The sequence below is a fragment of the Sus scrofa genome, chromosome 4, assembly GCF_000003025.6.
Source record: "Sus scrofa isolate TJ Tabasco breed Duroc chromosome 4, Sscrofa11.1, whole genome shotgun sequence".
Lineage (NCBI taxonomy): Eukaryota > Metazoa > Chordata > Mammalia > Artiodactyla > Suidae > Sus > Sus scrofa.
Genome location: NC_010446.5, coordinates 89853374 through 89914321, shown reverse-complemented (window position 1 = coordinate 89914321; position 60948 = coordinate 89853374). Strand labels below are relative to the sequence as shown.

Below are 60948 nucleotides of genomic sequence, written 5' to 3'. Positions count from 1 at the left end.
TTTTGCAGAATAATTGAATACATCTAGAGAGTTGAGTATTTGCATAATTTATTACCCAGGAATTCTACCCCAGGTACTGCCCAGAGAATTACTTACATGGGTGGCAAAAGAGATATAAAATGACAAATATAAGGTTGTTCATCATAGTATTGTTTGGAAAAACTTCAATGCTTATCAATAAGGAAATCGGTAGATGAAATGTAGCATGTCTGTAGGATATAATAGTATACAATATTCAAAAAAACTAAGCTAAAGCTACATGTTTCAACTTGGAAATGTCCAAAAATCACAATATTGAGCAACAAAACCAAAATGAAACTGAAAACAGAATGAAATGTCTACATGTGTAACTTCAAAACAGTTCTAGAGTTCCATATAATACTATACAATATTCAAAAAAACTAAGCTAAAGCTACATGTTTCAACTTGGAAATGTCCAAGAATCACAATATTGAGCAACAAAACCAAAATGAAACTGAAAATAGAATGAAATGTCTACATATGTAACTTCAAAACAGTTCTAGAGATCCATATATACTTGTAAACATGCACTTAATGAACACATTTGACAGATTCTATCCAGGGACAGGGAGGTGGGAAGCAGAAAGAGAACAGGGATGGGGTATGAAGGGGAAAATACAATATTAAAATGAGATGAAAGAGGCCTAGTACATGGACCAGTGATGATTATATACAATGAAATGAGGAATATGCAAATTGTATTCATCCATTTCTGTGGACCTGAGTCCAATTAAAAACCAAAATAGCTGCAGAAGATACTGGAAGATAACAGTTTCACTCTTGTCTGCATTGGTATACTTTACATCTAAAGCAGAGTTCAGTCTTGAGCAGTACATTTTAAGAAGCATGGACAAACCCAACTATGTCTAGAGGAGAGCAGTCAGGACAGTGGGAGGGGCATGTAAGGGGCAGGTGTCATGCAATAGATAATTGAAAAAAGGAGACTTAGACACCATGGACTATTAGGAGAAGGAGATTTTAATTTCCATTGTTACTTAAAACTTTTTAACTAATTATTTAAACAAACTTAATCCCCTCTCTCCTGAAGTCTGAGTTTTGTGCACCTCTGTGTGCTTGCTGAACACGCCTCACCCTCTCTGTCGTTCTGGTTTCCCAGCCACTGCCCCAGTGTAATTGTTAACAGCATCGCCTTTTACTTTCAGGTTGTCCCAGAAGATCATGTGGTTTTCTACCTATCATAGTATTTTAATTGCCTTGTTCTTTGTATCTCCTCCTGGGTGACAACCTCTAACACTTAGTAGGAACTTAATAACAATTTGTCGAATGAGTGAAGCATTGAGTAAAATTAAGAGTCTTCTGTGAAATCAATGTATGGCAGTTAACTTTGATTAGAGTCTGTTATCAACCCACATTGGCCCTCCTTATCTCTAAGGGGAAGGGTCAGTTTTCCCTCCAGCCTGTAAGTGCTGTGAACTGATGAGAATCCAGCCACAGTTTCAGCAAGTCTGGGACAGAGTCCACATCCTTTCAGTGCAAGCGAAGTTGTTGGGGATGCTGGGGTGCAGGTAGGGGAAATATATTGCTACACCTCCCTCTAGTGGCTGTTGTGGGGAACACTTCACAAAATCCTTTCAGATTATAATTATTAGCCTCTAAGTTGGTGGTTCTAGAGATCTTCACCCAGAGTTCATTTGTGTTTGAGGTAGGTTTTGGGCATCAGTATTTCTTTAAAAGGTACCCAGGGAGCTCTAATAGATAACCTTGGCAAAATTGGCAGATGTGGGCCATGCTTAAGTAACTAGGTGGCCACTTCCCAAATACGTTTTTTTTCCTCATTAAACTTTTTTAAATGGGTCTCAAAATTCTGTGACAGACTCTTTTTTTGGGAGGGGGCCCACATCTGTGTCATATGGAGGTTCCTAGGCTAGTGGTTGAATCAGAGCTACAGCTGCTGGCCTACGCCACAGCCACAGCAACGCCAGATCTGAGCTGTGTCTGTGACCTACACCACAGCTCAGGGCAACCCCGGATCCTTAACCCACTGAAAGAGGCCAGGGATCGAATCCAAAACATCATGGTTCCTGGTTGGATTCATTTCCCCTGCGCTATGACGGAAACTCCTCTGTGACAGATTTTTGGTTAAGTTGTTTCCATTAAAAAGTACTGATTTTAAAAACTAAAAACTGCCACACACAAAACAAATGGTCCACAAAATCTTCTGAAGTTTTTACAATGCATTGTTATCATTAACCAGTCTTTTACTATTAAACTTAAATGGCCAATTGAGACAAATATTTCTGAGACATTTCTTCTACCACTAATTAAGCCTGGGGTGGCAGATATTGGCGATAACATTCATTTAGCCTTCTGAGCTTTCTGAGCAGACTTGTTGTCCTTGCCAGCTCCAGCTGCCTTCTTGTCCACTGCTTTGATGACACCTACAGCAACTGTCTGTCTCATGTCACAAACAGCAAAACCGCCCAGCGGAGGATAGTCAGAGAAGCTCTCAACATACATGGGCTTGTCAAGAACCATGTCAATGATGGCAGCATCACCAGATTTCAAAACTCAGGGGCATCTCCTGGCTTTTTCCCAGAATGACGATTGATCTCCTTCAGTTCAGCAAACTTGCAGGCAATGTGAGCTGTGTGGCAATCTAGCACAGGTGCATATCCAGCACTGATTTGGTCAGGATGGTTCAAGATAATCACTTATAAAGCCAGCTGTTTCCATTAGGTCATTTTTGCTGTCACCAGCCACATTGCCACAAGGAACATCTTTGACAGACAAGCTCTTGCCATCGAAGCCCATGTTGTCCCCAGGAAAGTCTTGACTCAAAGCTTCATGGAGCAGTTCAACAAACTTTACTTCAGTTGTGACATTGACTGGAGCAAAGGTGACTACCATGCCAGGTTTGGGAACACTAGTCTCCACTCAACCCAAGAGGACAGTACAAATATCACCAATTTTGTAGACATCCTGGAGGGATAGATGCAAGGGCTTGTCAACTGGCCGAATTGGTGGCAGGATGCAATTCAGAGCTTCAAGCAGCGTGGTTCTACTGGCTTTGTCATCTTTACAGGTGACTTTCCATCCCTTGGACAAGGCATGTTAGCACTTGGCTCCAGCATGTTGTCACCATTCTAGCCAGAAATGGGCACAAATACTACTGTATTAGGATTACAGCCAATTTTCTTAATGTAGGTGCTGACTTCCTTAACAATCTCCTCGTATCTCTTCTGGCTGTAGGGTGGCTCAGTGGAATCCATTTTGTTAACACCAACAATGAGTTGTTTCACACCCAGGGTGTAGGCCAGAAAAGCATGCTCACAGATCTGCCTGTTCTTGGAAATACCGGCTTTGAATTCACCAACACCAGCAGCAACAATCAGGACAGCACAGTCAGCCTGGTAAGTGCCTGTAATCATGTCTTTAATAAAGTCTCTGTGTCCTGGAGCATCGACGATGGTCACGTAGAACTTGCTGTTCTTGAATTTCCACAGAGAGACGTCAAAGGTAATACCACACTCGTGTTCAGCCTTCAGTTTGTCCAAGACCCAGGCGTACTTGAAGGAGCCCTTCCCCTCGAGGATTCCCCTTGGCAGGCTGTTTATCGAATGGTTCTTTGGTCGATCCCACAGCATCTGTAGATCAGATGACCGGTAGTGGTAGACTCGCCTGAATCGGCGTGTCCAATGATGACAGTGTTGGTGTGAAGCTTCTCCTTTCCCATTTTTGCTTAGGTTTTAGTGATGGTTTTCATGACACCTATGTCCTATAGGCACACCCATTGCAAAAAAAAAAAAAAAAAAAGAAAGAAAAAGAAAAAGAGCCAAAATACGATTTTTGATAGGTCTACTTCTGGTACACAGATGTATAGCTAGTCTCTGGAAAAATCACTGAAGGGCCCATATGTTTATCAGTGGTCCTTAATCAGTGGAAAGATTTTGCCCAGCAAGGAATATCTGGCAATGTCAAGGACTCTTGATTGTCATGACCAGGGATATGGGATGTGCTACTGGCATCTAGTGGGCATAATCTGGAGATGCTCCTAAACATTATGCAATGCCCTCCGGTCAAACAGTTATCTGGACCAAAATGTCAACAGTGCCGCAGCTGAGAAACTCAGTCTAGATTTTCTGCACAAGAGAAATTGGGAGAAATTCAGGGAAGGCAATTACTCTAGCAGTGATGAAAATTATACAATCCTTTAAAAACAGTTATCTTCTCCATGTGGAGCATGGCACCTGACTTTGGTGAAAAGGGCACAGAGCTTGCCTGACCCCTAGGAAAAGAACAACTTGGCAGCTCATCTAAAATCAAATCAGCCACCATCTGTGCTTCACAACTACAGCTCTAGAGGTCAAGTAGTATATAAAGGCAGGTGTCTTCCCATAGTGCTATGTTATAAACCCTCCAACTGACACAAAGGCAAAAGCGAAATTTCCTGGATGAGATGTCTGTATTTTTCTTCATGTCCAGGTAGACACAAACTCTTGAGTAAGAGAAGTAACTTACTGTAATCAGTGGTTTCTCAATCAGCATGTGGACTCTACCAATCACATCCTACTTGTGTGACAAGAGGTTCAAGGCCACACCCAGCCTGTATTTTGGAACCCCAGTCCCTTAAAACTGAGAATGGGTCGGTTCCTCCTGAATTCTCCAGAATTCAGATATATGTAGTCAAAAGAAAACATTAAAGATGACACAGGGGGAAATCAGGCTCTGAAGTATCAGTTTTATTTTTTAAGCCTCAGGAAAAAGAAAGTTCCAGCTCACTCACAGTGCCTTAAGGGAAAAGTGGAGAGTGATTAGAGAATAATCTGGGGGTTCTCTGCTGTCCCGCTGAACCCAGGGCCTCGCGAGGCAGGGCATACATCAGATGTCATTTGAAGGATGATTCAAGGGGCTCCAAGACACAGCCATGCCCCCACTCAAGTCTGGAGCCTTGGTCAGGGAATTTTGAGGAGATAGCCTATTCTTTCCCCCTTTGTTTTTGCACTTGCATCAAGTAGAATTCAGCCGCTGGAAAAACCCAATTGTTGGGAACTGAGCTGCTAAAACAATCTGAGTTACAGTAAAGGACTGATTGCTCATAACCCCAGGGTTTACAAATCCTGGTTAGTAGCTCCTTGATTTTTGAATGTAGATGGCTAACGAGCCTTAAGAGAATACAAGAGTGATGCAGCGGATATTGTGTGTGTGTGTGTGTGTGTGTGTGTGTGTGTGTGTGTGTGTGTGCGCGCGCGCGCGCAGGCATGTGCGCGCACCCGCACGTTCCTGCCCAGTATTGAATCCCACTAGTGGTGTTTGGGGAATTCCCTGACTCATGAGAAACAGACCCCTCCAACCATTATGAAAATGGAAAATGCCAGATATTCAATCCCAGCCTCCCTTGGAGGTAGAACATGGACTTGTGACCTAGGATTGACCACTTGGTCCCAGAGTCTGATTTAGAAACTAGAGATGAAAAGATGAAGAGTGGATCCTGGAGAAATCACTTTGGTGCAGGCATACAAGAGCAGTTTGGAGTTTCCAGGTCCAGCTGAGGCAGGGAGGGAGCGGTAGAGTGTGGGTCCAGTGCTGGGACGACAACGGCAGTACAGCTGGTGCCCAGCATCGTCATTCCTGGGCTGATTTGTGATCTTGGCTGTGGTCCTAGCCTTTTCCTGCTCATTTTCAAACCACTGTTTTACAGAGTGTGCTAGCAGTTATTTGAACCAACTAATATCTTTTCAGTTGATTCCTTTTTCTGCATAAAAAAATCCAGAGTCAGTTTCTGTTCATTGCAAAAGAGCGTATTACTGGAATTTGTTCCAGGAAATGGGATGCATTGAACAACAGAAATAAAATATGAGTTGATTGAATAGAAGGAGTAGGGTACAAGGCTGTAAGGGCCTCAGAGTTTTGGGCTGGAAAGTTGGTGAACCTTCTTATACAGTTGTAAGATAGTCGGTGATTTCTTCCTTCTTTCCTTTCCTTTTCCTTCCCTCCCTCCCTCCTTTCCTCCTTTCTTTCTTTCCTTCCTTCCTTCCTTCCCCTTCCTTCCTTCTTTCCTTCCTTCCTTCTTTCTTTCTTTCTTTTCCTTCCTTCCGTTTTTCTTTCTTTCTTTCTTTCTTTCTTTCTTTCTTTCTTTCTTTCTTTCTCTCTTTCTTTCTCTCTTTCTTTCTCTCTTTCTTTCCTGTGTCTTTTTAGGGCTGCACTTGTGGCATATGTAAGTTCCCAGACTAGGGATTCAAATCAGAGCTGCAGCCGCCAGCCTACACCACAGCCACAGCAACACTGGATCCTTCACCCACTGAGTGAGGCCAGGAATCAAACCTGTGTCCTCATGGAAACTAGTTGGATTAATTACGACTGAGCCATGATGGTAACTCCAGACAGTTGGTGATTTCTTAAAGTGTTCGCTAAGGTCATACAAGACCCTATCAGACAGAAGATGTGCTTCAATAGAAGAAGAGCTGCTCTGAAAGCAGAGAAGAGAAGGAAAGTAGGACTTTACCAGACGAGACTCTTTCTGTCTGTAGCCAACAATTTAAGTTATTAAGCATTCGATTACTTGAAGCTGTTCAGCCAAAATATGTCAATTTTCTATTTCAGGATAAATTTAGTGGTGAGGGGAGGTATGCAAAGATACCTGATACAGACCTTAAAGACATAGGCCACGGATGTAAAATGAGCTCAGGATCTCTTTGGAGAGTCTTTTTTTTTTTTTTTTTTTTTTTTTTTTTGTCTTTTTGCCATCTCTTGGGCCGATCCCGCGGCATATGGAGGTTCCCAGGCTAGGGGTTGAATCAGAGCTGTAGCCACCGGCCTACACCAGAGCCACAGCAACGCAGGATCCGAGCCGCGTCTGCAACCTACACCACAGCTCATGGCAACGCCAGATCCTTAACCCACTGAGCAAGGGCAGGGACCGAACCCGCAACCTCATGGTTCCTAGTTGGATTCGTTAACCACTGCGCCATGACGGGAACTCCTCTTTGGAGAGTCTTAACTGAGGCTGCAGGTTTGTTCTTCAATGGAGTAAATAGATAACCAGAAATTAAAATCATTTTGGGAAATGAAAAATCACTCTGGGACAAGTTTTCATTATCCCAAGATCCTTTGTAACAGCATCACCGGACACTGGCCACTTTTCTTTAAATCTGAATGCCGCTTACACGGAACTATCCTTTTAAGAATCTCAGATTTGTTTCATTCCATTCTTCAAAGCTCAGAGATCTCAAAGTCATATTTTTCAGTTTATTGACTCTTTAGTTTCCTGGTTTTACAAATAAAATACTCTATTAGCTTCTTTTATAGAATAATGTCAGAGTGTTTTACATACAATGAGGAATTCCCCCTTCATTACCTGTCCAGAGAGAGAAACTGAGGCACAGAGCCTCGATCAAGTCTGCATGGTGATCGGGAGCAGCTGCCCTACCGAGTACAGGCAGCCAGAGTAAGCTGTCCCAGACTTTGTGACAGGTAGTCAGCTGTCTGAGATAGGTGCTAGATGTTCTGTCCTGGTTTTCTGCCTTTGGCTTTTATTATCCAATCGCAGCAAAGAGCAAGGCCTCTGAAGTTCTGTACTAGCTGGACCCATATTATCCATTTCGTCTGCTGCACTACTGAGATGGAAAGCTAGACCAAGTAGCTCTCTGTTCTGAGCCTGTGTCCCTTGCAGAGCAGGCTAAGTGCTTGAGAAACCTCCCTTCCTTATCCATGTCACAGATAGATGTGGAAGACACATCACCAGGGAGTCCATCCGAGAAGAGTACAGATGTGTAGCTGTCACAAGAAACTTGTGACCTGGGGCCAAGATCAGTGTTTATCTTGGCTCCTCCCTATTCCTTCAGAAAGTCCCTTCACTGGGTCTGTGGTGTCAGCTCTCCGGAAGAGTCACGCTGGCATAGACTGTGATGGAGCTTGATTCCTGGGGGCAAAACAGAAAGAGTCTGTGAGTGGAAGGACCAGCACTAGGTTCACAGGCTGCACATAGCAACAGTGATGCTTAGGAAAGGGAAAGGGTCTCAAGAATCACATAGCATAGGAACTTGCTCAGGGTCTGTCCCAGCTGGGGGTTGTTGGAGGCAACTCTCAGGTCCCCAGACTGCCTGCCTGCCCACAGGATGGGCTGCAGCTCCCTTCAAGCATACACATGCCATCGGGGAGACTGGAAGACCTGGCCTAGTTATCTGAGACCCCCGCTCAGTTTGGGGAAGCCAAGAGAGTTCTAAATTACGGGGCTTTAAAAAAAGGGTTAGTGAGACCCAAAGGGAGACGAAAGAAGGGGTTCGGGTAGGAGAGGGGAATGAAGAGGAGATGAAGATTGTGGATGAAAATCTGTCGTAGGGAGAGGAGATTCAAGAGTCAGAGAAAGAGACAGGAATAGGGGAATTTAGGTTTTGCTATAAAATATGAAATACACAGAGTGTTGTGTTTCTTCCCCAAGAAAACATCATTATAAATAATGATTGTTTTTAAATTACTATTTATTTATTTATTTATTAGGGCTGCACCTGCAGCATATGGAAGTTCCCAGGCTAGGTGATGAACTGGAGCTGCAGATGCCAGTCTACACCAAAGCCACAGCAATACTGGATCTGAGCTGTGTCTGCAACCTACACCACAGCTCACAGCAATGCCAGATCCTTCACCCACTGAGCGAGGCCAGGAATCAATCCCACATCCTCATGAATACTAGTTGGGTTTGTTACTGCTGAGCCACAATGGGAACTCCTACTTTAAATTTTTTTTAAAAAATCATTTATCTTTTATTAAAGTGTAGTTGATTTATGGTGTTGTGCCAATTTCTGCTGTACAGTAAAGTGACCCAGTCATTCATATATCTATATATTCTTTTTCTCATGCTATCTTCCATCATGTTCTATCCCAAGAAACTGGACATAGCTCCCTTTGCTATAGAGTAGGCCCTCATTTGCATCTACATTAATTTTTAAAGCTTTTTAAGTCAGATGTGTGTTTTTACTTTTCTTTGGATGGGAGAGTGGTCTGTGAATAGACCTCAGGATGAAGACAGAACATCTCCCCAGGCCTGGCCGGGTACGTGCATGGTAGGAGCTTTGAGGAAGATAAATAAAGGCAGGCATTTATGTGGCCTTTTCCTCCTCCACTGTCTCCTAAAATGCTTTTAATTAATTAATTAATTAATTAATTTTTAGAGCCCCACGCACAGGATATGGAAGTTCCCAGGCTAGGGGTCTAATCGGAGCTGCAGCTGCCCACCTATACCACAGCCACAGCAATGCAGGATCCAAGCCGCATCCACAGCCTCCACCACAGCTCACAGCAATGTAGGTTCCTTAACCCACTGAGCGAGGCCAGGGATCAGACCCATGTCTTCATGTATCTTAGTCGGGTTTGTTAATGTTGAGCCACAACAGGAACTCCTAAAATCCTTTTTATCAGAGCCCAACTGGAGCCAAGATTCCAGCCCAGAATTTACTTTGTTTATTCAGTAAAAGGAAAAAGTCCTGTCAAGTAAACTTTAGTCCATGCTGATCTTGCCAAAGGGGAGAACAGAGGAGGCTCCTTTTGGGCTGCACATCATCCTCTCTTCTAGACTTTACTCCCAGGCAGAGCTCCACTCCTAAATGCTCTGATTAAATGGGGTTGAAAGGATACTAGGCATGAGCATTTTGATTCTGTTATGCAGATGGACTGAGAACTTCTAGACTCAAAATGCCATTCCCAAACCTAAATACGCATCAGGATCACATGAAGGATGTTGTTTTTTAATTTTTTAATTTTATTTTTTAATATTTTTTGTCTTTAAAATTTTTTTTTTTTTTTTTTTTTTTTTTTTTTTTTTTTTTTTTTTTTTAGGGCCGCTCCAGTGGCACATGGAGGTTCCCAGGCTAGGGGTCTAATCAGAGCAATCGCCGCCAGCATACACCAGAGTCACAGCAACGTCAGATCCAAACCACATCTGCAACCTACACCACAGCTCATAGCAACACCTGATCCTTAACCCACTGAGTGAGGCCAGGGAATCGAACCTGTGTCCTCATGGATGCTAGTTGGGTTTGCTAACCACTGGACCATGACAAGAACTCCTGGATGTTGTTTTTTTAATGTGTAGATGCCTGGTTACTCACCATAGACATTCTGATGGAACAGAATCCTAGATGGAAGCCCCCAGGAATCTTAATTTTTTTAACAAATATGCCAGTTCATCCTGATGTAGTCTTTGGACAATGCTCAGAGAAACAGTGGTGAGCAGAGAACGAGCTGGGACCCATGTGAGCAGCCAGATGCTTCTTGCTAACTCCTTGCTCGGGTCTGCCTTCTCTGTTTTAGAACTCTGTTCCACATCAGCTCTAGACAGTTTCTACCTCCCCACCTCCACCGGTAACCGCTCTATAGAGAGGAGACACAGAAAGATGCCTCACCTGGACGGGCTCTGGGATGGGCTCTGTGGCAGCAACATAAATGGTGGTGCAGGGGTCCTGAGCTGGCAGGGGGTCAGGTTTCTTCTGAAAAGACTATAAGGAGAGCAAAGAAAGCAGGAGATTAGCTGAGCAGAGAGTGATTTCCCATCCAACTCTCCCTATGGAGAAGCCCAGAATCAAGAAGCTTTGAGTTAGAAAGCTCCTTGGAGTCACTTGGTCCAGCCTCCTTCCAAGGTGAAAATTCACCCCTGAATTCTCTGGAGCCCAATTCTCTGGGCTTTGCATAGACTCCCCAAGTGTCATTTTGGAACACACAGCCTTGAGAGAAGGGCTGACTCATCATTATCACTTCCTAGATGTTTTAAAGGTCTTCCTCAGAGTGAACTGAACACGGGCAGCCACAGGGAATGGGATTTTTATAGTGTTTTAGTCTCACTCATATCACCCCAAACCTGCAGAGGTCCTGCTGTGTCTGACTCTAACATGGTTTTGCATCATTTCTCTTTCCTGCCCCAATATTGAACTTAATAATAACCACACATGAGCAAGTGGGTTAAAGTTTACCCAGTTCTTCACATACATCTTCTCATTTGTATCAAAACCACTCTATATGTTAAATACTGTTACTCCCATTTTACACAGGAAGAGGCTGAAGCCCAGAAAGATTTAGTACTTTCCTAATGTGCATATGCAAGAAGTATCAAAGCCAGCATTTTAACTTAAATTGATTATTCATCCCATCCTACTATTCTTCTTTGCTTACCCTAACTTATATGACTTCTCCTTCAACCTCAATTCTTCAGGTACTTAAAGTATCATTCACATGTTACAGCACTTAACTCTATACTGTATTTAAAACACTCCAATATACTTTCACGCCTCCAAACAGACCATCCATTCCTTGAGATAATAGCCTACGTATATTTTTTTGCATTCCTCACAAAACAGTGCTGGGCACATTAGAAACCTTCAGTCGATGTTTACTGGGGTTACATAGCATGAATTAAAATACACAGTACCAGGAAGAAGTCAATGTAGGGCAAATTGAGACCATATCCCTCTAAAGTGGAAGTCCCTGGGAAGTGTCATCCTTCCAACACACATGGGGGCACTGGTGTAGGATAATGCTACTCTCTGCTTTCCCTGGACACAGAGCAAGACTTAAAACTGAAGCACACCCCCCCCATTTTTAAAGGTTTTGTTGAAGTATAGTTGATTTACAATGCTTTGCCAATTCCTGTTGTACAGTAAAGTGACCCAGTCATATTTATATATGTGTGTGTATATGTACACACACACATTCCCTTTCTTATATTATCTCCCATCATGGTCTATCCCAAGAGACTAGATATAGTTCCCTGTGCTACACAGTAGGACCTTATTGCCTATCCATTCTAAATATAATAGTTTGCTAACCCCAAACTCCCAGTGCCCCCACTCCCTTGGCAACCACAAGTTTGTGAGTCTGTTTCTGTTTTATAGACAGGTTCATTTGTGCCGTATTTTAGATTCCACATATAAGTCATATCATATGGCATTTGTCTTTCTCTTTCTGACTTCCTTCACTTAGTATGAGAATCTCTAGTTACATCTATGTTGCTGTGAATGGCATTATTTTGTTATCTTTTAATGGCTGAGTAATGTTCCACTGTGTGTGTGTGTGTGTGTGTGTGTGTGTGTAGCACATGGATTTTTAATGGGAGGGAACTTGAAATCTTGTCATCTGATGGGAGAGGTAAAGAATTAGAAAAGATTACTAGAGGAAAGAAGACTGAAGGTGGGACATGATTTTTTCTTCATATATTTGATGGATTGCCATGTAGGAGAGGAATTAGATTTGTTCTGCAGACTCCTTCAGCTTTAAACCAAGGTTGAAATTTTTAGGGAAATATTTTGGTTCAATATAATGAAGGTCTTTCTAATGGCAAGAGGTGCTCAGATGTGGGATGAATTGCCTTGAGAGACAGGGAATTCCCCATTACTGCAAGTGTTTGCAGTAGAGCGGAGCTTCTCATATTTTAATGTGCATGTGAATTACCCAGGGATCTTGTCAGAGGGCTAGTTCTATTTCAGAAGATCTGGGACAGAGCCTGAGATTTTACATTTCTAATTAGGTCCCAGGTAATGCTGATGTTACTTGTTCACAAACTATAATTTTTTAGTAAAAACAAGATAGCCAGCACTTTGGAGGTAAGTTGCAGAAGATAATTTAGGCAGTAATTGGGTGAAATTAAAGAAGATCTAAATAAAGGAAAGGATATATCATTTTGTGAGTTGAAAGACTCAATATTATAAATATATGTGGTCTCCTCAAATTGATCAATGCAGTTCTAATTAAAATTCCAGCAAGATTTTAAGGAGGATCTTGACAAACTGAATCTAAAATATATGTGAAAATGCCAAGGACTAAAAATGGCCAAAAACTAGAAGAAGAACAAGTGAAAAGACTCATTTTACCAGCTAACAAACTTGTAATAAATCTATAATCACAGATTTGTAGAGACAGTATGGTACTGGTGCAAGTGTAAATAGACCAATGGGGCACAACAGAGAACTTCAAAATAGATCCACACATGTACAGACCCTCGACTTATGATGAAAAGTGGCATTGCAGTGGGGCAAGGACAATCTATTAAATACAGTCAATAGGATGTCCATATGTAAAAAAACAAAACATGACCCATCTCACACCACACTCAAAAAAATCATTTTTAGGTACATAACAGATATAAATGTAAAAGATAAACTACACAATTTTTAAAAGATGATGAAAGAATATCTTCATACCTGAAGTAGGGAAAGATTTCTCAAACAGAACACAGAAAGTGCTATCTACAAAAGAAGAGATTACTAAATTCTTCTACGCAAAAATGGAGAACTTTTCTTTATCCACAAGTATCTCCGAGAAATTGCAGTGGAAAGCCACAGGATAGGTGAAAGTATTTGCTAACAAATAACTGCCAAAAAGTGAAAAATACTTAAAGATCTTACAATAATCCCCCCCAAACAGACTGAAAATCAAAAGAAAATGGGCAAGAGATTTAAGAGGCATTTTAAGAAGGAGGATATTAATATGGCCAATAAACATATGAAAAGTTGTTCAACTCCTTACTAATTAGAGGAATGCAAAAAAAAAAAAAACTATAAAAATACACATCTAACAGAGCGACCAAAATTTAAAAGACCCATGATATCAAGTTTTGATTAGAATGTGTAATGACTGAAACTCTTATAAGTAGTTGTATAAAAGTACGTTGGTACACCCTCTTTGAAAATCACTTTGGCCTTATCTAATTGATTTGAAGATATGAATTGTCTGTGATTCAGCAAGTCTACCTCTAGGCATATGCCTGACAAATATGTGCACATATCTACCAATAAGTTCACATACAAATGTTCATAGCTGTAATTTTCATAATAGTCTCAAACTGGAAGTAACCCAAATGTCCATTAATAGTCAACTGCATAAATAAACTCTAGTATATGCATACATTGATATTCCATAAAACTATGAAAATAAATGCATTATATATAACCACAAAGACATGCATGAATCTCATAAAGGTAATACTGAGCAAAAGAAACCAGACACAGGAGGAAAAATACTCTAGGATTCCATTTTTATAAAGTTTGATAGAGAGCGAGAGTGAGGGGAGAGGGAGGGAGAGAGGAATGAAACTATCTTTTCAGAAGTCAGGCTGGGAAATCCTTGGGCAGGAGAGAGAATAGACTGATTGGGAGAGGCATAAAGAGGTCTTCAGGGGTGCAGACAATGTCCTGTTCCTTAAACTGGAGAGTAGTTTTTATAGTTCTAGAGGACTCGATACTGAAAGACATAACTTCTCCTCATATAGATCTATAGATTCAATGCAATCCAATTAGGATTTTTTTTTCTTTTTGTAATACTTGAGAAGCTGAAGCTAAAATACATAAGAAAGTACAAAGGGACAAGAATAGCTAAAAACTCTTGAAGAAAAACAAGAAGGGGAGACTTACTTTACTAGATGTCGAGATGGGGTAATTCAATGACCTGTCATTTATACACTGTGCACTTTTTGGTATGGGTGTTCTTTACAGGAGCAATAGAGCTGTTAGCAGCATGGGATAGAATAGATTGGGAAGGCACCATGGTAAAGTTGAGCCTGATTACCTAACTGTGTAAATGTAAAGGAGGTTGCTCCTGGGACTCGCATATATTTAACAGAGTTTAGTTCTCAACTATGGTCATGGCCTGTGTAATAAACCCTCCAGGCCACTAGGGGACAGCAGAAAGAAGAGCTTTGTTCACGAGTTTATTTCTGGTTATCAGAAATGCATTTACTGTTATACGATGCTATTTTCCTAGGTGCTAATCAAAACTGCCTTTACCGCCACATCCTTTACTCAAGAATTTACCTTCCCTACACCCTGAATGGCCAGATTCTGGCCTATACATCACCTAGAATTGGCTTCATATCTGAAAAACTAAAATATTTTCATATCTAACCATAATTCTTTTAGCCTCCCTCTTACTTCTAACATATCTGCTCCTCAACTTCATCATGACTCTAGTTGGTTTTTTTTCCTTTAGGGCTGTACCTGCAGCATATGGAAGTTCCCAGGCTGTTCTCACAGCCACAGCAATGTGAGATCCCAGTTGATTCTTCAACCTATACCACGGTGTGTGGCAATGCTGGATCCTTAACCCACTGAACGAGGCCAGGGATTGAACCTGCACTCTCAGGGACACTAGTTAGGTTTTTAACCTGCTGAGCCACAGTGGGAACTCAGTTTTTTTATCTTTCTCTTTTGTCTTAGTCTAACCATCACTCCATTGCAGGTTTGCTTTCTTTCATTGCCAGCCTATATACCATCTTCCGTCTCTTTAATCGCTCTTTAGACAGAATCCTCAAGATCCCCCTTCCTGTCTCTTTAGTGTTTGCCAACTCCCAAGCTTGGATCAGACCAATTCCTAAACTATGTTATATAATAGCCTTTCTCAGCCTTTCCCTCTCTCCTCAAGCCTGCACTCTCTTCCCTAAAGAGGGAGAGAGTTTGATAACATAGAACCATAGACTCCTAGAATGCCAGAGCTGGAAGGAGTCATAAATCACGTGTTTCTAGCTTCTTCATTTTTTTTCCTATGAAGAAACAGATGGTCAGAAAATTACCCAGTGTTTCCCACTATTTCAAGTAATAAATAGTCCCATCTGTCACTGAAGTTTGATGTCCTTTTACGGAGCCCTTGATCTTGACTTCTGCTTTCCTAATTTCCTCTGCTCCAGAACCCATGTAGAACCAAGAATGTCAGACATGCAGAATGAACTGACTGGCCAGGGACTCCATGGGAAAAGTGACAGGTACACCCCAGACAAAGAAAGTACAGAACTTACACCTGGTTTCTGGACTTGGGCATAGATAGTAAGGCTTTTTGCTTCCATTGCTCGCTGATAATTGTTGGCTTTACCTGGGGAAAAGAAACCACAGTAGTTATCTCCCTCTGGTCTCCAACATGAAATCTCTGCTCAGACTTGTCTGGTCTTTACCCTGTACTGCATACCCACCTCCTCCAGGACTACCACAGGATCAAGCCCTGAATCCCCCTGCACATTTGTCATATGACATTAGGTTGGTGAACTTGATCTTTCTGAGCCGATTTCCCTATCTGTAAAACGGGATGGAAACACCTGCCTCACGGGGATGTTGTGATGATTATACGAACTATTACTTGTAAAGTGCTTAAAACAGTGCCTGGCACATAGTATTGTGACTACTCTATTAGACAGTGCAGTTCTGGACACTTGCTCTACATATACAGATATTTTCATATGCAAATGAGGTCTTTCCATTCACACTTCTCTCTAACATGACTTTTTCACTTATGATATGTGAGGACATTTTCCATGCTAGTGCAGTAGATTTATCTCATTCCTTCTAATGTTTCATGGCATTCTTCATGTGCATCACACAACAGTGAGAAGAATAGAGGGAAAGGAACAGAAGGAAGCAGGGAGGCCTATTTTGGGACTATTACAAAGTGCGGGCAGAGGTAAGGGAGGCTTGGCCCAGAGGAAATCACACAAAGACTTTAGGGTAGGCTAATTTTAACACCACATAATTTAACCACTTAAAATGTGCTCCATGATAGTGTGATCTTTGGGGAAGAAATAATGGGCAGCCACCACAGAAGCTCAAAGAATTCAAAGAAGCCAATGTGGAGTTCTTGTCTTGGCTCAGAGGAAACGAGTCTGACTGGCATCCATGAGGACGCAGACTCAGTCCCTGGCCTCACTCAGTGAGTTGGGGATCTGGTATTGACGTGAGCTGTGGTGTAGGTCACAGACATGGCTCGGATCCTGCGTTGTTGTGGCTGTGGTGTAGGCCTCAGCTGTGGCTCTGATTTAACCCCTAGCCTGGGAAACTCCATAGGCTGTAGGTGCAGCCCTAAAAAGAAAAAAAGAAAAAAAAAAAAAAGAAGAAGAAGAAGAAGAAGCCAATGTGTGATTTTTCCTGTAGATATGGAGTGCCTGCCTGGTCTTGGTAAGGCTGATAACTGGCTGAGGAAAGAGAGAGAGAGTCTGTGTGCGTGTGTGTATAGAATGGAAGATAGGGATTGGGGTGGTGAGAGGAGCAAACAGAGGGGTTGCAGACTAAGTTCTATGAAATGTATCCTTTTGGTTCAAATCCATGAGTATTTACACAGTTAGAAGCATCTGCCTAGCACTGTCTTAGGTGGTGTAGGGAACAAATTCTGTAGAGAACAGACCTCAGTCCTTAAGGACTTTCAGTCTTTCAGGTCAGCTCACGTTGAAAATTACAACTGAAGGGACAGTCTGAAATGGTCAGACAAATATAAAAATTAAGGCTGAACATTGCTTCTCAAAAAAGCTACTGGATCAAGATGATCTAGTCTCATACTTTTTTTTCCCCCTCAGTGCAAGAATAGATGTTCAGGAGACAGCTCAACTCAGCTCGAGTCTGTGAGGCCTCAGGATCCAATGAAACAGTCTTGGCCTTAGAACTGGGGCATCTACCTTAGCTGTGTAGTGTTAGACATTACATGTCATCTCAATGGGTCTCTTCTTTTGCCATAACTGTAAAACCAAAGCGAAGCCTGTCTAATGTCCTTTTCAGCTGTCATCTGGGTCATAAAGTTGTCTTATGTTACCTTAACTCCAAGTGCTTACATTTGCCACAGAGCCTATTCCCAGATCCTTCCAGTGCTGCCCTCTGCTGGCAGTAGGACTTAAATATTGATGTTTTAACTTTCCTACATGAAGAGATGTCTTTCTGTGTATACATGCATGTATATATGTATCTATCCATCTATTTATCTATCTATCATCCATCATCTATCCACGAGAGCCACTGTGTTCGGTATTTTCTGTGTGTTGACTCATGGATCCCCACAACAATACCATGAAGCACATAATATTATCCCCACTTTGCAGAGGAGAAGTTAAATTGTTTGGTCACAGAGCTTGTTAGTGGCAAAGTTTGCATTTGAATGTAAGTTCATCTAATGCTGAAGTCGAAATTGCTAGAGTCCATTTGAAAACCTTCAGAGACAGGCTGCATTCTGGAGATGATACCATTAGAAGAATCTCTTGAGCAAAGTCTTGCAGAGGGTATGGCAATTGAGTACAGGTTTTGCCCACAGGTTCGAGGCTGGGTTTTGTGTGTTCTTGGTTTACAAGGAATACATGGCGATTAGATCAGGATGGGCATACGTGTTGGGAGAAGTGGTAGGGAATTGTGGCGGATTGGGGAGCACTAGTCCCTTCAGCGACAACCACGTGATGAGCAGAATGTAGATGAGGAAAGAGTGTGGGTTAGGATCCAAGGACCTTCACCAGCAGGGTTAGTGCAGGTATGTTAATCTCAGTTTTCTATCGCTGGTTCTTCACTGCTTCCTTATAGTTCAAATGTGGTTGCCCTGCCCCCATCCCCATAGGCTCTCTTCATGATTTCTGTCTAAATAGCCCCACCCCCATCTCCTCCCCAGCTACCTCTTAGGTGGAGGAAATGAGACAAAGTAGGCGGCTTGCTGTGATCTAGATTTTCTTATATAAGCAAAACCAACATCAGAGTGCTGAGGTAAGGGCTTTTCCAAGAAGGTTATAGGTGGAGAACACTGATCTACTTGAGAATGAGATCAGGCATCAGGCTGCTGGTGCGAGGATCACGTTCCACCCTCTCGGTGAGAAGACCAGCCCAGGGGGTCTGTCCTGATCAGGGAGCAAGACCTTCTGGTTCTAGTGTGGGTGGATGGTGGAGAGTGTGGCTGAGAGAAGGACATCGCCCTGAGATACTGAATCATAGGACAACTTGGAGGACAGGCCAGGAGATACTGACTCTAGGGATTTAAACTGCCAGGGAGTAATTGGATCTTAATGGTTTCAGTCTACCCTAGGCGACTTTCCATAACTATTTAGTTTGGCTTTAAGTCACCTTATGGCTTGCACACTTTTCCAAGGCGAGTCAGAATTTGTGCTAAAATCTTAGTAAAGCAAGTTCCCTCTGCTCTCCTCTGATGACTCGTGGGCCTTCCTGGAAGAAGACACCCTAGTAGTTGGAACATCCAGTTATAGTCCTAATTAACTTACAGTAAGTGACCTTGCAGGAGTCACTTAGCCTCTCTGTGCCTTGGTTACCCCATTGCTAAGTGACACAAAACACCTACACCCTTCCTTCCTCAGAAAGATAGCATAAGGACAAAAAGAAATTTATAGAAAGATTTCAATCCTTGGGTAATAAAAACATCTTATTATAATTGTCCTTTTTATTGGTCATAGTTATAACTTTTCTTTTTTGTTTGTTTGTTTTTTTTGTTCGCTTGTTTTTTTGCCTTTTCTAGGGCCGCACCTGCAGCATATGGAGGTTCCCAGGCTAGGGGTCCAATCGGAGCTGTGGCCACTGGCCTACACCACAGCCTCAGCAACATGGGATCTGAGCTGCATCTGCTACCTACACCACAGCTCACGGCAATGCCGGATCCTTAACCCACTGAGCAAGGCCAGGGACTGAACCCACAACCTCATGGTTCCTAGTCAGATTTGTTAACCACTGAGCCACAACAGGAACTCCAGTTATAACTTTTCTTGAACAAGATCCAAGAGTCTTCTGAATTCTGCTCTTAGTGAATATTTTAGGGTTCTTATCTGGACCCCTTCAGCATCTAATCTAATTCTGCTGCAGCATTAGTCATATGAATTTAAATTATCTGTGTAATATCTCCCCTGTTAGCTACCTGTGGCTCATCTCTCTTTTTATCCCCTTAGCCTAGTATGGGGGATAAAGCAAGACACGTAGAATTAGACTGAATTGAGCAAGGTCCCAGGATATGTTTATCTAGTGTTTTTGCAAAGGCGCTCCCTGCAGAAAACCAGTGTTGAGAGCAAGGGCTCAGGGTGAGAGGTCCCCTGCTTACCACAGAGTCTGATAAGGATCTCTTTATTGTCAGACACCTACCTCTTCTTCTCAACAGGAGTATTACCACTTGGAGAATCATGATGACACCAATGATGCCCCCTAAGAGCAGCCCAACATACAGTCCCCATTGTCTTGATTCTGAAAAGAAAAATAAATAAATAAAATAAATAAATAAATAAATAAATAAATAAAACAGTCAAAGGGCAAACTCCAAAGTGCTGTGAGCTCAAAAAACCTCCCACGCAGAAGTGGGGAGACCTAGCCTTGTGTTTTCTACCTACGTTCTTTCTCGAGGAGACGTTTGTTCTCATGGTTTTAAAGATCAGTTTTAGACCACTGAAGAGTTCCAGATCTGTTTTCTTATCCCGATTTCTCTCACTGTATTTGACTTTCATACTCTTAATTTCTGTCAAGATTCTTGAATGTAACCACTATATTCTCACTTCACCGTCGACATTTTACTACATGACTAAAAGTAAACTTACCTTTGTTTTTTTCTAAATCAACTTCTCGGCCCAGAGTCTCTGTTTTTAAGTCTCTCACGTGTGCTATATTCATTTTGGTAAAAGGAACATGGTGGCTCCACAGGCTGTCTTCCTACTCCCAACACCATTCTCATGAGATGCTGGGGGCGGGGAGGGGGGGTAGAAAGATCTACTTTTGCGTTTTAAAAAATAGACATAATAGTGCTATTATTGCCCTTCCATGCAAATAGCTGTATTGAGCCCACTGGTCCTGAACTGAAAGAAAAGCATCTCGTTTTCCTCTGAATCATTCCTGTGTTTAATATTAGCACTAATATTACTGACACCCAGAGATCCACTTTTCATTGCTTTTTCCCTTTTGCCCGCTTTACCAAAGCCTTCTGAACCAGGAGCAGCTCTTTGGAAAACAGTGGTTGAGACCTCTTGCCCTAGTAAATAAGACAGTTGGCTCGTGTCTTAAGTAAATAAGACATTTAGCTCATGTACAGATAATTATTGAGCATTTATAATTGACCAGGCATTTTTTAAATGCATCTTGTTCATTAATGTATTTAATCTATGAGGTAGATACTCTTATTATTACCCTCATTTTTGTGGATAAGGTAGCAGGCACAGAGAGCCTCAAGAATCAGAGGTTGTTCTAGGAGTAGAAACATGGCTGAATACTGAAGACAGACTTTTGGAGAATCAGGGGGTCTTGTGGGCTTGGGGGTAAGTTATACCAGAGTAATGAACAGTGAGGCCAACCTGAAACACTAGAGTTCTAAAGTATTGGCATTCATGTTCTACGTAGAATAATGTCAGGACTTAACATTAGTGCATAAGAGTAACTTATAAGGATGATTGTGGAATCAGTCTGCTTATTGTTGAACCTATGATGGGTTTGTTGGGAAGAAATTGAAAGGAAGGAATAGGTGGGTGACAAAGGAACAGGAGCAATTCTGATGTTTATGGAGTTGCCCAAAGATACAGACTGAAATCTCAACACATGGATAAAAGGCATCCCACCAAGATCCAAGTGGGGCTTTAGCCAGATAGATAACCAGCATTGTCTCCTGGGTTTGAAAAGATCTTTTGCTTTCTAAGTCTTTCACACATCAAGCCATCCCAGGAAATCTAACTGAACTGGTTTTTGTAAACATCTTGATGACAGAGTCTTTTTCCAAAATTAAATATATTTTAACTCTGCCAGATACAAACTATAACAGAGAGTCATATGACCTGATCAAAGAGCTAGGGGGCAAGCAGAGTCATATGACTCCTGAATTTATATAAGGTGTGAAATCTGAGCACAAATCGATACTGAGGCTGGAGTTGCCCTCTACCCTGAATGACCATTCTGAATGGCTTATGGTTGCTGAGAACCCTCTTTGCAGGTGTGTGTATATGATGGTGAGAGAATGGTTATTGAGGGTTTATGGTTTTTTCCATTTGTAAAAGTTTGATTGAAGTATAGTTGATTTACAATGCTGTGATAATTTCTGCTGTGCAATAAAGTGATTAAGTTATACACATACACACATAATTTTTTTGGTTTTTTTTTTTTTTTTTTTTAGGGCCATATCTTTGGTATATAGAAGTTCCCAGGTTAGGGGTTGAATCAGAACTGTAGCTATCGGCCTACGCCACAGCCACAGCCACAGCAACGTGGGATCTGAGCTGTCTCTGTGACCTACACCACAGCTCACGGCAACGCAGGATCTTAACCCACTGAGCGAGGCCAGGGATAGAACCCAGTCCTCATGGATTCTAGTTGGGTTCAATACCACTGATCCACGATGGCCACTCCACATCCATTCTGTTTAAGACTCTTTTCCCATATAGATTATTACAGAATATTGGGTAGAGTTCTCTGTGCTATACAGCAGGCCCCTGTTGGCCAGTCATTACATATACCTTAGTGTGCATGTGCCAATCCCAAACACCCTCTCTACCACCAGTCCATCCCTCTCTACTACCTCTCCTCTTCAGTAAACATAAGTTGGTTTTCAAAGTCTGTGAGTCTGTTTCTATTCGGCAAATAAGTTCATTTGTATGTTTTTTTAGATTCCACATGAGAGTGATATCATATGATGTTTGTCTATCACAAACTTCACTTGCATGATAATCTCTAGGTCCATCCATGTTGCTTCAACTGGCATTATTTCATTCTTTTTTTAAGGCTGAGTAATATTCTATTATCTATATGTACCATGCAGGGTTACCAACACCAGAAACTCATCGAGAAACCTTTCAAATCCTGAGATAAAGAAGCAGAGCCAGCAGTCTAAGTACCACCCTGTTTCATCAGCCCATGTAACTGACCCAGCAAATTGTCACAGCGGCACTTATATTTTGAGACTATTTCCTCTTTTTTCTTCCTTCGTGTATTTTGAGACCTTCTAAAACAACAGTTAATTTAAGAACAAACCCTGCAACCATTTACGTCAACTTGAAAGGTAATGATTCTCTCGAAATTTATTTGAGATAAAAATAAAATAAAGCCAACAAGGTGGAGCCCCTAAAACTAGAAAAATCACAAGAGAAATAAATAAAAACAAAACTGGAAAATAGCAGGTGACATAATTGTATCAGTAACACCTGCCAAGTGAACCTTTTTCCTGTGCCCTGGTGCCTGTTGGTGACAGATCAGTTGCCCACCTATGCACATAAACTAAAGTGATAGGGACGTATCACTGAGGCCTGGAGGACGTAACACCAGCCCTCTCTTTTCAGGGTCAGAGAATGATGAAAGCTCTCTGCTCCCCTCGTTCTATGACGTTCGTGAACAGCTTCTGCCAATCCGGCTTGGTCTGAGAGGAAACCGGGCCATAGTCCTGAAAGATATTTCATAAGCCCTCATTTTTCTCCTACCTTTTAAAAGTAATATGAAACTAGTGAAGGATTTAAGTTAAAGGATCATAGACTTTTTTAACTTTAAGGGAACTATATGGTGCTAATCTCACCCAATTTGCTAATTTTATGTTGAGGAAACTGAGACATGGGCAAGTATACCTAGAGTCACAGAAGGAGATGATGGGTGAGCTGGGTGAGATGAGACCTGCAGACTTTAGAGTTTGTGTTTCAGCCTGTGGAGGTGAGCCCCACCCCACCCCACTCCCAAGGAAAGCAGCAAAAGGCTGGGATGCCTGGAAGACCTCATGAATCCAAAGTGCTTTGAGGTGCCAGCTCCTCCCTTCACCATCCTCCATCAGCACCTGTCATGTGCAGTCCTCCACTCTCTCTCCTGCTGTACCTTCCATGGTACCTCTCTGCCAGTCTAGCCCTGACTCCCGGGGCAATCTTCTTCTGTGTAACTTTTCCTGGCCATTTTAGCTCCCATTCTTCCCTCTCCCATAGACTCTGAAGCACCTTGGTTTATGTCCTACATCTTAGAATTCTCTTTGCTGTGGAGGTTATTGCTGTGAGGGCATTTGGAGCCAGACAGATGGATTGAAATTCTGGGTCTGTGACCTCAGAAAGGCTGCCCATACCCTCTGGGGCCCTGATTTCCTCCTCTGAATTGAGCATAAAAATATTCAGTTGAAAGAGCTATTCTGATGAACCACTGCAATAATGTATGGAAAGTGCTTGGAGCAATGCCTGGCACCCAGCATGTTGTAAATAAATGTCGACTCCACTTGTTTCAATTCCGCAATGAGCTGCTGGGTTCTTAAGAGGCCAGAGACCACCTCTTTACTTTTTGCAGCTCTTTTAGTACTTGGCACATAATAGGTAAATTATTGCTGGTTGATTGGAAGGACAAGAAGATTTTTTTTTTTTTGGTCACACCTGCAGCATATGGAAGTTTCCGGCCTAGGGGTTGAACTGAAGCTGCAGCTATGACCTAGGGAGCAGCTTGTGGCAACACCAGATCCTTAACCCACTGAGCAAGGCCAGTGATGGAACCTGTATCCTCATGGAGACAACATTGAGTCTTTAACTTGCTGTGCCACACAAGGAACTCTGAGATAGGTTTGATCTCAAGTCCAGAAGAGTCCTTCCTCTGGTGTTAAGAGATGCTTAAGCAGCATCATGTCATTTGCTTATGACTTAGTTTTCCTATCTGTCTGGCAAGTCCAAGTATTTCTATCTTTTGGGTGCTCTTATTCAGTTATGATCTGTACATGGAGACTAAATGTCAGGGACTTGAAGCCTTCAGAAATTCAGATAAATATGGACAAAATGCTACTTTCACAGCTTGTTGGGTTCAAGCTGTCCATAATTTCTGTAATTTCTGGGGATAACTTCCATATGATCCTCTAAGTGTTTGCTCCTGCAGCTCACTTGTTCTAGTCTGGGCTGTCCTGGGTGCAAGAGTCAGTGCCTTCATCAGTTTCCACACACATACACAAAGAAACAAAACAAAAACAAAAAACCTACATTAAGAATTCTATGGGTTCAGGAGTTCCTGTCGTGGCACAGAAGAAACGAATCTGACTAGGAACCATGAGGTTGCGGGATTGATCCCTGGCCTCGCTCAGTGGGTCAAGGATCCGGTGTTGCCGTGAGCTGTGGTGTAGGTCACAGATGTGGCACGTATATGTCGTTGCTGTGGCTGTGGTGTAGGCCGGCAGCTATAGCTCCAATTGGACCCCTAGCCTGGGAACCTCCATGTGCTGCAGGTGTGGCCCTAAAAAACAACAACAACAAAAAAAGAATTTTATGGGTTCGAATCCTATACTATGGATCTGAGAGGTCACAGGGAGCCAGTTCCATCATGAACCAGGTTTCCTATCATCTGACAGGTTCATACCCTCTCCTTCTCTTCCCATAATATCTGCCCAAGCAACATCTCCTTCTGTTATAATACAGAAATATATCATCATAGCTGTATTTTTTGGGGGAGGGGTCTTACCTTCAGCTTGCTAGCATTTATGAAGCTACCATCCTAAACAAACTCTGTGCCCCTCCAAAGAGAAATTCTAGCAGTGGTTTCTTTCATATGCTTGTGTTTTTCTACTTAGTAAGGTAAAGGAGCCCTATATAGATTGTAAACTCCTTGAGGGTCATCCTGTACCTCATGCTTCATATGCATATTCCCCTTTCCTCGTGATCCAGTGTAGGGCGGGGCGGGGGGGGGAAGGGGGGGTCCTCAATATTCATGTGATGGGCCAAGTTAAATTAAATGAGAGGCCACAGAATGAGGCTGGGAAAGACTGTCCTGTACCTTTTGGTTAAGGATGATCAGAGCACTAACAATAAGCAGGTCTGAGGAGAAAAGCAGGGTCACCTTCTGTGGGGCCCAAGGCAGGAGTAGACCAGAATGAGCAATGACCTACTTGGCATGAGATGTGAAATAACAAAATGGAACCAGGAAGGAGGTGTGCATCTGTGCTCTCAGCACCATCTGTGTTCCCATTTTCAAACCACCACTTCCTGTGGCAGAAACTCCAGCTCTCCCTCATTTTGCTCAGTCATGTAGTGAGGCCCCTCGGGATGGTGATGCTCAGAACTCAGGTCAGCGTTGTTGTGGGGTCCACAGGCCCCCTTCTTCCTCCACAAAGAAACCCTATCTGAACATTCTTAAACAGGAGCTTTGGGACTTTTCTTCCCCTGGAGCCTCGTTGAGGTAGCTGAGCAGGCTGGCGGAGAACTTCAGTGCCATTTATGAAGAGATCTTTGCATGCGTCTCCACCCTTTGGTCTTCTCTTCGATTGGCTGTGGTTTAAAGCTGATAATCTGGCATGTGGCCACGCCTCCAAGGAAAATGCTGAAGGGCCTTTTTTATCTCTGAAAGTCTGCTGCCACAGAAACACAAAAGCCTCTCTCTCTCAAGTCCCCAAACCTTTATTCTTTAAGGGAGATGAAGAAAATAAAAAGAATCTGAGCAACAAATATAGTTCACCCCAGAAGATACTGAGATGCTAATGTAACGGTCTGAGAGTGCCAGATCGCTTTCCTGCCTTTCATGTGGTTCTGTTGGCAAGGCTGCTTGCATGGAGAACATCAAATTGAAGAAATAAGCCATCTTCAAGAGATGCCTTTATGTTGTTGGCGGTTTCCTCTCGGCATTGGGGGAAGGGTGGTAGAAAACCATACACTAATTTGAGATCTGGGACCCCAAGTAAAAATTATTACAGAGCTCACAGCTTCCAGAAAGATTCCTTACCCCTACCTCCCTGTCCCACACAGCCTTGTGTTGCAGAAGCTACTAGGTGTGCCCCCAGTGCCATTTTCATCGTTCCACGACAATGCAAGTCTTGTCCAGTCACCTGGCTCCCCAGCTAAGGATGATATTTCTCAGCTTCCTGTGTTGCAGGTGTGGCCATGTGACAAGGCTCTGGTCCAAAAGAGGGGCCCAAATCCCATCCTTTCACCATGGTTGTTGTGCTTGCTGGACTGGGAGTACCAGGGAGCGAGAGACCTGCCTTGTGCATGGGACAGCTAGGTGACTGTAACAATGGGAGCTCCCTTTTGATGAAATGGCCTTGTTAGAAAGGGGGAGCCCCCGGAACTCACCGGCTGGTGTCAGATTTTCCTTCCACTGAGTTAACCCAGACTTGCTGAGGCAACTTTTTGCTAATCAACTGAAAGGGGTCCTCTTTTCAAGATGAACTTCCAGGGGCATTCCCTTTGAGCTGAGTTATTTAAGATTGAGTATTACTCATTCTTGCACAGACATAACAATTTTAGAATATGGTCATGAAGGACGGCAGCAAATCACACGCTGTCCAGTGTAAATCCATATCAACATATTCTGCAAGATCTAGGAGAATGCTTCGTAGCCCTCTTGGATTTGGACTTTGCAGTAAAGATGCTTTAGAACAATAGTGTTTCTTTAGAACAAAGGTGTTTCTTACTTTAAGACACTGACATAGCAATTGGAATAAAGACGACCATATGAGGGAGAGCCTGGCAATTGTTAGAAAAAAAAACATTTTGAGGAACAAAAACGTTCTCAAGCAGTTTAAGTTCTGATGAGAAACAGTACTGACACCACATCCCATTTGCTCTCATCCCATCATCACCACTTAGAGTTAATGAAAGTCTTAAAATCACTGTCCTCATTGTAGATGGCAAAACTCTCGTACCCCATCACTTCATCCCAAGGCTGGGGTTTTCCTTGAATGGAGTCTCTGTTGAAGGAACAGCCATTGCTTTGGCTCGGGTCTTATCATCTCTTGAATGGGTGACTGCAATAATGGGCCCTCTCCAGAATTAGTTTCTCTTTCTTCGGCCTCTTCCCCACCCCAGTCTGTTCTCCATGTCACTGAATTTTCTCTCTGAAATGCAAAGCTGATGGTGTTACTCCTCGATCTAAAACTATCTATTAGTTCCCATCAGGATACCACAAGACTGTAGACACAATTATATCTGCCTTTCCCTCTGCCTGGAATGTCTTTAGTTTATCTGCTTGGGTAATACATTTCTATTTATTCTTCAAAACCTAATTTATGTCACATCCTCATGACGCTCTTTCTGATTTCCCGAGACAGTGTCAGTCATTCCCGTCTCTTGGTTCCCTTGCACATACAAAATATTTGCACTTATTACACTATTCAACCTAGGATAACTAGTTACATAGAGAACCATCTCCTTCCTTAAGGGCAAGGACTGTATCTATTTTGTCTTTGTGTACTCAGCACTTAGCAAATGCTGGGACATGGTAAAACCCCAATAAATGTTTTATCGAACTGAGCACAGTGTCTTTAAAAAATGAGTAATATTCATTTGAAAACGCAAATCAGCAAACTAATAAAACTTTGTTTTCCGTATTTAGGCAATCTGGTATACTGTGAATGGCATGCCACAAACGAGCTGTGTGATTTGGTTCTGACAGGCTGTGGTTCCCCATCCTTGGAGGCAGGGGAGGGGATCTCTACTTGTGTTATGGGTTGAATGTGTTTCCCCAAAAATTCATATGCTGAAGTCCTTAGAATGTGACCTTATTTGGAGACTGGGTCTTTACAGTGGTAATCAAGTTAAAATGAGGTCATTAGGGTGGTGTTAGGGGCTGAATTTTATCTCTTCTCAAATTTATGTCATGGCCCTGACTCCCAGTACCTGTATTTGGAGCTAGGGTCTTAAAAGATGTGATTAAGTTAAAATGAGGTCCTCAGGATGGGTCTGAATCTAATCTTACTGGTATGTTTATAAGAAGAAATCTGGGTGTTCCCATCGTGGCTCAGTGGAAACGAATCTGACTAGCATCCATGAGGACGCAGGTTCGATCCCTGACGTCACTCAATGGGTTAAGGAACCGGCATTGCTGTGATCTGTGGTGTAGGTGGCAGACAAGGCTCAGATCTGGCATTGCTGTGGCTGTGGTGTAGGCCAGCGGCTACAGCTCTGATTGGACCCCTAGCCTGGGAATCTCCATATGCCGCAGGTGCAGTCCTACAAAGACAAAAAAAAAAAAAAAAAAAAAAAAAAGAAGAGGAGGAAATCTGGACACACGAGGAGACACCAGGCATGAGCATTCACAGAAGAAAGACCATGTGAAGACCCAGCCAGAAGGTGGTCATCTACAAGCCATGCAAGAGGCCTCAGAAAAAAAACCCCAACCCCGCCAACACTTTGACCTTGGATTTCCAGGCTCCAGAATTGTGAGACAATACATTTGGGTCATGGAAGCAGCTCAGTTTGTGGCTCTTTCTTACAATACACTAGCAAGGGAATATACCTGGTAACCCTTTATTAGCATTTCTCATGAATGGACATACCAACTGAATCGTAAGATATTTACTCTGGAAAGTACTTCACTAGTTCACCCTTTTCATTTCACCCATAATGCAACAGAGGCCCAAGAAAGTGCCATGGCTGTTGAGTAGTTATCTTAATGCCTGAGCTGTGGTCCTGTCAGGGCTTTCCCATGGCTCCACATTTCTGCTGCTTTTGTCTCACCACCCCTCATAAAAAGTCTGCTCCATACCCAGGAAATCAGGTCACCCTAGTGCATACTTTGTCCTCAAAGTGCCTTGAATGGGTCAGAGGATCTTCACATGTTTCTTAAGAATGTCCTGAGCTAGGTACCTCTAGCAGAAGCTTTATGGCCAAGACTTTACAATGCACTAGATAAGTTTTTCTTAAACCATATTAAACAACAGGAAGAGAATTCTCACTCTTTTTTGACATGGATCCGGATAAAACCTTTCATTCCCTATCTTTACTCTGAGGGGGTTGCTATGAACAGAGAGGGCTGTTCGGGGATGAAGGCTATTACTTCCTCAGCCCCAAGGGAGAAAACACTTATTTTAATTTTGATTTGTAAGGCATTTAAAGCGTATCACCTCTTCTACTAGTATCTGTGAGGACTTCAGGATCAGACAGGTCAGCTCTGCCACTTGCTCTGTGTGTAACCTTTCCCTACCTCTATGTCCTCATCTGTAAAGTGGGAACACTTAGACCATTTGGCTGCTGTGAGGATTAAATAAGATGCCACATAACTGGTATAGAGTAATTAATTAAGGCCTTTCAGCTGTTATTATTTTAGATAAAGAATCTAAGTCTTAGGTTAAGGGCTTATCTTTATAAGTAAGAAGGTTCACACTGGATCTAGGACCTCTGGGGTTTACATTCTGTAAACTCTAAACTATGCAAGACTGCTTTCTTGATCCCACCAGCATGCTCTGAATGACTGTGGGCAGGGAGAGAGATCTGAACTGGGAGACAGCCTCTGAATGTGACTTGTGTGCAAGGTAGCAAACAGCCAGACACATGGGGCAGGTGGACAGGTGGCCGACTCTGCCATGAAAGGCTGGGGAGGCAACATGCAGTGTGTTAGGCTCACCAAAGAACTCTCAGACACAGACTGCAGGCCAGGTGGGCCTTGCCAGTCATCCATCTGGGGAGTCTCTGACTGGAGTTGCTATGCTGAAAGACATGATCTGGCTGAATTTCCCTGTCCTCCACCCCACCACCACCTGCTAGTCCCTGGTCTTCTAGAAAAGCTCTCCACATATACACCAAAGCTACAGTGGGCAGGAGTCTCCTTGGAATGATTTCTGTTTCCCCCAGTGGATGCAGAGAGAAGAATGACAGGATATAGATAATGCCTTGCAGGGCCAGCGACGTAGTTCTTTTGTCTCTGAACCTACCCGAGGCATGGGCACAAGATCTATTAGTGAAAAGGCTCAGTGGTTTATTCTGTTTCTAATCTCAAGGGGTTAGATGGGCTTACTTAATCAGCTCTTCTTTGGATAACAGAATCTTGATACTCTATCTTTCTTGAGGAAGAGCAGTTGGAAGATCTAGGTTTAGGTGCTGACTCTACCGCTAATAAGCTGAAGAAACTTGGAGGAGGATGCTTACATGCTATGAGCTTCAAGTTCCTCATTTGTAAAATGAGGATGATGACAACACTTATCCGATAGAGCGATTGTAAAGACCAAAAGAGGTCACTCAGTTGAAAGTGCTTTGCCCATAATAAAGTGCTATGTGACATCTTCTGCGAAGTCGAGATCTTAGTCAGAGTTAACTCTCCTAGCCATCTGACCTGCCACAGAAGTCAGAGTACATTTCATAAAATATGGCCCTTTTTAATATCCTGTTCTTCACATCGAGCATATGTTTCGTGTTGTACCTTTATAACTCACGGCTAGAGAGCAGAGGTCATGTATCATATCTAGTCCCAATTTTCTGCAGTGGAGATGATTGATAAATACATATCAATGCTGTAGAACTATCCTATTATTATCTATTATTAGTGGGGCGTGGACCTGGGAGTTAAGACCTGCTCCTGCACTCCCTCACCCGGACACCCTTGCAGTTGGCACCAAGCAGGAGGGGAGAGAAAGGATCGCCACTTGAGTCCTGGGCTCTGGCTCCATCATTTCTCATTGGTTTTCTCAATTGTGAACTGAACATCATGTCACCCTGGTCATTATGAGCAGTGGGAACTCACTGAATGCACATGGGAAGCTTTTACAAACTATAGAGAAAAACATCAAGGTGATGGCCATGGGTATGGAAGCAGAGCAGTTGGTCCAGGTGGGGACTGATCGCATATCGTTTAATGTGACATGCGAGCCACCACCAGGGCACTCACCTGAGGAACTGGGGCTACATCTGGACCACGGGATGAAGGTCTGAGAGCGGTTGCTGATGGGGTTGTTCGCAGTGCAGATGTAGACATTGTCGGCATGCTGAGGGCCAAGGGTGAGATAGAGGAGGTGGGAGCAGTTGGCAGGGCTTGGCAGGATGACACCCCCCTCCTGGCTCCAGCTGTAAGTCACATGGTCCCCCTTCTCCACCATACAGGCCAGCATCAGGCTGCAGTTTCCATTCTCCTGCGTGGAGTTCAACACCTTAATTTCCGGCCTGGAGACCTGCTCTGTCAGGAGGGGGAGGGAGGAAGCCATCACTGAAATGAAGCCTCTGGAATTCTGACTTCACCTTTTCGCTAGAAGAAAATGCAGCCTAATGGCATTTTTCCCTCCCTGGGGGTCTGCTAATAAAGTGTGATTTAATTCTAGTGGAGACCACTACTTCACACCATCTCTCTCCCTAGCCCCAGCCCATATTCCTTTCCAGGACCAACTTGGGATAAAGTAGAGAATAAAAAATTGTCTTTCAGTCCCCATCTACCAATACTGTAAGCTCCCCCCATCCCCTGTTCTTCCTGATCTAGGTTGCTCTCCTGTATTCTCTCTGTGGTGTTTGCTGTCAGCTAATTCCCCATGGGTACTTGTCTTCAGCTAAAGGATTACTTCCTAGATCTAAAAGAATAGTGGTGGAATTTCATCGGTGTGTGTGTTTGTGTGTGTGTGTGTGTGTGTTTGTAGAAAGTGCTTTAGGGACTCTGATGAGCCACAAACCTCATCAACTTAAGGTAAAATGGAAAGTCTTATTTATTTAGTAACCACTATAGGACAGGCATAAGGCTACAATTTCACACTCATCACATTCTTTAATCTTTTCAATGTAATTTCCCCAAAATTATGATAGGTGAAGAACCTGAGTCCCAGAGATGTGGAGTGTCTTATGTAATGTCACTCAACTTCTAAGCAACTGTGCCGAGATCTGAACCTAGGTGGTGTAACTCTAAAAATCTTTCTTTCTTTCTTTTTTTTTTTTTTTTTTTTGACTTTTAGGGCTGCACCTGTAGCATACGAAAATTCCCAGGCTGGCGGTCAAATTGGAGCTATAGCTGCAGGCCTACACCACAGCCTCAGCAATATGGGATCCGAGTCACTTCTGTGACCTACACCATAGCTCACAGAAATGCTGGATCTTAACCCACTGAGCAAGGCCAGGGATCAAATCCACGTCCTCATGGATAGCTGGATTCGTTTCTGCTGCGTCACAATGGGAATTCCAGCCTTTTTTTTTTTTTGAATTGAGAAGAGTACCATGGTTGTAGAGCCCATATTTTCCAAGTTAAGAATTTGATCATAAAATATGAGAAGATGTGACAGTGACCTGTTTCAGAAAATGCATGTCTAGTCTTCTTGCTTGTGGCAGCCTTGCTCTGGGGACTCTATCGAAGTGACCAGGACTTGCTGATACATGATAGAGGGCTGTAGGAACTCTGCGTACGCTGGAGGAGAGGGAATGCTAGTGCTAGGGGAAGGGCGAGGAGGGTACTGCTGTCTCTCCTGTAGGTGCCTGAGGATTTCAAAGAAACACTGGGTGTGTGGGGCTCCCCATTCCATCTTCAGAGATAAGGAAGTCACTGTGGGGGAAGCAGGACAGCCCACATGGCTACTATGATCCCTAGAAATTCAAGGGAGCCTCTGGACATAAGAGACAAACTCTGGGTGCATTCAAGAGGGGCTGGCAGTTAAAGAGGCTCAAAAAAACAAAAAAAAAAACAAAAAAAACCAGCACTGGCCTTGAATTCAGATGGATCTTCATTCTAGTTTAAGTTCTGCAACTGAACAATGTTATAACCAGAGGATTTGTTTAAGCGAGAAAGATGTGCCTCATACAGGAGAGAGACGCCGCCGTCCTCATGCGAAAGGCAGGGCTTGGTGAATGGTGTGTGGGCTGGGTTTCAGCTCTCCTTTCAGGACCCTCTCTGCTGTGAACCACATATGCAGATGTGAATAGGCACGTGCAAACCACTTATCTCTAGACTTCAGAGTCTTTATCTGTGGAGGACAGATTGGGCTTGCTCAGTGGTATTCAAACTTTTTAAAAATTGGGGGAAAAACCTCCTCTTTTTTCAAGCAAAATCTTATTTGTAAATTGAGACCCTTGGGGCACCAGGCCCTCTAGCCTACAGGCAGCTGGGCTCCTTTCCTTTGGGAAATGGGGGTACAGGTAACTAATGCTAATCAGCTATCAGTATTGTGTAATTTTCTTTTTCTTTCTTTCTTTTCTTTTTTTCTTTTTTGTTTTTTGCTCTTTTTAGAGCTGCACCTGCAGCATATGGAAGTTACCAAGTTAGGGGTCAAATTGGAGCTACAGCTGCCGGCCTACGCCACAGCCACAGCCATGCCAGATCTGAGCCATGTCTGCGACCTACACCACAGCTCACGGCAAGGCCAGATCCCTGACCCACTGAGTGAGGCCAGGGATCAAACCCGCAACCTCATGCTTCCCAGTCAGATTCATTTCCTCTGCGCCATGACAGGAACTCCACTACTGCATAATTTGGATGAGAAAAAACTTGTGAACCTCTAAAACTTCCTCCTGAAGCAGCTTTTAGCCCTGGACTTGATCTTCCAAGTTGCTTCCAACTCTGAATACCCTTTGCTTCTGGGAGAGGCCTAAGTTTTCAGGCAAGGAACTATCTTGTTCCTCTGGTGTAGATTGGGGAAGCCACCGTTATTACCATAGATCTTCAGCTGCAGGCAAAATTGCTGGACAGAAACGTTTTCCTCCAGGCTCAAAAAGTACCAGCCCTCATCCTCTTTCTTGCTTTCCAGGATACTCAGGCTCATGTTTTCCAGGTGAAACGCATAGCCATCCTCCAGATAGCGTGGAGAACTCCCTTCTGGCAGATCGAGAGACACTATTTTCTTCTTGATGTTGTGGACGGGTGATTCTGCCATTGAGACCAGAATGTGGATGCTCTTGTTCATGCTCTTTCTTATCCCCTCGGATGTCAGGGGCAGTAGCACGCTGCTTCCCAGCCGCCCAAGGACCTTTGGGCAATTCATCGAACCCTCACCTGTGAAAGGCAGGAGAAGAAAGACCCTTATTGTGGAAGCCTTTGAGATCCACCTCCTGTCTGTGCATCAGGAATAAGAGACGGGAGGATCTCCTCTTTCTGTTGGGCTCCCTGGGGGTTGCCACCTCCTTAGTTTATGAGGATCGCAATATATTCTCAATATTTCAAAAATCCCAATGTAAATCTTTTTTTTTTTTTTTGGTCTTTTTTTGTTTTTTGAGGGCTGCACCTGCAGCATGTGGAGGTTCCCAGGCTAGGGGTCGAATTGGAGCTGCAGCCACCGGCCTTCGCCAGAGCCACAGCAACGCAGGATCCGAGCCGCGTCTGCAACCTACACCACAGCTCACGGCAACGCCAGATCCTTAACCCACTGAGCAAGGCCAGTGTTCGAACCTGCAACCTCATGGTTCCTAGTCGGATTCGTTAACCACTGAGCCACGAGGGGAACTCCCCAATGGAAATCTTAAAATTACTTATGACAGAGCTGTCTAGACAAACTAGGACACTGTGTTTCTTTGGTCTAGGAGATTTATGGTTATGGTACCTAAGGCACAGAGAAGTTAAATGACTTCCCTAATTAATTCCTCGGCCAGACTTTTCACAGCCATTGGATATATAGCATGAAGGATGGAGAGTAACTGAAAGGGAGTCTCAGCTTGGATGCCCAGGAGACCAAGGTTAGAGAAGCATCATTTCATGATGAGGAGGAAAGAGAAAAGTCTGGGGGATGAGGAGTCAGGGAAGAGGTAAGCCTGATGTTCAAACTGTAGAATGCTAACTCTCCAAAAAACTTTTAAGATATTTAATTGTCCAGGGTGAGAAATTATTTTATTTCTCCTTTTCAAAAAAGCTGAGCCAACAGCAACCAAAAAAACCTCAAACCTGCGAGGGATCCTACTGCTGACTGTTTAACACCTCCTCTCTCCTCAAATATACAACCTCAGTGGTCTTCTCATTTCACTGATAATGGAGAAGAAACAAGAGAGAACTTCCATTTGTTTCCACGACCAAGTCAACCAACATCCTTGGATGGATGGCCTATGCTCCTGGGTAAGGCTGTCCAGGATAAGTGCTTCCTAATGGAGCACTCACCTACTTCAAGGCTTTGCTTCTGCAATGGCCCTCACCCTTGCATCAACAACTTTGTTTTTGTTATGGTATGTTGTTGGTTATTTCCATTAACACACAAAGTATCCACATGTAATTTTCCTCATTTTAAAAACCCCTCACCTGATCCCACGTTCCTTCCCAGCTACCTCCCCATTTCTCTATTTTCCTTTATCCCAAAGTCCTTTAATGTGTGTTTATAATTTTTGTCCCCATTTTCTGATCCATTTTTTTTTGTACCCACTCCTAACAGACATTCTTCCCTACTATTCATTGGACTTGTCAAGGTCACTGTATACTCCATGATATTAAGTCAATTCTCTGGCTTCATCTTGCTTTCTCAGGAGCACTGGACATAGTTCATCATCCCTCCTTTGAAACACTGTCTTCATTTGACCCAAAGAACAACACGCTGTCTTGGTTTTCTTCTTATCACACTGGCTGCCCCTTCTCAGTGGCCTTGACTGGAAATGTCTGCTTTTGAAGATCTCTAAATACTGGAGCATCTCAGGACTCAGGACTTGGACCTCTTCTCCTCTTTCCCAGCCACACTTAACTAGGTGCATAGTTGGACATGTTTCTGGAATGCTTATAGAGATACATCTCCCACCCAAGCCCTTCACTCGACTCCAAACTGCCTACATAGGTTGGTATTTGTAGATCTATGGGCATCTCCTCAGACTTAGCAAACGAACTCAATTCTATAGCCCCTTCCGCAAACAACATTGCCATTCTCCCAAATTCTCAGGCCAAAACATTGGAATCATTCTGAACTCTCTCTCTCATACTCCACCGTCTATCAGCAAATCCTGTTGGCTCTACCTTCAAAGCATATCTGGCATCTGAGGAATTCAAACCTCCTTCATTTCTACCACCATCATCATAGGCCTGAGCCAGCCATTGTCTTCCAATTAATGTCCCTGTACCCATACAGTGGAGAGAGCAATATTTTAAAACTGTCTCTCCTGCTTTTAATCTTCCAGACCTTTCTAAGCACCCATAGAATAAAGTCCACAGTCCCTGTTACGGCTTCAAAGACTCTGAGTAACTCAGTCCCTGGTATCCCTCCAACTCCACCTCCTGCCCTTTCTCTGCTCATTGCACTATGGCCACATGGCTCCGGCTGTTCCATAATTCATCCAGAACATTCCCATCTCAGAGCTTTTGCATTTGCTGCTCTCTGTCTCTCATCTCTTCTGTTACACATCTAAAGAGCTCATTCTCTCATTTTATTTCAGATTTCTGCTCAAAAAAAAAAAAATCGTCTTTTCTGAGAGACCTGCTCTGACTGTCCTATTTAGGGTAAAATCTCCCTTCTTTTTTTTTTTGTCTTTTTTGGACCACACCTGAGGCATATGGAAGTTTCCAGACTAGGGATCAAATCAGAGCCTTAGCAGCTTGCTTACATCACAGTTGCAGCAACACCAGATCCGAGGCATGTCTGTGGATTACACCATAGCTCAGGGCAACACTGGATCGTTAACACACTAAGCTAGGCTAGGGATCGATCCCAGGTCCTCATGGATACTAGTCAGGTTCGTTACCGCTGAGCCACAACGGGAACTCCACCTCTCTCATCTTACTTGTCACTGTCTGAGGTTATACTGTATATTTGTTTGTTTGTTTGTTTGTTTGTTTTTCTCATCCCTAGAAGGCCAACTTATTAAGAAGAAGAATTTCATTTTGTATACTGTTTTGTCCCTAGGACCTACAATAGTGGTGGCCCTTAGTAGGCTTTAAACAAATATCTGTTCAGTTTATGAAAGCTGAAAGCCATGTAACCTGACTAAAAGCTCTCTTACTTATCTTTGCCCAGTATGGGACTGACATAAGCCAATGTTTGTAAAAGAAGGAGACCATGACTCAGAGAGAGCTCAGATTGTTCTAGTTGATAAGAAAGCCAGAAGAGTGCAATAAAACTGTATGCTTAAGTAATGTAGCCTCCTAGAAAAGGTGTAATTAACTTGTGGTTGAGATGGGTTGCTGGAAATTCAGGCAAATTGACTGAGATATTCTCGACACCAAAATGCAAAGATAAAGTGGAGAGCATGTTAGAATTTGTAAAGGGCCCAACTGAGAACAGACTAGAGAATCAGAGGTTGGGAAAAAAGAAAAGCAGGATTTGAGTGGTTGACCCTTACAATTATTAACAAATAGAAAGAAAATTAGACATTTGTTCTTTTACTTTTTTTTTTTTTGCTATTTAAGGCCGTATCCATAACATGTGGAGATCCCCAGACTAGGAGTTGAATCGGATTTGTAGCTGCTGGCTTCTACCACAGCCACAGCAATGCAGGATCCAAGCTGTGTCTGCCACCTACACCAGAGCTCACGGCAATACCAGATCCCTGACCCACTGATTGAGGCCAGGGATCGAACCTGTATCCTCATGGATGCCAGTCAGATTGGTTTCCACTGAGCCACGCCGGAAACTTCCATTTGTTCTTTTACATATTGCTAATATATCAGCTCTTGAAACAGAGTGCTCCTCCCACCCCCGTTGCTTAATTGATTAGACAAGGAATGTTGCTCAGGGTGCTTGTGTTGCTGTTGCAAAGATAAAGTGGAGAGCATGTTGGAATTTATTCCAGCCACACTCATGGTTGTCTGATTGTCCAGATTTATAATGGTAATGTGGTAAGTACAGTACCCAAGAGAGCAATCTGAACTTAAACTTCAACCAATAAAGGGATGGGACCAAAAATCAGAACCATTCATGCAAGTAGAAATGTCATGTGCTACAAGGGCCACCTGAAAGGGGGTACGAAAGTCATATAGATAAGCATATATGCATTTTCTGGGAGCACGGCCATAAATGTCATCTCTCAATGGAGTCTGGGCTTCAACTCAAGGTTGAGAATTATCATTATACTGTTGATTTTTTAGACCAATTTTGATGTGGAGAAAAAAGAAATGGAATTTTTATCCATTCACAGACCATAAGCCTCCCCCCACCTAACCCAACAGACTCTTTCTTTAGCTTTTTGAATTTCTTTCTTTTTTTGTGATTTCTTGGGCCGCTCCAGCAGCATATGGAGGTTCCCAGGCTAGGGGTCTAATCTGAGCTGTAGCCTCTGGCCTACACCACAGCCACGGCAACGCCGGATCCTTAACCCACTGAGCGAAGCCAGGGATCGAACCCAAAACCTCATGGTTCCTAGTCGGATTTGTTAACCACTGAGCCACAACAGGAACTCCTTCAATTTCTTAAAAATTGTTTTAAACTGTAGTGGATTTACAATGATGTGCCTATTTCTGCTGTACAGAAAAGTGACTCAGTTAAACTCATTGAAATATTCTTTTTTATATTCTTTTCCATCATGTCCCTCCCAGAAGGTTCGATAGAGTTCCCTGTGCTATACAGCAGGACCTTGTTGTTTATCCATTATAAATATAACAGTTTGCATCTACTAACCCCAAACTCCCAGTCCGTCCCTTTTCCTCCCCGCTCCCCCTTGGCAACCACAAGTTCCCAACAGACTCTTTACACCATGATTGTTTTCAGAACTTGGAATTGGTAAAGAGTCAGGGGAAGAGAGGATGTACAATGGGGCAGGCAGTAGCAAAAAAAAAAAAAAAAAAAAAAAAAAAAAAAAAAAAAAAATCAAAGAGAAAAAAGAAAGAAAGAAAGAAAGAAAAGTGGAGGGGAAAGAGGAAAAGGGCAGATGAGAAGAACAGGCTGAGTGGTTTAGGAAGACTCGATCATGGAGAATGGAATTAAGACTTCATAAGGAAGAGACCCTCACATAACACAACCCACATAAAGAATGATGATATAACAAGTGCGTATGAGTGGCCGGGTCTGCAGGGGGTATGTGAAGTCATCACCATCTAAGCAAGGGTGGAAAAATAAGTGGGGACTATAAAGTAGTTGGTAAAACCCTTCAAGTAGAGGCACGAGTCCTGAAACATCCGATTGCCTGATGAGTGTTTTCCAGTGGGTCTGTGATTCAGTCAGCCCCTGTTTACTAAGAGAGTCTGGAGGAAACATTGGTAGCTACTAACACCAACTCATTTTCCTTCCAGGGTAATTCTACTTAGAAAGTAGAGTGATTCACCAGGGCCCATGGATATTTTCCTGAAATCAGTAGCCATTAGCCAACCCTTTCACAAGGTGGGATTCTACCTAATGATAACTCTTTTTTTTTCTTCTTTTTTTTGGCACAGCCCTGACACTTTCACATGTGCTTAGAACATCTTGCTACAGCATGTCTTTCAGGTCTGACTTAAAGGGCTCACAGTTCTTAAGGGAAAAGCTAAGCCTACAAAGAAAAGATGAATATGTCTAAGTCTCTTTTTAAACTGAAGTCCTACCAGCTGTCCTCCTAGTCCCATTCCTTGACGCCACTGGGTCTTTCTAGCTCAGAATCTTTGCACTCACTGTTGACCAGCCTGAAAGCCTGTTACTGTCCTTTGTTTGCCTGGCTAACTCCTGTTATTCAGGCCTCTGCTTTTGATCCTTGGCTTAGATTTGGTTTCCCCACCATGTGCTTCCAGTGTACCTTGCACCTCTCCTTTCATACCGCTCATCGCACTTTTAACTCTGGTTCAGTGTTTGTCATCCTTACTCAATTATAAGTTTGCAAGAGTAGGGACTGTGTCTGTTTTGTTCACCACTGTAATCACCAGGTAATACCTGCCTGGGACACAGAAGCAACTCAATAAATCCTTGTTCCCCAAGAGAATAAAAAAAAAAAAAAAAAAAAAACTGAACGAGATGAATGAATGAATGAGTGAATGAAAAAAATGACGACATAGAGTCTAATTTCTCCTCTTTACAAAATTAGAATATACTGCTATAATCTTTATAACATCCTAAGGAGGTATTTATGTAGGGAAATGATGGGGACCCTTCTCTCCACCCGCCTGGTGAGGAGATGGAAGTGCCTTAGCAAGGAAACCTAGCTTTCAGGTACAAAAGGCCACTTATCATTCCCTCTGAATATTCACAGCACTTTACTTCTGCATCTGTGCCTTCATCTAGAATATGCTTTTCAAGTCCTATAAAAATCCAATGTGAGGAGTTCCCACTGTGGCATAGTGGGTTAAGAATCTGACAGTAGTGGTTTGGGTTGCTGCAGAGGTGAGGGTCCTTGGATTCAGTCCCTGGCCCAGGAACTTCTATATGCCATGGGTGAAGCCATTAAAAAAAAAAATCCAGTTTACTAGATGTATGTATTTGGAAGGGCATGCAAAAAACTGGTAACACTAGGGTGGGGTATGGAAGGGAGATTTGTCCTTTGTCTACGCCCTTTTATATTGTTGAAGTTTTATAGACATACATGTGATACTTTTCCAAGAAACAAACTATTTCACAAAAAATTAAATGAAAACTTACATGAGGAAAGACGTTTCTGCTCACTTTCCAAATTCCAGATCAAATACTTTTAAATGTCTTCGACTTTCCTCTATGATTTCATCAGCCTCTCTTATCTTTTGAAAATTCCTATACTTCATTTCAAATCAATTAAACTCAACTCATATGCTTTAATTATAGATAGCATAGTCTAATTTTTACCATGGGAACTGGATGCAACTTTTAACATTCCCTTCCTCCCTAAACATAATCTTATCCACTTTCGCGGATTGAGGCCTCCGCAGTCAGGCTGTGTGACTACAGAGAGATTGCTAAACTATTCTGTGCCTCTTTCCTCTTTTACAAAATTGTAATGGTAACAATAACAACACATATCTCTTAGGGTTGTTAAGAGAATAACATAAGTAATACATGTACGCTTACAGCAATATCTGGTAAATAGGAAGGATGTTGTACATATGCACATATTATTGTTCATTCAACAAACATTTGTGGAAGGGCCCTCATATACCAGATACTGCATCAGGTTCTGGGCAGAGGTTATGCTTGTTTATTTTACTTTCCCCACACCTCACATCATGTGTCCTTGATAGATAGTTGTGAATGGGATTGTCCAAAGTTAATCTGCGGTGAAAACCTAATAATTCTGAGGTTCTGATTTCTAGCCCAGCACTGGAGACAGTGAAGGGGATGGAATTATATCACAGTATTAAAGCTTTTGAGAAATAAAGGTGCCTAGAGCTACAACTTGGGATAGAACTGGGCCAGTGAACACATGAGGTTGGGCCAAGTCGAAAACCCCTGCATTTGTCCTCCTCCTCTCCCTCCATGTGTGTGAAAGAGGTAGGGAGGACCTGAATGGAGGAATAAAAATCCCACTGGAGTAGAATCATCAGTTGCCTCTGATGTACCACTCTGGTGGGGGATGTTGATAACAGAGGAGGCTATCCATGTGTGGGGGTAGTGGGAAATTTCTGTATCTTCCCCTCAGTTTTGCTGTGAACCCAAAGTGTTCTAAAAAAATGAAGTCTATTAAAAAATATCATTGGGGGAAATGGAAAATTCACATTATTGGGGGAAAGGACATGTGGACTTTTTGATTTTTACAATTCTGACTGGGCACTGGAAGTTGAGCTAAGTTGAGATAGGAAGGAGAGGGGTACTGATTTTACAAGAATTGGGCTTCTTGGTTGGGTAGCTCTGTCATGGCTGACCTGTCCCACTTGCAAAGCATTTCCGTTTGGGTTTTATTGGGGTTTCACTAAAGGGTATGTATTTAAAAATAAAAACACTAAAATTTTTGTACCTATTTCAGAGAAGACGAACGCAAGGAAGGGAGCCACTGCTGATTGGGTGAACACGCCTCATAGGGATGGGCTGTTTCACACTAATGAGTGACCTCCAAAGCCATCAGAGCAGCAGCTGTCACCAGAACTGGAGATGCCATGGGCCAGGCTGGCCAGGAGGCCAGCAAGTGCAGAGATAGAAAAGTCCAGCTCATCATTCAAACCCATCACTTTAAGAAGTATCCCCACAATGGTGGAGCCACAAATGGGGTGCACCCAGGAACAATTGACTCCCCCCCTGTGATGGCTTTAAGTGGTTTCATTTGGCTTACTGAGTCCTGAGCTCAGTTATTCCTCTTTAGACCCCAGGCGGTAAAAGGGCCACGGGCCTGCCTGATTCCAAGGAAAAGCGGGGCCAAAGAGGGGCTATTCATCTAGGAATCTGGCCAAAGATAGAGCCAAGTGCAGCTTCTCTGACAACCCTAGCATATCTCTGGGCTTTGCCTGGAAAAGTCCGTAATGGATTTGCAGTCTCAAAAACCCCAAGAACAAAACATCCAGAGCCTCAGGATTTTCCCCCTTCCCTAATGACACTTCCGTGCCAGGCTTCCTCCCACAGTCTAAACAGAATCCCAAAGCATTTAAGCAGAGAGGAGATCCTCGCCTCCCTCCACAGTGAGCCCATAGTCCACTCCTCACTTGGCCTTTTCCTTCTTAAACACATTTTTCTGAGCTCCGTTACTACTAAACAGAGAATACCAGCTTGCCTTTGGAGGACAAGCCAGAAAGACAGGAGAAGAGCCTGGCTCCACACGCTTTGTTGTGTGTCTGGCCCTACACTGGAGCTGCCGTGATCCTGAGGGTTCCCAATTTTCATTTCTTACTTACCGTAACAAGCCCCAGGCTCCAAAAATCCTGACTTCTCCCCCTCTTGCTGCTTTGGAACCTCTTCCAGGAAAGTAGCCACCAGTATGACCACACTGTGGCCACTATCTATTCTCGACCAGTGCCTGGGGTTTTCAATTCTACCCTCTCTTCCCACTAACAGCTCTTTTTTGTACTTGGGCCATGTTTTGGTTTGTGCACTTGTGTGTGTGAGGATCTCCTTCCAGGACAGGGGAGTAGGAGCAGTCTCCCAGACCTCCATCCCTCCAGCTTAGTTCCTTAGCCTGGTCTTTGCCAGAGGTATACCCATGCAAAACCAATCCACTGGCAGGACTTTGACTGGAGCCTCTCCCCCCGGAAAAGCTGGTCCATAATGGGACCGGTGCCTTTGGTTTAGAGCTCCTGGTCTCCCTGGAAACTAGAACTGTTGGGGCTGAGCCTCAGAACCTAGGAGCCCAGTAACTCACAATGTTCCTTCCTCTTTGAAAGAAGCAGACGGAACTCAGAGCTTCTGAGGAAGAGGGAGCCATATCACAGCCCCCCTCCGCCCACCCCTGTGTCCCCTTTCCGTCCACGGGGCTAGCTGAATCCTGACAGGTAATCATGGGACCCAGAGACAGATGAACACTCACCCGTTGTGCAGCTCAGCTCAAAGGCCAGGGACAGAAGCAGCAGGACGTTCAAGGAGAAGAGCCTCCTCTTGGGATCCATCAGCCAGTGAGGAGAGGGAGGGAGGGCAGCCTGGTGAGGAGCTGGCAGCTGCTCACAGACGCCACAGCAGAGTGAGCTCCATGTCAGGCAAGTGCTGCCTCTACTGTCTAGTTTATGCATCAGGAACGAGCAGTCTTCCTGTCTCACAGGGACTTTTTCTGCCTGTGCCTCGAAGATTGCTCATCTCTTTTCAGGCCTTAAGTCACTCAGCTGTTCCCAAGAAGTCAAAGTCAGGTGCTTAGACTATAAGAGCCGGGAAGGGAGCAGTGTAGTCATCTTGGCCAATCCCCAGGTTTTTGGGCAGAAACGTGCTCCCCTCCTCCCTTTCTTAGCTGTCTCCCAGAAAGGAAAGGGGGTGTCAAACCTCTCTGGGTGGTTATGTCTGGGAACTCTTCTTTGAGTACAAAAAAAAAAAAAGATGTGGTTTTGTCAGGCCACACCAAATCTGGATGGGTTAGTTCAAAGCTGAACTTGGATGACTGAACTTTAATGAGCTGATGGACCCTCTCACTTCTGATTTGTTTCATAATTCCAAAGAACACCTCTCCATGAAGTCAGCTCCTTGTGCCAAAGCCACAGAGAGATGGGGTGGGCAAGGGTGTGTCCACTGGCAGAAACCTAATTTCCCTGCTGAGTATAATGTGATAGGATTTAGTGAGCCCTGTGCCATGTTTGGAGGGGCTGCCTCTGGTTTTAGAGCTTGTAACTAATTTTTTGTTGAGGAGGAGGGTCTAGAATTGACAGGAGGATAATGTGCTTTTCTATAGGTTGTTATAAAACATGAAACACAGGAAAGAGGTTATTACTGGCTCACAGGGGACTCGGAAAGGCCAGGCCAGTGTTTTTAAAGTCCACTTTGGAGTTTCTGTTGTGGCTCAGCTGGTTAAGAACCAGAGTAATATCCAGAGGATGCAGGTTCAATCCTTTGCCTCACACAGTGGGTTAGAAGATCCAGAATTGCCATGAGCTGCAACATAGGTCGCAGAAGTGGCTTGGATCCGGTGTTGCTGTGGCTGTGGTGTAGGCCAGCAGCTGCAGCTCCAATTTGACCCCAGAAAAACTTCCATATGCTGCAGGTGCAGCCCCCCACCCCAAAAAAAGGCGCCAGCTCCTGTTACCCTTATTCTTTTAGGGAGACCCATTGGAAAGTACCTTGACCTGTTCAACTGGACTTTACTTTTCTTTACTTTTTTCTTTTTTTTTTAGGGCCACACCCACGGCATAAGGAGGTTCCCAGGCTAGGGGTCTAATCTGAGCTGTAGCTGCCGACCTATGCCACAGTCACAGCAAAGCCAGATCCAAGCCACATCTGTGACCTACACCACAGCTCACGGCAATGCCGGATCCTTAATCCACTGAGCAAGGCCAGGGATCGAACCTTTGTCCTCATGGATGCAAGTCAGATTCGTTTCTGCTGAGCCACGATGGGAACTCCTGAACACAATCTTTATTCTCATCCTTTCCCCTCCCTCCTTCACGCACACACACTCAACACCCAACCATCCTCCCCACAACACTACCAGTGGAGTGTGTGGAGCTGGCTTGTACCAACTCATGAAAGCCAGCTATGAAAATTTCAGGAATCTTGTGAGCTGGTTGGTTGATAAACATTACCATTATTAAAAACTGAATTACAGGAGTTCCTGTCGTGACTCAGTGGTTAACGAATCCGACTAGGAACTATGAGGTTGCAAGTTCGATCCCTGGCCTTGCTCAGTGGGTTAAGGATCCAGTGTTGCCATGAGCTGTGGTGTAGGTTGCAGATGCGGCTCGGATCCCGCATTGCTGTGGCTCTGGTGTGGGCCGGTGGCTATGATTCAACCCCTAGCCTGGGGACCTCCCTATGCTGCGGGAGTGGCCTAAGAAATGGTAAAAAGACAAAAAAAAACAAAAAAAACAAAAACAAAAACTGAATTACATAAACTTACAATTAAATAAATTATATCAAAAACTAAGGGAATAAAAACTCAAAACTCATTACTGCTTAATTATCTTACATTTTACTCTTCTTTATGCTCTTGAGGACATTTACATCTATTGTATCTCTGTGGTGGAAATAGTCTTCCAGGTTATATGTGCTGCTACACTTCTCTTCCCAGCTCTACATTCTGTGGCATAATGTTGGTAGCTTGGAATCAGCCAGGGTGAGAGTACATATACTATGAAAATTGGAAAATGATATAAATCAGTTTTGATTTATTGTTTTAGAATGTTTAGATATAAGAAAGTGATAGAGAAAAAGTAATGATGCAGATTAAACTTAAAAGTGTGTCATGACTGTAGCCTTTACATTGTGAAATACATTTTAAAAAAATGAGGAAACGTGTTTCCAGTATTCAAACACTATCATCTTATTCAGCAAAAACTCACTACCGTCACCGATGAGCTAGTGAAGTCACAATATATGTCTTTGCTGTTTCACATTCACTTAAGTTAAAAACAATTGACTGCAGGCAAAAGAGAGAGTGAAGTTAAATATTTAAAGTGTTGAGAAAAGCACATCAACTGATAATTTTCTGTATCCTGTGAAATTACCCCTCAAGAGGGAAGGGGAAATAAAGACTTTCTCAGACAAATAGAAATGGAGAGACTTTGTTGCTAGGAGTTCTGACTTGTAAGAAATGTTGAAAGAAGTTCTTTAGAAGGAAAATAATAAAGGTCAGAATCTCAGATCTACCCAGGAAGAGCATCAGAGAAGGAATAAATAAAGGTAAAAATAGAAGCTTTTCTTAATTTATCTAACAGATGACATCATTCAAAGTATTAACAATAATTATATAAAATTATAACTATATTGCTATTATTATATTTCACTTATATAAAAGTGAAAGGAATGACAGTGATGATACAAGGGACAAGAGGAAGGAATTAAGATTATCTTGCTGCTATAAGGTACTCACACTACCCATGAAGTGGTATAATGTTGTTTGAAAGTGTGCTTGGGGGAGTTCCTGTCGTGGCGCAGTGGTTAACGAATCCGACTAGGAACCATGAGGTTGCGGGTTCGGTCCCTGCCCTGGCTCAGTGGGTTAACAATCCGGCGTTGCCGTGAGCTGTGGTATAGGTTGCAGACGCGGCTCGGATCCTGCGTTGCTGTGGCTCTGGCGTAGGCCGGTGGCTACAGCTCCGATTGGACCCCTAGCCTGGGAACCTCCATATGCCGAGGGAGCGGCCCAAGAAATAGCAAAAAGACACACACACACAAAAAAAAAAAAAGAAAGAAAAATGTGCTTGGATTAGTTGTAAATGTATATTGCAAAATTTAGGACAACCACTTGAAGTTTAAAAAAGGAAGTATAACTGATATATTAAGAAAGAAAAGAAAATAGAATTATATGAAAACTCAATTAAAATTACAAAAGGCAGAAAAAGAGTGGAAGGCAATAAGAGCAAAAAAACAAGGTCAACAAATAGAAAATTGTAACAAATGTGGCAGATAGGAATCCAGTGGTATCGGTAATCACTCAGAATGTCGATGGTCTAAATTAATCAATTAAATGACAGTAAGTGTTGGAATGCCTCAGAAAATAAGGTCTAACTATATGTTGTCTACAAGAAGCCCACTTTTACTTATTTGTTTGTTTGTTTTGCTTTTTAGGGCTGCACCTGGGCATATGGAAGTTCCAGGATAGGGGTTGAATCAGAGCTAGAGCTGCCGGCCTACACCACAGCCATAGCAACACAAGATTGGAGCCACATCTATAAACTACACCACAACTCAAGGCAATGCTGGATCCATAACCCACTGAGCAAGGCCAAGGATCGAATCTGCAACCTCATGGTTAATAGTTGGATTTGTTTCCTCTGAGCCATTACAGGAACTCCCAAGAAACCCACTTTAAGTATAAATACATATATAAATTAAAAGTAAATGAATGGAGAAAGAGAAAACAGACTAACACTAATCAAAAGAAAGCAGAAATAGGAAGTTTCCATTGTGGCTGAATAGGTTAAGAACATAACATAGTCCTTGAGGATGCAGGTTTGGTCCTCAGCCTTGCTCAGTGGGTTAAGGATCCAGCATTCCCACAAGCTGTGGTGTAGATCGCAGATATGGCTCAGATCCCACATTGCTGTGTAGGCTGGCAGCTGCAGCTCCAATTCAACCCCTAGCTAGGGAACTTCCATATGCCGCAGGTGTGGCCACAAAAAGAGAAAAAAGAAAGAAAGCAGAAATAGCTATATTAATTTCAGACAGAGCAGACATCAAAGCATGGAAAGTTATCAAGATGAAGAGGGATGTTACATAATGACAAAGGGATCAATTCTCTAAGAAGACATATCTTAACATGTATGTGCCTAATAATAGAGCTTCAAATATGTGAGGCAAAAACTGTTAGAACTATGAGGAGGAATAGTTAAATCCACTGTCATATTTGCAGACTTCAATACTCGTCTATAAGAAATAGAGAGATCCAATAGGCAGAAAATCAGTAAGGACATCACTAAACACAACACCGCCACCAATCAACTGTGCATAATGGACATCTATAGACTACATCATCCAACAAGAGCAGAATACACATTCTTCTCAAGTTCACATGGACTGTTCACCAAGATAGACCTTCTGGGCCATGAAGCACACCTTAACAAATTTAAAATAATAGAAGTTATACAATGTCTGCTCTCAGATCAGAATGGACTTAAACTAGAAATCAACAGGAAAAACTGGAAAACTTCAATGTATGTGGATATTAGTATGCAATTCTAGATAACATAGGCCAAAGAGGAAATCTCGAGACATTTTAAAATATTTTGAACAAAATGAAAATGAAAATACTACTTATTGAAATGTGTAGGAAAGAGAAAAAAGTTATGCTTTAAAGGAAATTTATGGTACTGAATGTATGTATTAGAGAAGAGGAAAGGATTAAAATCGATAATTTAAGCTTCTGCTTCATGAAACTGAAAGAAGAGTGTATTAAATCCAAAGTAAGGAGAAGAAAAGAAATGATAAAATTAGAGCCGAAAGAAATGAAGCTAAAAACAGGAAATCAGTAGAGAAAATGAATGAAACCAAAAGTTGGTTCTTTGAAAAGATCAGCAAAATTTACAAACCTCTAGCCAAGCTAAATAAGGGAAAAAAAGAGGACCCAAGCTATTAATATTAGAAATAAGGAGTTCTTGCAGCGGCTCAGTGGGTTAAGAACCCGATGTAGTCTCTATGAGGATGTGGGTTTGATCCTCAACAGAAAAAACTGGAAAACCCCACTCAGTGGGTTAAAGATCCAGGTTGCCACAAGCTATGGCATAGGTTGCAGATGCAGCTTGGATCTGGTGTTGCTGTGGCTGTAGCATGGACCAGCAGCTTACAGCTCCTATTCGACCTCTATACTGGGAACTTTCATATGCTGCAGGTGCAGCCATAAAAAGAAAAAAAGAAAAGAAACAAAAGAGGGGACATCACTATCAACCCCATGAACATTAAAAGGATAATAAAAAAATTCTGTGAACATCTCTATGCCCACAAATTTGATAGCCTAGATTGAAATGGACCAATTCCTTGAAAGGCACAATCTACCAAAACTCATGCAAGATGAAAAAGTCTGAATTGTGACTAGGCTTATATCTATTAAATAAATTGAATAGATAATTAATAACCATTCAAAGCAGAAAGTATCAGTTCCAGGTTGACTTACTGGTGAATTCTACCAAATATTTAATGGAAGAAGTCCTATCCATTCTGTACTCTTTCAGAAGATAGAAGTAGAGGGAATTCTTCCAAACTCATTATTTTCTGTATTCTAATTTACTTTCATACCAAAACCAAACAAAGACATTACAAGAAACCCCACACACCAATAACTCTCATGAGCATAGATACAAAAATCCTCAACAAAATATTAGCAAATCAAATCCAGTAATATACAAAAAAAATTATAAACTACAACAAAGTAGAATTTATCCTAGATATGCAAGACTGGCTTAACATTTGAAAATCAATCATTCATACCAACAAGCTAAAGAAGAATCACATTAATGGATGCAGAAAAAGCATTGGACAAAATTGGATAGTTTTTCATGATAAAAATTCTCAACCACCTAGAAATAGGGACTCCTGAACTTGATAAAGAATATCTACAAAATCCTAAAGCTAAGCCATCAAGTTTGTAGTAATCTGTTACAGCAGCCACAGGAAATTAATACAGGACCTGAGGGGCAAGGTGAGTAACTTGAGGTTTGCAGTTATTGTACCTCGTACACCAAGCTGCTTCATCAGACTTTGGTGGACTCAGAGCAAAAGATACACAGGTGACAATGCCTTGAATTTGGAAATGCTTTTTCAAAAGCCTTCACATTCACTGCTTTCTTTGATCTTCACAATGGCCCTATGAAGGAGGCAGAGCTGGTGGTGGTATAAGGCAGAGGCCAAACTTGAAAATCCTGATTCTGGGTCAAGACCTCTTTCTCTTTCCCTGGAGTATACTCATTATCCCCATGAATATTCAAGAGAGTAGGAGAAGGGAAAGTCCACTAACTGAACTCCCTAGGTGTCTGAATTTCCATGTACATTATTCTATTAATCTTTGTGACAGTAAAAAAGCAGGCATAATTATCACTATTTTATAGATGGAGGCACAGAGCTGCTAAATGGCTTGTCTGATTGCTCAGAGCCAAAAAATGGAAGGATTGCTTTCAATCCTAATCTGACTCCAGAGTTTGTGCTCTAACTACTCACTATACCACTTCCATTATATTGGGCAAGAACCTCAGACAATCAAGTTCACATTGATCCATAGCCTCTTATCTGTGGAATATTCCATCTGGCACAGAGGAAGGCATTGGCAACAGGAGCATCCTGGGTGAGCACTGTTTTCTGCCTCACACATTTATCACCTGTGACAAAGCACCTCATTCTTCCCTTTGGCTTTATGGAACCCCACCCTGAGCGTGAGAAGGACCATGTGTCTGTGGAAAACAGCCCTCCCCAAACAATCTCAGGTGGGCTGTACAATGAAGTCATCTCCTATTCTTAAGCAGAAGAGAGCAAATATTCCCCTGAGACTTGCTTCTCTCTCTCCTGACACTTTAAAGCTAGGGGTGGCAAAGTGACCTGCTTGAAGGTACCTGGGTCTGGGCTGCCCTTGAGCATCCTGGCTTCCCAGCCAATGACTGTTCTCATCATGGTCTCTGACCGGAGTTCCCTATAACATGAGCCAGCCCCACAGGGAAGGGTCACGGAGAAATAGTCCAGACCACCTGGCCACTTGGAGCCCATGGGAGTACATTTATCTGGATAAGTGAAAAACAAAAAACAAAAAAACAAAAACCCCACAGAAAACAAAATGAAAGTTCAAAATTCCCCCAAACTCTGAAACATCTCCTAGGAGACCTGATTGTAGAGTCTAAAACTGGCCTGGGGAAAGCACTGGAAAAAACACCCTGGGGTCAGCCCTGCTGGGTGAGAGAGGAAGCCCACAGGGACAGGTGTCTGCTATGGAGGGTGAGCAGACCAGCGTACCAAACAGCCCTGTCGTGGGCTGGGGATGTAGGCGTTGAAAAGAGACGGGAGAGAAAACGAGACTCTGAGGTAGCTCTAGCTCAGGTTTTATCCAGTGTATTTACCCTGAGTGTTCAGAAAGTCACCTTCCTGAGCAGATACATGTGCCCAAGTTCAAGGAGGGGAGCTTGGAACATTGCCTGGTATGGCCTGTGATGATGCCCACTGGCCTGGCCTTCTGCCCTTACCCAATCTTGGATACTTCAAGGCCTTTACCAGGTTTCCCACATCAGGGCCTCCTCCAGGGTTCAGATCCAGCACAAAGCACTGGAGTCCAGAGGCTGGGAAGAGATTCCTGAGAATCTGTAATCTGAGGATTTTCCCTGAATTCTTGTCATTTTCACTGATGCTCCTGCCATCCTTCCAGACCCCACAGCCAATGTGGGGGTATCGTTCCTCTTCTGGGGCCTTCCTAGGACTGACCTTGAAATCCTCATGTCCCTGTGGTTTCCATAGCTCTTTTAGAAGCATTCTTGGTAGGGTTAGGGGTACTTTTTAATGTCCCTCAAATTACCCTGTATGGCAGGTGTAGTAGTTCGCTAGCCTAGCTTTCTACTGGCATAAGCTGCTAGAGAGAAGCAAACGCCCTTGCCATTCCACACCTTCAAGGAAGGAACAGGGTTTAGGAACCAGTTACAGAAGCTGTTGAATCACCAGCCTCAGACATTTTCTGTGCACCAAAAACTGCCTGCCAAAACTTTATCTACCTTCTTAGACAAAAGTGGTAAATATGACAATTATGAGCAAAGTCCCTTAGAAACCCTGAATAACCATTGTTTTCCCTCTATACAAAGCTCAAACTAAGGCCTCATCTTTGGCCATTTCTAGAAGGTTCTTCGGTACCTCCGCTGAGCCCTCTTCCACAAAAGCTGGCAAGGAGGAGGATCCTCCTTTCTCTCTGAATTGTTCCAGTCCCTAACCAATGGTGGCTTCCCTGGGAGACAGAGGCAGCTGGGGAATGAGTGCTGCATGCTCCATGACATCATTCAATAATCCTCAGAGATGCTCATGGGCCAGGTATGCAGCCTAGAACAGGGATTCCTGTGCTGTCATGCCAACAAAGGGGGCTGACTCGAAGTGAGTCCAAAGAAGAGGGAGAAGCTAAGATACTTGAGCAGTTTGGACAACCGAGCTATAAATTAGAAAGCTTCAGTGAAGAACTCTAGCTGGGATCACTGAAAAGAGTGATGAATGGTGGGGACAGCCCCAGATAATGCATGTGGAGGAAGTCCAGTAAGCTTCCTCTTCTCCATCCATTGGCCTGTCCCAACAGTAACCCTGAGAAAACCATCCCACTGGGCTAAAATGCAATGATTACAAACATCATTTAATGATGTAATCATACACGGACTAACACATTTCATTACCAACCACTCAAATGACTTTGTCAAATAACATTCCTAGTTAAGAGAGAGATATTTAGGGAATGGAATTTTTCTTTCTTTCTTTCTTTTTTTTTTAAGGGCTGCACCCCCAACAAATGGAAGTTCCCAGGCTAAGGGCCGAATTGGAGTTACAGCTGCTGGCCTACACCACAGCCACAGCAACGCCACATCCCCGACCCACTGAGCAAGGCCAGAGATCTAACCCGCATCCTCATGGATACTAGTTGGATTCATTTCTGCTGTGCCACAATGGGAACTCTGAATTTTTCAATATTAGTGTCCTGTCTCCTCTTTTAAAAATCGCAAATGTAATACAGCAATAAAGACATTTTCAAATCAAATAAAATCTTTCATAGTTTTATAACCTTGTCACAACTGTTTTCAAGTCTGCAAATCTCCTCTACATCATTGGTTTTTTATCCTTTTTTTTTTTTTTTCAGGGCCCCACTTGCAGCATATGAAAGTTTCCAGGCTAGGGTCTGAATCAGAGCTGCAGCTGCCAGCCTACACCATAGCCAAAGCAAGGCCACATCCAGGCTGCATTTGTGACCTGCACCACAGCTCGCAGCAATGCTGGATCCTTAACTCACCGAGTTAGACCAAGGATCAAACCTGTGCTCTCTTGCATACTAGTCAGGTTCATTATCACTGAGCCACAAAGGGGAAGCCTCTACATCTTTGTTTATAAGGTGCTGGGGTAACTGGTTCAGAACTCTGGCTCTGAGGTCAGACCTGGGTTTAAGTCCCCAGTCTGTTATTCATAAACCACATGGGTTTGGCAGGTTATTTAACCTCTCTAAGCCTTTCTTTCCTCATCAGTAACAGTTGAGATGAACCGCAGGGCCCAGTGGCCTAATGGATAAGGCACTGGCCTCCTAAGCCAGGGACTGTGGGTTTGAGTCCAACCTGGGGTAAAACTATCTAGAACAATGTAAATCAGCAATAATGGAAAAAATAAAAATCATTATTTAAAGAAAAAAAAGATGAACCATCTCATAGGATTGTTGGGAGAACTAAATGACATTAACGCAAGCAAGGTGTTCAGAGCAGGTGTCTAGTGCGTGGTGTCCATTTTGCATTTAGTGTCTGTAATTTTATTTGTTGAAAGTGGGCATAACTGATTAAATGAAGAACCTCGTGTTTTTGCAGCAGGTGATGGACAGGAATTCCTTCCTGTGGTCAAGAGAGGGACAATCCTCAAAGACATGGAACAGAATGTTTAAGGCACCTTGGAAAGAAATGTCATTCCTGAGCTTCCTCATAAGACCAACAGTAACTTTGCAGCATAAATTAGAGACCAAACACATCATGAGCTGTCAGAAATTTTAGCAATTGAAGAAAGAGAGGTAGATTTTTCTGCAGTGGGTATTTAAAAGCCCTGTTACAAAGGAATCAAAAACTCTCAGCATAGATGATCACATTTGATATTTTAAAAAATCAGTGTATAAAACAGAACAGGAACAATAAAATGAAATATGATTCAGAACTGAAAATGTAAAAGAGAATGAAAATGCGAACTGAACCCTTAGCCGCATCTAATTCAATTTTGTAGAATCCTTGTGTAAGAAGATTTGAAATCAACATCAAAACCACACAGTGTAGTAATTACATTTATTGTTTATTTTAATTGTACTTATATAAAATACCTATAGAGTTCTCATTCTGTAGGATGAGCTTGGTCACCTCAATTTATTCTTTTGCTGTACTATGAAATTTCAAGTCAAAAAATGCCTCTGGGTATCTTCATAAATAAACATCTAATGACTGAGATTTCCAGATAATTACAGTCAAGATGCACTGCCCAGGGTGGAGACTGGAAGTAATCCTCCTTCCTGAGCAGAGGCATAAGTGAAATATTTTCTTGCCATAAGCACTATGATGACTGGTGTGACCACACTTTTGTATTCTTTTTTTTTTATTTGGCATAATACATAAAAAATATTATTATTGCTTAGTTTATGAAAAGGGACTTCTTAATGCTGGGTTATTTTGCCTCTCCTCTCTTGAAAGGAGTGCAAATGAAGTTCATGAGATCGTTTAAAAAGTTGTTTTAGAAGGCATTCTATGGAGCAAAAGAAGTATAAACCACACCCAGAAACAAAGGTTTTCTTCTTTAGTTTTACTATTTCTTTTTTTTTTTTTTTCTCCTTGTCTTTTTGCCTCTTCTGGGGTCGCACCCGCGGCACATGGAGGTTCCCAGGCCAGGGGTCCAATCGGAGCTGTAGCCGCCAGCCTACCCCACAGCTACATCAACGTGGGATCTGAGCTGTGTCTTCGACCTACACCACAGCTTAGGGCAACGCCGGATCCCTAACCCACTGAGCAAGGCCAGGGATCGAATCCGCAATCTCATGGTTCCCAGTCGGATTCCCTAACCACTGCACCACAACGGGAACTCCTAGTTTTACTATTTCTAAACTATGCTTTGTTAAGCAAAATACTGGCATTAAAACAGTAAGGAGCGGTTTCTATCCTAACACATTTTTTCTAGGAGTGAATTATTCTTAAGAGAAGGCCTCTATTTCTGTTGTCTTTAAGAAGCATGGCTCATAGCTCCCAGTTTTGATGGCAGAACCAGGATAAAGATTTTAAAATGCTGAATCTTGATCTCTTTGGGCCCCAAGTGGCTGGGATGTTAAATCCTGCTAGCTCAGATGGCCACTTGGACCCCAGCTGTCCTTCACAAATATCCCACCAGCTAGAATCTCCAGCAGGGGCTTCTGCAAACATTCCTGCTGAATCCCAAACCATCCACTCTTCCTCCTGAGAGAGACTTCTGCACTGGAACAGAGGCCTGGGAGAAAGACAGGCAATCATGTTGCTTCCTGTGTTGCTTACTGAACTCTTTAAGATACAAGAATCTATTTTAAGAGCCTGGATTCTACATTTGGTTTGTCCACAGTTAGGTCATGGGCGTGGAAGAATATGAGAATTCTAGAATAGAAACAGCTTGTTTTCGCCATGAGCTCTATACCCAGCTCTAGACCTTACTGTTACTACCCCCCATTTGCAAGTGAGGAAACTTAAGTTTAAAGAGTTAAATAACTTGCTTGAGGTCACGTAGTAAATACGTAGCAAGTACAGCACTTGAATATAAGTCCTGCCACTTCCTGCCACATTGGCCTGGCATACACACTTCCTAGCAAAGCTATCATCAAAGCCCTTAATGGCCAGGGACAAGAAGCTTGAATAAGGAGAGACTAGAGGAAGAGAACAAATATGACCCAGTGTCCTCATTCTGTCACATTCTTTCCGGGCTCTGCACCCCTTATCCTAATCCATTTTCCTTAAGTGTCTATGATTCTTGACTTCTTTAGTATTCCCTGTCTCCTTCTTAGGAACTGCCTTCCTTTTGACCTTAGGCCCTCTCTCTCTCCCCCTCCCTTGGTCCCTCTCCCATCAGCCCTTTGAACTCTCTAGCTCCCAGGCATTTCCGGCCACTGGCCAAGGTCTGTGATTGCTGCCTTGCTGGTTTTTTTCAGCTGCCAGTCTTTTACAAAGAGTCATTCTGAACCTGCCTGCTGCCCTTGTCCTAAATTTCACATTGAGTCTCCACAAGACCTGATTCTTACTCTGTCTCTTCTCAGAAATCTCTATCTATGCCTTTCAACACTTGGCTCATTATTGCTCACATTCTTCCTTAAAGGATTAATGTGTGTGACAGCTTCTACTGCTACCCAAAGTACTTGAGGGTTCAAATGTGACCTTATGCGCATGGAAATTTTTTCCATGTTCCAAAGTATATGTAGTCTAACAAATATGGAGTCAGAAAAATGTAGATTTGAACAACAGAGGTTTAACTCACTACATATATGACCTCTTAGCTAAGTCACATTGTTGGTTGAACACAGTTTTTCTACCTATTAAATAGCACACTACAAGTTATAAATCGTAGAGTGGACATTGTGATGTGCCACTCAGAACGTCCTCAGAACCAAAGCAATCATTCCCCAGTTGCTGGAAGCTTTGGTGGATGACGGCTCTCAGCTGAGGTCCTCTTCAGGAGTTGCCCTCAGTCAGTTCCTTCCTCGAGGGCCACCATATCTAACAACCAGTCAGTCAGTCAGTGAAAAGGTATAAAAATCCAGTCCTCTTGTCTCAATTTAGATTAGCCCTTTAGGAGCCTTCCAGCTCCAGAGCTCCTCATGGAGTCACCTGAGGCTTTTGTTGGAACTATATCTAGAGGTCCTTCTCACTCTGCTCAGTCCTACATCCTTCACTTCCCACAGGTGTTGATGCCACAAGTACTCCCCAATAAACTTCCTGCACATACATCTCCATTTCAGCCTAGGATGGGGAGTTACCTTATCCAAGATATATATGTTTTGAATGTTAAAATAACATAGGGTATATAAATAAAGAACAGTATTTGATATAGCATGGATCCTCAATATTTGCTACTTCCTTTCTCTTCCTCTTGTTCTGTTCTTTCATTTATTCCTAAGGATACAAGACCTAGTGAACCTAGGCCTTCCAATAAGAGGTAATGTCCTTCCCTCCACCTGATCAAAACACCTTTTCACATACAAATTTTTTTTGTCTTTTTGTCTTTTTAGGATCACACCTATGGCATATGGAGGTTCCCAGGCTAGGTGTTGAATCAGAGCTGTAGCTGCTACCTACACCACAACTCACGGCAACGCCATATCCTTAACCCACTGAGTGAGGTCAGGGATCGAACCCGCGATCTCATGAATGCTAGTTGGGTTCATTAACCACTGAGCAATGATGAGAACTCCTCACATACAAATATTTAAACGCCTTCTTGGAAAGTCTTTCATACTTTTAATGGAAGCCACCAAAAGTTTCAAGTTGGTGAATGACCTAGTCAATACTTCTATTTAGAAAGATTGCTTTGGCCATAGTGTGGGGTAGATTTAGGTAAAACTAGAGGCTGGCAGATGATTATAAGCAATGGGCTCCACTCAGGAGTGGCAATGAGGTGGAAGAGAAAGACATTATATTAGAAACATTTTATTGACTGCTTTGGTAGGGTTTGGTGACTGATAGATGTGGGGTGTAAAGGAGATGGATCTTTAAAGTGGCCTTTAGATTTAGGGTGTTTTTCTACGCACATAGCAATGTCATTTTCTGAGATAGTATCAGAGGTAGAGGTAATCTGGGGACAAAATTGAAAGCAAGGGCATAAGATTAGTTTGTTGGCTTGGGATGCATTCAGCTGAACTGGTTATGGTTCATCCAGATGAAAATTTTCAGTGATAACTTGAATATATAGAGCTAAATTTCAGGGAAGTATAATTTGGAGAGAAAGAACAATGAAAAACAAAAAACTCTTAGAAGCCACCTTTCCAACTCCATCATGTCACCCTCAGAAAGTTGAGATTTAGAGGTTAACACTTCTGAGGGACTTTTCAGAAGCCACCTGGCCAAGTTTTACAAAGCCATAACCAGAAACCAGGTCTCTTGGGTCAGAGTAGCCATCCCCTGAGTTTCATTTTGCTCTATTTATATTTATGTTTCCCTAGTCTAACAATGCCTGCCATACAGTAGGTATTAAAAGTGTTTGTGGAATGAGCATACTAATTACAACCATTCTTTGAGGTAGGACTGACCTCTCCTCTCCATATCATCATTGAAATTATACCTCAGCAGCATCTTGGAAATCATCAGACCTAGGTAAGTCCTATTTAGCCACCAAATTTGCATTTCCCCAGCTGCCTCCCAACCTCGCTTCACTTCCTCTGAGAGCCTGTTGTGCAGGTCACACCCATGGGCTGATTCTGTGTGGAATCCACAGACCTGAATGGGAAAATTGGTAAAAGTAAGAAGAGAAATAAGGTATTATTTAGGGGAACAGAAATTATGTAATCATTTCCTTCTTATTTTCTATTTGGAAAGACTTAGGCTAAGACCTTGTTCTGGATGATTTATTGAGGTTATCCTATTTAATCTTGGTGAAAATATCACCTGCTTTTTTTTTTTTTTTTTTTTTAAACATGAGAAAACAGAGATTAGAAAGTTTACTTTTCCTGGGGTTCAAAAACTGGTAGGTTCAGAACTCAAACCCAAGACTGTCAGGCTCAAAAGTCTATTCTCTTTCCCTTATACCATGAAGCCTTCCAGAGGCTTCTATTGTGTGTGGTTCAGGGTCCTAGGTATATAAGCATGGATACCAAACATGTTCATTCCAGTGTTTTCTCTTGGTGCCGAGAAGCCAAGCCCTTCAATGTTTCTACCTTTGCAGGCCCTGCAGAATTCTGTGGTCTGGGGTTTGAGACAATCCAGGAGAACCTTATGAACATAACATGGTTAGTAATGGGTCAAGTCCAAGGGAGTGCTTAGTGGGCATCGGCAAATGCCAATGGAGGGAGAAAGCATTTTTTTTTTACTTCCAGCTTCAACTCTGCTGGTAACTTGTTACGTGGCCTTGGCCACACCACTTCCCTCTCTTGGACTTCCAAGATTGAAGAAAATATGGGGAAATACAAATTTTCTGGGCTTCCCTGCTGATGATTTCCAAGTCTTCTCTATAATAATCATCTCCATCACAGGGGGGATGGAAAGAGGTGAAGTATGGAGAGGGAGAGAGACTCATCCTTAAGAAGTGGTTTGGGGGCTTTGGAAAAGTGATGATTAGTTTGAATCTTGACAAATGAGTAGGAGTTTGTTAGGCAAACAAGGAGGGGGAGGAGAGATTCCAGGAAGTACAAAGCTTGAACAAAGGCCCTGTGTGAGTTTGGGGAACTGCAAGTAATTCAGGAAGGTTACAGCACTTGGTGAAAAGGAGGGGCCAGGCTAGAAATTAGACAAGAGAAATCCACAGAAGCCAAATCATGTAGGCATCAATAGTAACCCCGGGGCCCTCTAAAGAGCCTATACATGAAGATTGTGAGCATAGAGATGTCACAGTAAAACTTATGTTTTTAAAAGACTCTTCTGCTCTGTATTTCTGTCCTCTGTCAGAGAATAGCACAGCAAAGAAAGGAGCTGCTCCTGTTGCCTGGAAAGACATTTGTGGGGCAGACCCTGATGAGCCACAGCCAACCTTTGGCTCTTACCTGTCTGCCTATCTGCCATCCATAGCAACCCTCTTCTCTTCTTCATTGATTTGACAGAAAAAAATGATACGAGAACTGTTATCCACCACCTCAGGGAGCTGCAAAGTTAATTAATTTTCTCTAATTATTTTTGACAAACACCTCCAGGGGAAAGACGTTCACACTGATTTTCAAGTCAGGTTTAATAAAGACAGACTTACAAATGGAATCTTTCAAGGAACAACCAGATAGATCAAATAATGACAGTTCTCTGTGAATGAGGTTTTGAAGGAATCCCAATCCCTTTCTGCCCCTTCAGTGGCTGCCAGCCTTTTGGTTTTCACTATGATTGTGAGCTTTTGTCTGTTTGTTCGTTTTTGCTTTTTCGGGGTCCATACCCTCAGCATATAGAAGTTCCCAGGCTAGGGGTTGAATTGGAGCTACAGCTGCCGGCCTATGCTACAGCCACAGCAACATAGGATCTGAGCTGCATCTGCGACTTACACCACAGCTCACGGCAACACCAGATGCTTAACCCACTGAGTGAGGCCAGGGATGGAGCCCTCAACCTCATGGTTCCTAGTTGGATTCATTTCCACTGTGCCATGATGGGAACTCCCAAGGGCTTTTTGTTTTAATGCAAGAGAGAGGCTACAGAGAGTGGAGTGGGAATAGGGCAGTTTGAAATGTCACAAATCTCACCGTTTTTTACTAAGATTCAGCCATTTTTCTATTTTAAATTTTTGTTTATTATAGTTGATTTATAATGTTCTGTCAATTTCTTATACACTAAAGTGACCCAGTTGGACATATATAAACATTCTTTTTCTCACATTATCTTCCGTCATGTTCCATCACAAGTGACTAGATATAGTTCCTGTGCATTTTTCTTGAATGAACATCCCCTGAATTGTTGTAAGCTTTTGGCTAAAGTATAGAATTCTGAAAGAGTTGATTCTGATAATTTTGCCCCCAGTGTTTTCGTTGCTTTTATGGATGAGAGCGTTTGGGAAAGTCCATACTCTGCCATTTCTGCTAAAATCTACTATTTGTGTGTATGTGTAATTCTCTTTATCAGGTTAAGGGAATTCTCATCTACTAGGCTTTTTTTTTTTAATTGTCATAAAATTTTTATATCTTTTATTCATTTATTGAAGTGATTATATGCTTTTTTCTATCTCTTTCTCTCTCTCTCTCTCTCTTTTTTTTTTTTTTTTTTGTCTTTTGTCTTTTTTAGCTCCACACCCACAGCATATGGAGGTTCCCAGGTGAGGGGTCTAATCGGAGCTGTAAGCTGTCAGTCTACATCAGAACCACAGCAATGCCAGATCCGAGATGCATCTGCGACCTACACCAGTAGCTCATGGCAACTCCAGATCCTTAACCCCCTACGTGAGGCCAGGGATCGAACCCACAACCTCGTGTTTCCTAGTTGGATTCATTTC

The 60948-nt window shown here is 42.8% G+C and overlaps 1 protein-coding gene and 1 pseudogene across 2 annotated transcripts; both read right to left on the bottom strand.

Annotated features, from left to right (window-relative positions):
- LOC100511506 lies at positions 2202–3718 on the bottom strand (annotated as a pseudogene).
- On the bottom strand, positions 7208–43963 carry SLAMF1 (signaling lymphocytic activation molecule family member 1). 2 transcript variants are annotated; one of them, NM_001243820.1, is given in 7 exon segments: positions 7214–7900; positions 10380–10472; positions 15752–15825; positions 19830–19928; positions 31245–31529; positions 33975–34313; positions 43541–43691. In NM_001243820.1, coding segments are annotated over 7 exon segments (1020 nt in total). In that variant the 5' UTR covers positions 43620–43691; the 3' UTR covers positions 7214–7849.